The 60,948-nt window shown below is 37.3% G+C and overlaps 4 protein-coding genes across 5 annotated transcripts; 1 reads left to right on the top strand and 3 right to left on the bottom strand.

Annotated features, from left to right (window-relative positions):
* Positions 1–8,035: 8,035 nt before the first annotated feature.
* LOC102955411 (olfactory receptor 4A47) lies at positions 8,036–8,968 on the bottom strand. Its single transcript, XM_007082204.2, has one exon. It carries the CDS (start codon positions 8,963–8,965, stop codon positions 8,036–8,038), a length of 930 nt encoding a protein of 309 aa, XP_007082266.1. The 5' UTR covers positions 8,966–8,968.
* Positions 8,969–19,326: 10,358 nt separating this feature from the next.
* Positions 19,327–24,740, bottom strand: LOC102955116 (olfactory receptor 4C12-like). The gene is made up of 2 exons (XM_007082203.3): positions 24,645–24,740; positions 19,327–20,267 (listed from the first exon to the last, which is right to left on the bottom strand). Exon 2 carries the CDS (start codon positions 20,227–20,229, stop codon positions 19,327–19,329), a length of 903 nt encoding a protein of 300 aa, XP_007082265.1. The 5' UTR covers positions 20,230–20,267; positions 24,645–24,740.
* Positions 24,741–41,709: 16,969 nt separating this feature from the next.
* LOC102971878 (olfactory receptor 4C46) lies at positions 41,710–42,642 on the top strand. Its single transcript, XM_007082179.2, has one exon. The coding sequence runs from the start codon at positions 41,713–41,715 to the stop codon at positions 42,640–42,642; it is 930 nt and encodes a 309-aa protein (XP_007082241.2). The 5' UTR covers positions 41,710–41,712.
* Positions 42,643–48,148: 5,506 nt separating this feature from the next.
* Positions 48,149–49,368, bottom strand: LOC102971596 (olfactory receptor 4C12). Of its 2 annotated transcripts, XM_015537535.1 has the most exons (2): positions 48,460–49,368; positions 48,149–48,166 (listed from the first exon to the last, which is right to left on the bottom strand). In XM_015537535.1, the coding sequence occupies exons 1-2, from the start codon at positions 49,366–49,368 to the stop codon at positions 48,149–48,151; spliced, it is 927 nt and encodes a 308-aa protein (XP_015393021.1). The 2 variants fall into 2 exon arrangements, with proteins under 2 accessions (XP_015393021.1, XP_007082240.1); XM_007082178.3 differs by lacking the exon at positions 48,149–48,166 and having other exon boundaries at positions 48,439–49,368.
* Positions 49,369–60,948: the final 11,580 nt, after the last annotated feature.

The raw sequence follows: 60,948 nt of genomic DNA, 5'->3' as shown, positions 1-60,948 counted from the left end.
AATGGCGGATGCCTAGGACTCAGGGAAGGGTAATGGCAAATTAATATTTAACAGGCGTCCAGTTTCAGTTTGGAAAGATGAAGAAGTAATGGAATCGAATGGTGATGATGTTGTTATAACATCATTCATTAAAGTGAATTAACTTAATGCCACCAAACTGCGAACTTAAAAATGGTTAAATCGTAAATCTGTTAGGTATACCTGCCACAATTTTAAAGCTAAATTTATAAACTAAGGTAACTTCCATAAGCAGTAAATTAAGTATACCTGTAAAAATCAGTCAAGGGATTCACACACAAACAAAAAAAAAAAGGATGAAAGTATGACAGCACATACCTAAAACATGGCTGGGAGGAGAATAAAAATTTAGTTTTCTACAAAGGGTTAAAACTTAAGTGACCATTAACTTAATATAGACAGCTAGAAGCCTAAATGTTATATATAAACCTAATGATAAGCACACATCTAAAACTGGTAATAAAGATGGAAAAAATAAAGAGAGGGAAATCCAAGTATATCACTAAAGAAAGCCAACAAACCATGAGAGAAGAGAGCAGAAGAAAGGAACAGAGAAGAATCACAAAAACAATCACAAAACAAGTAACAAAATGGCAATAAGTACCTACTGTCAGAAATGAAAGCGGACAAATGATAACCAACAGCACAGAAATACAAAGGATTATAAGAGAATATTATGAAAAATTATATGCCAACAAATTGGACAACCTAGAAAGAGTGGATAAATCCCTAGACACATATAACCTCCCACAACCAAATCAGGAGGAAATAGAAAATTTGAACAGACTAATTACAAGCAATGAAATTGAATCAGTAATCAAAACACTCCCAACAAACAAAAGTCCAGGACGAGGTGACTTCACAGGTGAATTCTATCAAACATTTAAAAATTTTTTTTAACGTTTATTTATTTTTGGGACAGAGAGAGACAGAGCATGAACGGGGGAGGGGCAGAGAGAGAGGGAGACATGGAATCCGAAGCAGGCTCCAGGCTCCGAGCCATCAGCCCAGAATCTGACGCGGGGCTCGAACTCACGGACCATGAGATCGTGACCTGAGCTGAAGTCGGATGCTTAACCGACTGAGCCACCCAGGCGCCCCTTAAACATTTAAAGAAGAGTTAATACAGGGGCTCCTGGATGGCTCAGTCCGTTAGGCATCTGATTCGGCCCAGGTCAGGGTTTCACACTTCCTAAGTTTGAACGCTGGGTCAGGCTCTGTGCTGACAGTTCTCAGCCTGGAGCCTGTTTCAGATTCTGTTTCTCCCGATCTCTCTCTGCCCCTTACCCATTCGCCTTCTGTCTTTCTCTCAAAAATGAATAAACGTTAAAAAAAATTTTTAAAGAAAAGTTAATACTTATTTTTCTCAAACAACTCCAAAAAACAGAAAAAGAACGACAGCTTTCAAATTCATTCTATGAGGCCAGCATTACCCTCATACCACAACCAGATAAAGACACTATAAAAAACATATCTGCAGGTCAATATCCCTGATAACCATAGATGCAAAAATCTTCAACAAAATATTAGCAATCCTGATCTAACAATAATTAAATAAATAAATAAATAAATCACTTAGAAAATCATTCTGTATGATCAAGTGGTTCAACATTCATAAATCAATCCACAATAGATCACAACAGGAGAAAGGATAAAAACCATGTGATCATTTCAATAGATGCAGAAAAAGTATTTGACAAAGTGCCACATTCATTCATGATAAAAACCCTCAACAAAGTATATTTAAAGGGAGCGTACCTTAACATAATAAAGGCCTTACATGAAAAATCCACAGCTAACATCATACCCTATGGTGAAAAATGGAGAGCTTATCCCCTAAGATCATGAACAAGACAAGGACGTCCACTCTCACCACTTTTATTCAATATAGCACTGAAAGTCATAGCCACAGAAATCAAAAACAAAAAGAAGAAAAAAAGGATCCAAATTGGTAAGGAAGAAATAAAACTTTCGATATTTGCAGATGATATGTCATTATACATATGAAAACCCTAAAGACTCCACTAAAAAAACTACTAGAACTAATAAACTAATTCACTAAAGTTGCAGGATACAAAATCAATGCACAGGAACTGGTTGCATTTCTATACACTAATAATGAAGTAGCAGAAATAGAAATTAAGGAAACAGCCCCATTTACAACTGCATCAAAAATAATAAAATACCTAGGAATAAACTCAACCCGGGAGGTAAAATACCTGTACTCTTAAAACTATATAATACTGATGAAAAAATTGAAGAAATGTTAAGATATTTCATGCTCATGGATGGGGAGAAGAAATATTGTTTAAATGTCCATACTACCCAAATCAACCTACACATTTAATACAATCGGTATCAAAATACCAACAGCACTTTTCACAGAACTAGAACAAGTCTTGTATAGAACCACAAGAGACCCACATTAGCAAAAGCAAACTTGAAAAAAAAGGGACAAAACCGGATGTATCACAAGCCCAGATATGAAGATACACTACAAAGCTGTAGCAATGAAAACAGTTTAATACTGACGCGCACGCACACACACACACACACACACACACACACACACACAACCATATATCAATAGAACATAATAAAGAGCCCAGAAATAAACCCATGATTATTTGGGCAATTAATCTACAAGAAAGGAGGCAAGAATATGCAATGGAAAAAAGAGAGTCTCTTCAACAATGGTGCTAGAAACTTGGCAGAAACTACATGCAAAAGAATGAAACCAGACCACTTTCTTACACCATACACAAAAATAAACTCAAATGGGTTAAAGATCTAAATGTGAGACCTGAAACCAAAAAACACCCTAGAAGAGAGCAATGGCAGTAATTTTTCTGGCATTGACTATAGCAACATTTTCTAGATATGTCTCCTGAGGCAAGGGAAACAAGGAAAAATCAACTAGTGGGACAATATCAAAATAAAAATCTTCTGCACAGGGAAAGAAACGATCAACAAAACTAAAAGACAACCTCTGAATGAGAAAAGATACTTGTAAATGACATATCCAATAATAGGTTAGTATCCAAAATATACAAAGCGCTTACACAACTCAACACCCAAAAAACAAATAATCCAAATAAAAATAGGCAGAAGACATGAACAGACATTTGTCCAAAGAAGACATCCAGATGGCCAATAGACACATGAAAAGATGCTAAACATCACTTATCATCAGGCCAATGCAAATCGAAACCACGAAGAGATATAACCTCACACCTATCAGAATGGCTAAAATCAAAACAAAAGAAACAAGTGTTGGCAAGGATGTGGAGAAAAGGGAATGCTGTGCACTGTTGGTGAGATGCAAACTGGTGCAGCCACTCTGGAAAACAGTATAGAGGTTCCTCAAAAAATTAAAAATAGAATTGCCATATGACCCAGTACTGTTTCCACTACTGGGTATTTACATGAAGAACACAAAAACACTAATTTGCAATGATATATTTACCCCTGTGTTTACTGCAGCATTATTTACAATAGCCAAATTATGGAAGTGTCTATTGACAGATGAATGGATACACATGTGGTATGTGTATACAATGGAATATTATTCAGTCATAAAAAGAATGAAATCTTGCCATTTGCAACACACAGATGGTATGTGTGTTAGAGGGTATAATGCTAGGTGATATAAGTTAGTCAGAGAAAGACAAAAACCATATGATTTCACTTATATGTGGAATTCGAGAAAGAAAACAAATGAGTAATGGGAAAAAAGAGATAAAAAAGATGGACTCTTTAATACAGAGAAATGACGGTTACCAGAGGAGAGGTGAGTGGGACAAAGGGTGAAACAGGTGAAGGGGATTAAGAGTACACTTATCGTGACAAGCATTGAGTAATGTATACAATTGTTGAACCACAACATTATACACCTGAAACTAATATAACACTGTGCCTTAACACTGGAATTTTAAAACTAAATATATATATATATATAACTATAGTTATATATATATATATATATAGTTATATATATATATAAATTGTTATATATATATAAATTGTTATATATATATAAATTGTTATATATATATAAATTGTTTAAAGAACTAGGTTCATGATGTGAACATAAATTATAGCACAATACCTAGAGTGTATGCAAAAATACACCTGGGTAATTTGTCTAAAAGTAGATATGTCATCCAAAAACAAAACTACTAAATTAAAATCTCCAGAGTTGTGTCCTGATAATCTGCATTTTACAAGAACTTTAACTTTTTTTTTAATTTTTTTAATGTTTATTTATTTTTGAGAGAGCACAAGTGAGGAAGGAGCAGAGAGAGAGAGGGAGACACAGAATCTGAAGCAGGCTCCAGGGTCTGAGATATCAGCACAGAGCCCGATGCGAGGCTCTAAACCACGAACTGCAAGATCACGACCTGAGCCAAAGTTGGCACTTAACGGACGGAGGCACCCATGCGCCCCAAGAACTCTAACTTTGAATTCTCACAGTACATTGAACTTTGACAATCAATTAGACATACATAAACCTAAATAGGATATTTTTTAAATGATATATAATTCCCTGCCTGGATCTTTATTCATAGTGCCTGTATGTTACAACAAACGCACTTATAACAAATAGCGTTCATGTGTCTCTGCACCATAGAAATTATCTTTTTATCTCTTTTTCCATTAAAAAGACAAACATATTTTATGAAGTTATGGATATCTCTCAAAGTTACTTTTTTCCACGAGAACTTCCTCAAGGCATTTTTCACCTCCAAATTTCTGAGTGCACACATTTAAGAAGTTTAACAAGGGAGTCACCATGGCGACACCATGGTATACAACACAGCCACGACTTAATCAGTGGAAAAGATGGTGATTGGTTACAAATATATAAATATGCAGAATACAATACTAAGACCACCACAGTGACATGAGAGACACAGATGGACACAGTTCTGTCTTCCCTCCAAGCTACCAGTCCTCAGGAAGCATATAATGACCACCAAGAAGACTTTCGGGAGGAAAATTTTAACAGGCAGATGAACCCACTGTTGACAGCAACAAAAAAGACCAAGGGTATAATTGTGTCCATGCAGACAAGTTTCAACAAAGGGTTTATATCACACATGAATGGTCTATGACATTGGAGCCACCTGCACGCAGCCGCACTGTGAAGAGGACCTAAATGGTTGTAAGGACAAAGCCTCTACTACATGTCACCTGAAAGAGGAAGTCATATCCCTGTCACTCGTGATGATGTCATGGTGCCGGGGTTTGCAGATGGCCACATGGATGTTCAGCAAAGACTTAAGTCATGTACTTCCTCAGAGAGATGGTTTTCTTACAGCAAAAGTGCCAGGCAACATTTTACGGGTCATGGAGAAAGAACAGCAGACTTCTAGAAGGGAGAAGTCACACAGGCGGAAAATGGAAGCAGTACCCAAGGGCAGGAGAGATGACCTGTTAAATGTCAAGACCTGCTCGGGGATAACAGTTCTCAGCACTCGGAAGCAGTAAACTTCCTAAATTAATAACTGACTTTTGTTTTGTAACCAAACTATTTTAAACCTGTTTAACTTCATTCTAAACTTATTTTAATGTTAAACCTATATGATTTATCTTATTTACAGGTAAACTCATTTTTAAACTTGAATTCAAAACATAAATATGCAAGACAATGCATAAATCTGAAAAAGAACAGAAATGAGAGACCACTAGTCTCATCACATGTCAAAATGTGTTATATATCATGAAAATTATATTGTGTGTCAATTGGGACGTGAATCAAGAGATCAATGAAACAGAATCATCCCGAATTAGGTACACAAATAAGATGTTAGAATACAAGAGGATTTCAAATCAATGGTAAAAAGATAATTGTGACTATAAAAAAAATTACTAAAATTAAGAAACACAACTAAAATTCAATCCTTATTTAACTCCTATATCAAAATAAGTTCCCAATGGATCAACAGTTTTAATATAGAGCCAAAAAAAGAGCTTAAAAATTAAGTGCTAAAAAACAGTTGAAGAATACTTTGGTATGAATGAAGTGAGGAAAGTCTTTTTAAGCAAGATACAAACAAAAATATATATATTAAATATACAATGTAAGACAAAATTGTTTACATGACAGAAGTATTCCACATAGTATAAAAAAAGTTAAGGGGTGCCTGGATGGCTCAGTTGGTTAAGCGTTCAACTCTTGATTTTGGCTCAGGTCATGATCTCACAGTTTGTGGGTTCGAGCCCTGGGACTGGGCTCTGCACTGCTTGGGATACTCTCTCTCTTCCTCTCTCTCACTGACCCTCCCCTGTTTGCTCTCAATCTCTCTCAAAATAAATAAATGAACTTAAAAAAAATAGAATAAAAAAATTAAAAATATCACAAGCCAGAAAAATAATAATTACTTATACAATAGTAAAATGGATCACGTCTTTAGTGCATAAAAATCAGCAAGGAAAATACCAGAGAAAGATATTAGTAGACTATCCACAGAAAACTAAATACATATCATATTAAATATGAGAAGATGGTCCAACTCAATTATATCAAAAGATTTTGAAAGAAAAAGGATTTTGGTTAAACTATCAAAATGAAATAAAATACCTTTAATCAGATTGTTCTATTCCTTAAATATTTATTAGGTACAGGTGGTTGAGAATGTGGAAAGAACTTACGGGCTGTGAGCAGCAGTGTGGCTGTTAGTAGAACCTCAGGGATGGCAGTTTGGTAATAACTACAAATATCGACATTTAACTCCCTGATCACTGACTCAAACACACATATCAATAATTCCTCTTCCAGCAACTCATATTTTCACCTCTTCAAAGACATGCATTTATTGCAAAATTCTTTGTCATACAAAAAGGTTAGGAACAATCCGAAGGGAAATGCATACATTAATTTTAGTGTATATTTATAAGGGTGTATTACCTAGTACAAAAAAAAAGCTAAGAATTAGATCTGCATGGACTGGTATGGAATATCTTCAACATTGCAGATAATGTCACTTACATGTAAAATCTAAAAATCAAATAAACAGAAACAGACTCAAATACACAGAACAAAGTGATGATTACCGGCGGGGATGGGCGAAATAGGTAAAGGTGATTAAGAAGTACAAACTTCCACTTATAAAATATATAAGTCAAAGGGTACAGTACAACATAGGAAATACAGTAAATACTGTTGTAAAACCTTTGTGTGGTGACAGATGGTAACTGTACTTATCATGGTGAGCATTCTGTCATGCCTGTAACTGTCAGAGCACTATGTTGTACACATGAACCTAATAAAGTATGTCAACTATACTTCAATTAAGTAAGAAAATAAAAACTATATAAAAACTATCGCAACATGAAAATCTTATTTTTTTAAAATTGTGCATAGTAAAAGCAAACATGTACATATACAGAAAAAACACACATACGTGTATTTGCATTTGCACATGCATTTGTAAAGATTATTACCTGATTAATTTGAAGAAACAGATTAAGTGATGCCTCTAAGGGGGAGGACTAGAGACCTTGCTGAGAGATAAGTAGGAAATTTATCCTATTCTGTAAGGTTTTCATTTTTGCTATTATAACCTGTCACACTTCAACTTTTCTTATATAAGACAACTGAAATTTAATAAAGAAGACATCTTATACATCATTAAATATTTTAAATAGTATAACAAAAACAATTCTATGACAAGAATCTAATTAAAAATAATACTAAGTCTCAGAAAATATATAAAAGATAAATGCATAAATGATTAAAACTTAGTTTTTCCTCACAAATTCATTACCTCTTATGGATTCGTTGCTGGAAAGCCATTACTCATTCCTAAGTGAAGAGATCTACAATATGATATAGACCTTACATTCTAGCAGGGAGGGACACTTATTACAGCACAGTCATCTACTTCATTCGTTAATTATAATTATCATAAATTCTTTGAAGAAAGGAAAGTCAGAATCAGATTTTAGAAGACTTCTGAATTCTAAAGAAATGAACCCTAATGTCAAACAACTCTCTTCATGGTGGATGATGTGCTCATTTACTACAATATGTGACATTTCTCCTCCAGAGTTTCTTCATAGCATTTGTCATCTCAGAATTTCTCAGAGTGTAGATCAGGGGGTTCAGCATGGGGGTTATGACTGTATAAAACACACTCACTGATTTGTCAATAGGGAAGGTCTTAGCAGGTCTCACGTACATGAAAATACATGGCACAAAGAAGAAGACCACCACAGTGATGTGGGAACCACAGGTCTGGAGGGCTTTCCGCCTCCCTTCCGGACTAAGGTTCTTTAGAGAGTGCAAGATGACACCATAAGAGATGAGCAAGAGCACAAACACAATTGTGCAGATCAGTCCTCCGTTGGCCGCCACTAACAGGCCAATGACACGGGTGTCAGTACAGACCAGTTTCAGTAATGGGTACATGTCACAGAAAAAATGATCAATGACATTGGGACCGCAGAATGGGAGCCCATAAATAGTGCTAAGTTGAATTACTGAATGCATAAAACCCCCAACCCAGGATCCTACCAGCAGCACAACACACACCCATTGCCTCATGACAATCAAATAATGCAAGGGCTTACAGATGGCCACATAGCGGTCATAGGCCATCACCAGCAGAAGAAAGACCTCTGATCCACCAAAAAAGTGCTCTGTAAATAGCTGGGTCATACAAGCATGGAAGGATATGGTATTTTCCCCAAAGAACAAATTTGAAATCAGTTCAGGAGAAATAGAAGAGGAATAAATGACATCCATAAATGATAAGCTAGCAAGAAAAAAGTACATAGGTGAGTCCAGGGTCTTACTAAAAGAAACAGTCAAGACAATGAGCAGGTTGCCCACCATGGTCAAAATATAGAAGAGCAAGAACATAACAAAAAGTACTTTCTGTTCCTTTGGATTCTGTGTGAGGCCCAAGAGGACAAAGTCAGTCACATTGTTCTTTAGTTCCATTTACTTAGTTCTTCTATTCCTTATAGGTGCTGCCTTCAGTTATTAGAAACAGTTTTGCCTTTAAAACAAAGGGGAAAAGTTTTAAGTGCATTATAAGCTTAATCTTTTTTATTTATCCAATTCAAAATGCACATGGAAGGGCGCCTGGGTGGCTCAGTTGGTTGAGCGTCTGACTTCGGCTCAGGTCATGATCTCCCAGTTTGTGGGTTCAAGTCCCATGTTGGGCTCTGTGCTCACAGCTCACAGCCTGGAGCCTGCTTGGGATTCTGTGTCTCCTTCTACCTCTGCCCTTCCCCCACGTGTGCTCTGTCTCTGTCTCTCAAAAACAAATAAATGTAAAAAAAAATTTTTAAATGCACATGGAAAACTATTGATGTCAAACCTGTCAAAGACATTGATATCACCCAGTTGAATAAGACATAGTTTGTTACTCTCAGTGATTTCATACATAGGTGGCCAGACCATTACAGATCAATTTAATAAGTGTCACTATAAGTATAGTCACATAGATTATGGGCGCCCTGGGCCAGAACACATTAATCAACATGGGATCTGGGAGGGCTTCCCAGAGAAAGCAGTACTTTAGCTGAGTTTTAAAGGACAAAGGAGAGAACAAGAGAGGAGAAAAGAGAATTCCATGAAAGACGCACACATCTAAAGTCATGCATAAAGTATGCTTCCTAAGTGAAGAGTCACTTAAGGTAATTTACATATTCAAAGTGGAAGAAAAATTTATGAATGGTTCTCTGTATACAACTACCTAAATGACATTTCCAAATGGGTATCAATTAAGTATTAAGATAAATTTGGGGGCACCTGGGTGGCTCATTAGGTTAAGCGTCTGACTTCAACTCAGGTCATGATCTCATGGTTCGTGAGTTCGAGCCCCACACTGGGTTCTGTGCTGACAGTGTGGAGCCTGCTTGGGATTCTCTTTCTCTCCCTCTCTCTCTGTCCCTCCCATGCTTGTGCTATCTTTCACTCAAAAATAAATAAACATTAAAAAAATATAAATGTTTACTTTTCCACAATAAACCTATTCCTTCCTAGACGACCTCCGTCTCATTACATGGCACAAAATATTTTGATGAGAGGAAATGTTAACACTGCAAGAAGAACATCTATTACTTGTTATGTACAACTATATATCACATGCTATTTCCATATTTACATAGACGTTTTATATATATATGTATATATACACATATATGTATATGTACATATACACACATACATATATATCTACATATGCACATATATATAGAATCACATTCAGTGTATAACATTTTGTCTTTACAATTACAAGCACTGTTATCCCCACTTTATAGTTGAAAAAACAGGCTTGAATACTTAATTTTCTCAAAGTCATACACCCTTCAGTGACAGAAATGTAATTATAAACTTTGACTGACTTCAAATCTGTGATTCCAGAAGAAGTTTCCAACTTTTCAATTTTTTACAAACTCAAGTTTATAAGAATTTCCTGTATAATAAAGTAAGTCACACAATTGAAAAGCCTGGCTTCCTCCATTAACTCTTACAGACTTACCTTTTGAAGGCTTGTTCACAATCAGTGGGAGGACTTTTTAACTAACTCATAAAGTCCTGGAAATGCCTCTTCCATCCAGTGTGACCACTGAGGACAAAAAGCTGCATTAGTTCTTAAGAACTAATTTGACTTCACATGACTATGTCCATCCATTTTCTACACAGTCTTCTAATTACTTCAGAAAATTATTATTACTTGATTGTAGACCTATTTAAAAGGAATTCCATGATGCAAACAGAAAGACAAAAATTTTCCACATTAGGGTAATTCGTCACGGCAAACAAACCTATCTGACATAAAAAGTCAGCAACAAGTTTTTTTAAAAGGGAAGCTGTTCTCTAGAAACTAACTTCTTTTCTAGTAACTTCAAAAAAGAAAAATCACTATTCCAATTTTCTGGCCATCTTATTCTGGTACTAGGGCAAAACTAATTGTACCAAGATCTTGAGAGGACATTCTTGAAATATTTATCAACCCTCCTAAAAGAGTTGTAAGAGTTCTGAAGAAAGTAACATCTTCTCCCCAGTAGAGGCAAAGTCATTGGCCACTTTTTGCCTTCTAACCAGATACATCATCGAGTCGTGCAACTGCATTGTGTCCAAGACTGATTCTTGCTGTTTTCAACCAAATTTTAAAATTTGAAAAGGACATCTCTATGTAAAGATACTTTTAGACCTATCACATTATGGGGAGGTTGGACAAGAAACTCTGGTGAACTATATAGTCCCAGGGCACAGGCTCACCCAACGACTGACACTCTGTGATACACCACAGAACATTGCCCCGCTATGTCACTAAAGCCAAGAACAGGTGGATAACGTAAGAAGAGATAAATTCTAAGGAAGGGTCGAAAAGAAATGCTAGAGGTCAAAAAGACTAACAGAAATCAAGTATGCCTTTGACAGGGCTCATTAATAGACTAGACATTGCCTCAGGACATGGCAATAGAAATTTCCCAAACTGAAAATCAAAGAGAAAACAGGCTGAAAAACAAAAAGCAGAAAACAAAGAAACCAGAACAGAATATGCAAGAGCTGTGTGACAACTACCAAAGGGGTAACATCCTTGTAATGGGAATACCAGAATAAGAAGAAAAAGTGAAGGGGACAGAAGCAATATTTGAAGCAATAATAATGACTGAGAATTTCCCCCCCAAATTAATGTCAAACACCAAGCCTCCGGAAGCTCAGAGAATACCTCATAAGACAAATGTCAAACAAAAAAAAACATATGGAGGTGTATCATATTCAAATTTCAGAAAATCAAAGATAAACTTATAAATCTTGACAGAGGCCAGTGGAAAAAACATCTTACCTACAGAGGAGTAAGTATCCCAGAGATTAAGCTCTTTGATTATAGTGTAAGTTCTTGACGTTAAGTTTTTGATTGCCAAAGACATATTTCAAAAGGCATCCCTCGTGAGTAAACATATTGCCAGCTATATGACAAAGCTACCAGACAAGGAATTAAGTCACCCCCACTCATGAAGTTTCCTCTTTCAGGAAGCTCTGGGTAACTTCAATAACTGACCACTTGAGTAGCCCTGCTTCTCCCTTTCCATCTAATTCCCACTCTCATGCTCTAAAGCAGTCAATAAATAGTGAACCCACGAAACCCTAGATACCCACCCCATTCCACCAGACCCTAATAAATGCAGAACCCCAGGTGTGTGCTCTTTTGCCCTCTACCTACAACCTCCTCAGGTGTGGCCCTTGATATGCCCTGGAGGCTCCAGGACCAGTGCATAATAAATCTTGTTCCTCAAAGTTCCCTGATCATCTTTGCCACAGTGAAGTGTGTCCTGAAATCATAAGAACCACAAGGGCCAATCCAGCCACAACTCTGGCCTCAGAGGGGGAAATGTCTGTGGGGACTTGGCTGTAAGCAATACAGGCCCAGATGTGTGCCACAGGCATTCCTAGGCAATAACATTTCTGTCAATAGGCTGGGACCACCACCCCAAGGAGAAGAGGAATGAACTACATCCAACTTCTTCTCCTCAGAGGCCACGCAAGAAAGAAGTGAATGGAGTCAACTATTTAAAGAGTTGAGAGCGAGAAAAAAACACCACCAACTTAAAATTCTGTGCTCTGTGAAATTATCCTTCAAAAAGGAAGAAGGGAAGTTGAACTCACAGAATCAGAGAGCAGAACAGTGGTTGGCGGGAGCTAGGGGTAGTGAAAGGGGGGAGTGTTGGTCAAAAAGCATAAACTTTCAGTTTAAGATGAATAAATTCTCAGTATCTAATAATCAGTTTGGCACCAGAGTTAACAATACCGTGTTATATACTTGAGAGTAGATCTTAAACGTTCTCACACACACACAAAAAAAACAACAACAACAAAAGTAACTATGTGAGGTGGTGAATGTTTTCACTTACCTCATTGTGGTAATAATTTCACAATATATACATGTACCAAATCATCACATTGTACATGTGAAGCTTATAAAATATTATATGTCAATTATATCTTAATAAAGCTGAGAAGAAACAAAACCTACACATGTTTCTAGCAACTTTATTCATAATTGTCAAAACGTGAAAGCAACCAAGATACCCTTCGGTAGGTGAGTGGATAAATATGTCATTTCTACGCCTGAAACCAATACTACACTATATGTGAACTAACTTGAATTTGAATACAATCTTGGAAGAAAAAAGTAAACTATGGCACGACCAGACAATAAATATTATTCAGCACTAAAACGATGAGCTATCAAGTCAGGAAAAGACATGGAAGAAACTCAAATGTAGATTACTAAATGAAAGACTCTCAAAAGGCTACATATTGTATGATTCCAACTATGCAAAAGTGTGGAAAAGGCAAACTATAAACTTAGTGAAAAGACCAATGGTGGCCAGAAGTTGGGGGAGAGGGTGGGGTGAATAGGCAGAGCACAAAGAATTTTTAGGACAGTGAAACTACTCTGTATGATACCGTAATGGTGGATACATGTCATTGTACATTTGTTGAGACCCATGGAATGAATAGCATCAGGAGGGAACCCTAGCGTGAAGTATGGACTTTGTGTGATACTAATGTTTCAATAGAGGTTCATCAGTTGTAACACATGTACCGCTCTCAGGTGAGATGTCCATAGTGGGGGGAATTTGCATATGTGGGGACAAGGGTTATACGGGAATTCACCATACTTTCTGCTCACATAGCTGTAAACTGTAAACTGAAAACTTTTCTAAAAATAAAGTTTGTTTCAATGTGACCTTTGTCCAGGAAGAGGAAGCACGTAAATGCATGTGGATAAGCACGCAAATGCATGCTGGATGACCTGGGGGCCTGCATTTGGAGCCAAGATCCAAACAGAGATATGAGGTACAATGGAATGAGCTCACCATTTTAAACCTGGCCAACTGTGCAATTTTCAACAGAATTCCCAATATGTTGGACAGAGGTGACGAGGATTAGTCTTCTTAACAGTAGCATAACTTTTGAGGACATTAAACATCTCTAAGCTTTATTTTTCCCTCTCACATAAAAAGAATAATATGAACTTCAAGAAATTATGATGATTGAATGATATAATGTATGCAAAGTGCTTCACATGGTGCCAGATCCACGATAGTCCACAATACATTTTCAGGCGGGTTTTTAAAAGGATGAGAGTCACTAAAGCAAGACAAGCGTTTTTGTTTATTATTGAGGAGAGCTTCCTTCAAAATTAAGGTGGAAGAGGTATTTGAGAAGTGCTACTGAGCCACATGCTGTGCTATGCTAATGCCACAAGGTTAAGGACGACTCTACCCATTTGTGTTTCTACTTCAGCAGCAACCACAGTTATTAGCAGAGCAGGTGTTCAGTAAAAATAAGTCATATGAATAATTCTATGGTACCAACAATTTTCCTGCTCTCAACTTCCTTGCGGTCCTTTATCTCTGCTTCTCCTCTGTGTAGGACAGAGACTAGGACACCCTTTGATTTTGTGGACATTTAAAACTATCTATGGGAGGAATGAAACCCATTTTTTGATCTTCCAACCCCAACTGTGAACACCCAGAGTGTGTGGCTGCCCAAAAATCACTTAAAACCATCCTGCACGTGTTAGTTTCCAAAGTATGTATCCACGTTCCCAAGATAGAATCCAAAGAACTCCATTTCCCTGTCCCTCTGCCACTTGGGTGCAGACATGTCATGGGTTCTGCCAACCGGGTGCATCTGTGCAAGTCTTTGAGTGGAAGTCAGTTATCTGGGGATAAGTGGTTCCAGGCATCAGAGTGGCTCTGAGGTCAGGACTGAAGTACCACACTGCAGTCTAGCCAGGGCAGGGCAGCCTTGGTTACAGCACAAGCAGCAGCTCCCCTGGCATGCCAGTCCAGTCAGGTGTGCTTCCGGAAACTATTCCTGATAACTCAACCTAGAATCTGTGATTCCCACTCTTCCGAATATCCTTAAGCTATTTAAGTACATATCGTGGATCCCTTCTACTTAAGCCAGCTACAGAGGTTCTGCATCATCAGCTAAGAACCCCCGGCTAATATATTAAACTGACCTAAGGTTCTCCATTTCAATTTATCACCAAGAATGAAAAGTCATCAATTCCAGGAGCTTCCAGTTGACAAGGGTTCCTTTTAAGAACACACTTATTCTTAGAAGGGTTAAGTGGAGATGATGGCCTTTTATTCAGTAAGTATGTATGAAGCATTTACTGTGTGCCACTTCTATTCTGGGTGCTGGAAATACACGTCTACTTTGAGTTTATGTTCTAATTGGAAAAGAGAATCAACAGGTGAATTGGATAATCGGATGGCGAAGATGCTGTAGAGAAATTGTGAGTGCCATCATAGAACAACTCAGGGAGATGGTGTCTTTACGTGGTGGTTAAAGAAGACCTCTAAGGAGGTGGCAGTTGAGTTGCAGACTGAGTGGGGACAACACTCCAGGCAGAGGAAGGTCCAGAGAGAGAGCCCTTGGGGTATAAAGAACTAGTTCAAAGGCCCACAGGCAAAAATGAGGCCACTGCAGCTGAAGCTGGTGACAAGGGAAAGAACAATCGATACAGGATAGGGTCATAGAGAGGTGTTTGGGCTGGACGATTGTATAGAGCTGTACAACTTAAGCAAATGCTTTCACATGGGAAAAAAATCGTGGATGTTAAAGAAAAAAGGAGGTGGAGATCCATGCTGTTGGCTATACCAAAGAGTCCACCAAAGTAGACACCTTCCAGGGAGCACATGCAAGTTCTGGGAAAAGATGGTTGCTCGAGCACCGATATTTTATTTCACTTCATCCTGATTTTAATTAGAGCTGAACTAATTGTAAGGTTAATGTTGCTTGGTGATCTCTGAGTCAGAAGAGAGCTGTTAAGGACACTCATCCGTGTCAGATAAAAATCTCCTTCCCATGTACAGAAATTCCTCTCTGGTGGTTTTACTCATGATCTTCAGCTCACTGTCTCTCACTCTTGGACATAGATAAATGCTGTAAAATCTTGCTTTTGGGTCTTCCTTGAATGCGAAACCTAAAGAGGTCCCTTGCCTTCTGAGGCACTATCACCTCACATCCTTTCATTTTTAAGCACTTGTCTCCTTGAACGAAACTTTTTATATATACATTAACTTACTTATCACCTATGTCCCTCCACTAGAAAGTGTTATGAGATCCGTGTCATTATTATGATGTATGCCACAGTGTTTAAGAGTGCAAGTCTAAAGCCAAACTACACAGGCTCAAATCCCACCTCAGGCATTTTCTAGTTCTGCGACCTACACTAAATTATTTCAGTTTTCCACACTTCAGTTCTTCTGGAAAGCAGGAATAACATTATCTATTTCATAGGGATCTTAGGGGAGTAAACAGTAACTTGCCTTTGTAGCACCAGCCATATCGTAATAAGTAGCAATCGCTTTTACTACAATTACTAACTATTGTCCTACAGATTTTTTTGTTGGTCATAAAAAGTTTATTAAATTTGGGAGTCTTCCTTAACCTAACTGTGCCTTTGGAGACATTCACATTTTTAAGGTGAATTTTTTTTAGAGAGGTAATCTCATCCATCTTGCATTAATTTTGAGGGCTTTATTCTTAGAATTTTCAAAGTGCCTCATGACCTAATAGAAATACCTAGAGTTCAATAATATGTATAAATCAGAGGGATTTTTTAAATCAGGCAGAAATAGGACCCAAACAAAGAAGTGAGGGAGCATCAAAGACAGTGACATTTATTAAGTACCCACTGAGTGACAAGTACCCACTAGATACTTGGCATACAGTATCTCAACTAATGATTAAAACTACCCTTTGAAAAATGTTACCATCTCACTGTACATGTGAACAAAGATTAAAATTAGATTCTGAGAGCTGTGAAATTCACACAATGTTGCATAAACTAACAAGATAGAATTCAATATTAATTCTGTCTACTCCATAACCCAAATCTTCCCACATCACCCAAAACTGCCACTAAAGTGTTAGTGACTTCCAGCAGCTGAATAATAACTTAAAAGCCAATAACACTCTTAGCTAAAGTTCAAGGGAAAAGTTAACTGACATAGTATTGATGATACAAGGAGATGTCTTTTTCACGAAGGAGACAGGAACCAAGGTAAGATCCATAGAGGTCCTGTCCCAGACATAACAAGGGCCTTGCTAGTTCAGGAAGAGAGAGAAGCAAAATTCTATATGTATTAAAAATTGGGTCATCACCAGTCAATTTTTTTCTTTGCAGTATACTTTTATAATGTTTCCTATGTGCCATGAACTTTCATAAGCACTTAACATATATAATCCCACTTAGAAGACCCCAAAACATTATGAAATGGGTGTTATTGTTTCCATTTTTTACAGAAAAAAAAATACCGTTGAAAGGTAAAATAACTTTCCCAGGTCACACTCCACCCAGGAAATGTACTCCGGAGTGTACCCTCACCACCCTACCATACCATCTACTCCTAACAAATATCTCGCTTAATTAAATATCTCACTTAATTCTGTTCATATTCTGCTTGCCCACTATACTGACCTCGGGTTCATAAAACAATGACTTTGTGGCTCTTCAAGTCAGACTTGTCAGAAAAAAAAAAAATCATACCCATAAATGGATCGGCCCCAAGGTCTAGGAAGCATGAGGCCAACAGAGATAAGAAAAATAGAAGAGCATGGGAAAGTAATAGCCAAGGATGTTGGGAAGCATTCCAGCGCTGCCCCCCCCCCCCCAGAATTTTACAAGGCCAGTGAGCTCAGAGTACTATACTTCACAGAAGGTACAAAGAAACAATGTATTATCCTTTCTGATGCTCAAAAAATAGATTAAGTGGTTCTGTACTGTTATAGAGACTCCAGTAATAAATTTCATGACTAACACCTATTGAGAAGTGATTGGTAATAAAAGATCTACAAGGATTCGTTATTAACCTTGATAATATCTCTATCACTCTCCTTTCACTCAAAGAATTGTAGTTTGCTGAAGTCCACATTGTATGTGGTAAAAGTAAGTTTTGATCTCAGAACTATCTTACTCAGAGACTATTTTCTTAATGACAATAACATACCTCCAAATGTACATATAGAAATGATACATAAAATCTCCTTCACATAGAAAAATCATGAAAATAATGTTCTTGATGTAAATGACTAGTTAGTATTACAAGAACAATGAATTGTAATCCAAATAATTCAGTAAGAATAGATAGTAGGCCTTCCCTTTGGAAGCAAGAGAGGAAAAGAGAGAATCAGATCAGATGTAGCAAAAGATTTAAAAGTATTGAAAGTGAAGCTAAAGAATATGGAGAGCTTTTCTATCTTCACAGATTATTACATTTTTGTTTTGCAGTTACAAAGGTAGTGAGCTTGTATTTCATGACTTACGAAGAACTGAGTTTCGTTACTTCCCAGGAATTGCTTTAACAAGATCATCCATTAATAGGCTGATGATGCACGCATAATCTATAGCATTGTTGCTCAAAGGGTATGTGTAAATCACCTGCTTAGAAACATCCACATAATTTGTTTAAAATGCAATTCAAGAACATTCCCATTGAATTAGAATCACTACAGCTGTATCCTGGAAATGTGCATTTTAACAAGAATTCCAGCTGATTCTGAAAGTAAGTAAAGTTTGACAACCAAATGACCAATAAATAAATCTAAATGGGATATTTTTTTGATGTTTATTTATTTTTGAGTGACAGAGAGAGAGAGAGAGAGAGAGAGAGAGAGAGAGAGAGAGAACCAGCAAAGGAAGGACAGAAAGAGAGAGAGGGAAACACAGAATTCAAAGCAGTCTCCAGGCTCTGAGCTGTCAGAACAGAGCCCGATGCAGGGCTTGAACCCACAAACCATGAGATCATGACCTGAGCTGAAGTCGGACGCCAAACTGACTGAGCCACCCAGGCAACCCTAAATAGGATATTTTTAAATGATAAATGATTTCCTGCCTGGGCCTTTCCTCTTAGGACTTATGTGCCAACATCAACACACTTTTATATATAATGTTCACTTGGCCCTGAACCATAGAAATTATATTATTTTCCTTTTGTCATTTAAAATATGAAGTGATTTTATGGGGTGCCTGGGTGGCTCAGTCGGTTAAGCAGCCAACTTCCGCTCAGGTCATGATTTCGCGGTCCGTGAGTTCGAGCCCTGCATCGGGCTCTGTGCTGACAGCTCAGAGCCTGGAGCCTATTTCAGATTCTGTGTCTCCCTCTCTCTGCCCCTCCCCCATTCATGCTCTGTCTCTCTCTGTCTCAAAAATAAATAAACGTTAAAAAAAATAAATAAAATAAAATAAAATAAAATGAAATAAAATAAAATAAAATATGAAGTGATTTTATGCTGTTGTGATTATTTTTCCATTGAAGTCACCTTTTGATCCGGAGCTTCTTTATGGCACTTTTCACCTCTGAATTTCTCAACGTATAGATTAAAGGGTTTAACATAGGCGTTATCATGGTATAAAACACAGCCACAGCTTTATCAATGGAAAAGGTGATCACTGGGCGCAGATATACAAATATGCAGGGCACAAAGAAGAAAATGACCACGGTGATGTGAGAGACGCAGGTAGAGAGGGCTTTGCGTCTCCCCTCCAAGCTATAGGTCTTTAGGGAGAGCAAGATGACCACATAGGAAACCACCAAAAGAAGGAAGTTTAACAAACAGATGAACCCACTATTGGCAGCAACAAAGAGACCAAGGGTATGAGTGTCCATGCAGACAAGTTTCAATAAAGGGTACAAATCACACATGAAATGATCTATGACATTGGGGCCACAGAAAGGCAGCCAGATTGTGAAGAGGATCTGAATAGTTGCATGGACAAAGGCTCCAGCCCAGGCCACTCCTACAAGGAGGCCACACGCCTGGTGACTCATGATGGTTGTGTAATGCAAGGGTTTGCAGATGGCCACATAACGGTCATAGGCCATTACTGTGAGAAGGATAATCTCAGCAGCACCAAAAAAATGTTCAGCAAAGACTTGAGTCATACATCCCGTAAAAGAGATGATTTTTCTCACAGTAAGAGTGTCAGCGAGCATTTTAGGGGTCATGGAGGAAGAACAACAGCCATCTATAAGGGCCAAGTAAGACAGGAAGAAGTACATGGGGGTTTCGAGGGCACTACTGGTACTGATGGTGATCATGATGAGCAAGTTGCCCGCCAAGGTGACCAAGTAGACAATTAAAAACACAAAAAAGGAGAATTTCTGAAGTTCCACGTTTTGAGTCAAGCCCAGGAGGATGAATTCTGTCACATTATTCATCTTCTTCACCAGTTCAGTTCAGGTGACAAGTGACTTCCCTGAAAAGAAAGTCATACGCATACTCAAAGTCATCCTCAATAATGATGCCTTCTTCTAATGAATAAATTTCATGGAATGCCTTATTTTTTCTAGTTTTACAGAAGGCAAAAACAAGCACAAGACCATGTCAATGATTTCATTTTATATATTCTTACAAGTGACAATATAGGTGGTATTTTTTGTTCTTTATAATTTCCTGATTTGTTTTAATTTTCTACAAGATTGTGTAACCTTTAAAATCAGAAAAGAAAAAATACCATGCATTAATTTGGAAGAGCCAATCCATGATGTAGCCATACATGAGGCACATTCAAAATACCCAAAGATATAGGTATTTTATCACCAAAATGGCTGCACCCGTTTACCAGTGAAAATCCAATTTGTTCTAATTGAGTTTATAAAAAAAGACTCAAAGACACGTAAAGATTCTTTCACAAGCCATACTTTATCCTACTTTACCTGTCTGGAAACTTTTCAGCTTCCTCAAGACTAAAAATGGCATTGCTACCTTCACCCAATCTCAGAGAAGCTAGTAAGTGGTCATTACGGCACTAGCCACATTGTCTCATACTCTTCTCTCATTCTTCAACAGGCAAATTGTCTTTGAAGGCAAAAATGTGCCTTCACAATTGTAATCTTATTCATTTTTGTATTCCCAATGCTGGCTAAAAAGTAAACACTCATAAAGCATTCACTGAGAGAGGCAGAAGGGGAAAAAAAGAGAGGCAAAAGAAAGAGAGGGAGAAATAAAGGAGAAAGGACAAAGTAGAAATGCATTAAAGAGCAAAGAGAAATGGGTTTAAAATCCAGACATAGGGGTATCTGGGTGGCTCAGCTGGTTGAGCATCCAACTCTTGATTTCAGCTCAGGCCGTCATCTCAGGGCCATGGGATCAAGCCCCGCATCAGGCTCTGCACAGAGCATGGAGCCTACTTAAGATCCTCTCTCTCTCTCTACCTCCCTCCTTCCCTCCCTCCTTCTCCCTCTCCCTCCGCCCCTCTCCCCTACTCATGTTCTCTCTCTCTCTCAAATAAAAAAATAAATAAAATGAAATGAAATAAAATCCAAAGACTTAGATTGGAAACTGGAATGCACCCCTATTAACTACATAACATCAATTTATTTTATCTCTCTGTGCTTCAGTTTTTTCATCTGTTAAAGCAGGGAATAAATATACCTATATTTAGGAGTGTTGTGAAGATACAATCAATTCAAATTTACTATTGTTGTTAATATTGTTTTATTGTTCTCGTGGGAGTATCACTAAAGAAAACTTTCAAAATTGTCTCTGAACGTCTCTAAAGGGCAAAGATTCTGAAAATGTAAGCTAACCAAGTGAGAAGAAACAGGAGACTAAGCAAAACCATGATAAGTGTCAAAAAGAAAGGCCATCAGATTTAAAAAAGAAAAATTTTAAAGCAAGTGATTAGAAGAAACTTTAACACAAATTTTCAACTATTGGTTTAGTTGGCTTGCTTTATTTGTGGGATTTATTGTCTATTCACTAATTGATTTGCTAAAGATATATTCTAAGCTTAAAATAATGTACTCCTCTCAAACTTGACTCTACAACCAAGTATGGATTTTTCCAGGAAATAGGAAACTTTATGTAAACCTTGTTCACTATTGAAATAAATACCTTGTACGCTGTTGTGTCTTACTTGTCTTAGGACCTATTCAATTTTATACCCACAGTGGTAGCTAATATTAGGTATCATAAAGCATTTGAGAGAAAGCAACAAAGGGGAAGTAGAGAGAGAAAGGGAAGAGAAATAAAGAGGAGAAAATATAAAACCAAAAAGGAAAAGAGGAAAAAAGGCAAGAGGAGAGAAGCGGACACATTACAAAGTCATCTAAGAAAGGCTTTGGTAAGTATATTGTAATATTTCCAACAAGTACTGCACTTGAAATCTGAACTTTTTATCAAACTCATCTGCTGATTATGGCCCTTAGGATCAACATCAGAGAAAAATGCCAACAAATCAGTAAGTCCTGACATACAAACTGGTCAGAAACAAAAGTCATTTTTGCCTAACTCAGTGCTGAGGGTTATAAACTACAGTCTTGTCAAGAGTTGGTCCTTTGCAGACTCAACAATACTTAAACTGAAGGGCTTTCTTCAATCAGAGGTGTAAGAAACCATAGTAATGGTCATGTTAATTTATGTAAATTTACTGTTTGAAAAAACGAACAAACAAGCACAGTGTTTCCAGAAAAGAAAATCTTGAAGTAAAATCAAAAAGAAGAAAATGTGCTTCTCTTCCATACCAACACTCCCCATGTAGTGTATGACTGGGATTTCTCCCCATGGCCTGACTTGTTCAGAAAACAAACTATCTCAGATAGTAGACACACTCACTTTGTATTTGAGAGGAATTTGGATTTTGGAGAGATTTTCAGCAGCTTAGCACATTTCTATTTCTGTGGGAGTCACGTAAATCTAATCTATAGGGTTTGTTTTAAGTTTTTTCTATAGAACTCGGTGTGAGGCTTACAGGCCCTAAGAACATGGCAGCCATTTTTAAAGCGGGAAAAGTAAATCCAATTACCAAAACATCAGCAGTTGACTAGAAGTCTCTGGGATGAAGAATCTCTTGAAGCCTAGTCTTCTGAGCCTTTTTTTCAGAGCATCTATACTCAGTGCTGAGCCACACATACTTTGGTCTTTGGGACGCATCCACTTTCTCACATCATTTCACCAGCTCCCCGTGGCTAACCACAGATGTAGTCAGGGAGAGGCACTGCCTTTGCGGTTCGCTCTGCTAAGAAATGCCCTGCTTCTCAACTCCTTCAGTTCTCACAAGACAGGCACCAGTTTGATTTAAGTGGTGACTCAACCTCTACGCTAATTCCCCAAGGGAAGAGTAATTTTAGGAGTCCTTGCCAAAATGGCAGCTAAATGCTTCTCCCTTCCTCCTATAGTCCCTCTGACTACAGAAGGACATTTTTGACGAGGGTTAGAATTCATCTACAGGAATAGGATAATTATCAGGCTACAGGCAGAAGCTGGATTCTACATTTCCTTTTTTTTTTTTTTTTTTTTTTGTCCAGTAAATGTTCATGGAACATCTAAAATATACCAGGCACAGTGTTGTTCAGTAATGATAATGACAGTAACTAACTATTGAGTGCTATATGCTAGGTCCTGTATCCAACGCATTATACAAGGTACCCTTTGTGATGGGCACTATTATTATTTTCATTCTACAAATGAGGAAACTGAGGTATTATGAGTATAGGTAATTTACACAGGATCAGATGTGAGTAGTGGCAGATGGCAAATCTGCCTTCACAGCCCAGCTAGTGTATCTGCTCTCCTATGCAAGAATTCAACTATTAAAAAATGAAGAGAGGGAGAGAGTGGTGAGCATTATAAAAAAGAACACAGTGCCATATGCCTGTGCAATGGGAACATGCTTTAAACTGGGATGGAGGTGGAAGGCTCAGGGAAGGTATTCTCAAGGAAGTGATGTTGAAGTTGAAGCCAGAAAAACATTACCCAAGGTCTAGACTAGATACATAAGAGAGAAGATTGGGCCAGACTATATCATTTGGTGAACATGAACAATGGACAAGATCTCAGTGAGAGTATTTGTGGTTCTGTACAATCAATTATACTTTTCCAAATGTATAAGACAAATTGACTGTATGCTTTCATTGTCATGATCAAGTAGGTGGAAATTACTTGAGCAGAATAGTAAAAATCCATTGAGCAACTGAAAAAAAAAAACAGTTACAACTAAAAAAGGATGGGGCGCCTGGGTGGCTCAGTTGGTTAAGTGTCTGACTTGATTTCCTCTCAGGTCATGATCTCACAGTTCGTGGGATTGAGCCCCACATCAGTTCTGCACTGATAGCTTGGAGTCTGCTTAGAACACTCTCTCTCTCTCTCTCTCTCTCTCTCTCTCTCTCTCTCTCCCCCCCACCTCTCTCTCTCCAAATAAATAAATAAATAAACTTTAAAAAAGTTTTAAAAAGAAAGAGGAGCAAAGACAACTTAAAGCACCTAGACATCACATAAACACAGACTCAGCCTCCAATCTAAGCAGTACCAGGAATATGTTTTCCTACCTTGAAATAACTTATTTACCATTCTCAGACTCAATTTTTCTTATCTTCAAAAAAGGACTACATAGCATTGTTTTGAGAATTAAATGGACCCACGAGAAATAATGAATGAAGGAATGAACAAATGAATAGTAAATGGCAGCCATATTTCTACTAACTAAAAAAAAAAAAAAAATACAAGATCTCAAACTTGAGATGAAATTTTCACCAAAATTTTTAAGAATCTGTTTTCAAGTTACTAGAGAAATCTACCTTCTCAGACATTCTTCGTGAATTATTTCCCATCACAGAATAACTAAAATGCTCACCTTCTCTCTCTGGAACTGCTTGTTCTAGAACTCCGGTATTCAAGTCTACAGCTCCTGTGTATTGAGGTACATTCTTTGGGCTCAGGCAGTGCTCCCGCTGGTGCTTCACAGCTGATGTTGTTGATAGATTTATGGGTATTTCCACATTTTCAGTATTACTGGAAGTCTGCTACAAAGACTGGTACACAATTCCAGATGTACACATGCCAACCATTGCTGAGTATGGATCTAGGAGTTGAAACTATGAGTTGAGGTTATGTCAATCTTCAAGATTATAGATAAGGCCAAATTATTTTCCAAAGTAGTTGTACTAATATACACTTCCCACAGCAATACAACATACATCCCATTGAATCATATCTTCTACATCGCATACTAGTCCCAAATTTCTTCATTTTTGCAAATTAAATGACTGTAGAATGTTATCTCATTGCGGGTTTCCTTGGCATTTGCAAAATGATAATAAGCTGATTATCACTCCACATATGTATTCACCACATCTTCCTTTTGGTTGAAATTTGGCTCACTTTCCATTGACTCTATTTTCAATTTGTAGAAGTTCATTATGTATTGTAAGCAATAATCCTAACATATCTTTTGCAAATGTATTCTAGTCTTTGCATTTATACTAAAGTTATTCTCATTAACAGCACTTCATAATTTAAATATTGGTGCTCATATAGCTTTTATTTATGAAAAAAAGATTTTTCTGTTTCCTTTAATAATTGCATGCCTCAAGGTCACAAAAATATTCAACTATATTTTCTTCTAAATATTTGATGTTTGTTTATTGATATTTAAGTTAAAACTAACTGATGTTAACCATGAAATCTTTGTTAAACCCAAGTCTTCAAAAATATGCTCCAGTTTCTTCTAGAAGACTTATATTTTTTACTCTTTCCTTTAGGTATAGGATTTATCTCAAACTAATTTTTATGTGATGTGACTTACAAGCTGAGATTCATTTTTATCCATATGAATATCCACTTATTCTAGCTCCTTTTGTTGAAAAAAACTTTCCTTTCTCCATTATTGCTTTGACAATGTTTTGTGAAAATCAATTAATTCTGTACATGCTGGCTTATTTTTGGATTCTCTATTCTGTTCCATATAACTATATGTTTATCTTATGTCAGTTCCTGTATTTTTATATGAAGTCTTAAAATCAGGTAGTATAAACTTTCCAGAGCTCTTGCACATAATCTATTAGATTTACTCCTGAGTATTTTTATTTTTTATCTAATGTCAACAGTGTTTTTCAACTTAATTTTCCAAAGTTTTTCTTCTTTTTGCTTGTTTGTTTTTTGTTGTGTTTTTATCTTATTTTTAGGTATAATTTGTTACCAAGTTAGTTAATATACAGTGTATACAGTGTGCTCTTGGCTTCAGGAGTAGATTCCCATGATTCATCACTTACATACAACACCCAGTGCTCATCCCAATAGGTGCCGTCCTCAATGTCCATCACCCATTTTCCCCTCCCCTCCACCCCCCTATCAACCCTCTGTTGGTTCTCTGTATTTAAGAGTCTCTTATGGTTTGCTTCCCTCTCTGTTTGAAACTATTTTTTCCCCTTCATTTCCCCCACGGTCTTATGTTAAGTTTCCCAAATTCCACATATGAATGAAAACATATGATACCTGTCTTTCTCTGACTGACTTATTTAACTCAGCATAATACTTCCAGTTCCATCCACATTGCTGCAAATGGCATGATTTCATTCTTTCTCATTGCCAAGTAGTATTCCATTATATATATAGACCACATCTTCTTTATCCATTCATCAGTTGATGGACATTTGGGCTCTTTCCGTAATAGGTATTGTTTATAGCGCTGCTATAAACCCTGGGGTCCATGTGTCCCTATGAATCAGCACTCCTGTATCCTTTGGATAAATTCCTAGTAATGCTACTGCTGGGTCATAGGGTAATTCTATTTTTATTTTTTTTTTAACTGTTTTTAACGTTTTACTCATTTTTGAGAGACAGAACCCTGGTGGGGGAGGGGCAGACAGAGAGGGAAACACAGAATCCCAAGCAGGCTCCAGGCTCTGAGCTGTCAGCACAGTGCCCAATGCAGGGCTCAAACTCACAAACCTGCTAGATCATGACCTGAGCCAAAGTTGGAGCTTAACCAACTGAAGCATCCAGGCACCCCTATTTTTAATTTTTTGAGGAACCTCCACACTGTTTTCCAGGGTGGCTGCACCAGTTTGCATTCCCACAACAGTGCAAGAGGGTTCCCATTTCTCCACATCCACACCAACATCCATTGTTTCCTGAGTTGTTAATTTTAGCCACTCTGACCAGTGTGAGGTGGTATCTCAGTGTGGTTTTGATTTGTATTTCCCTGATGATGAGCAATGTTGAGCATCTTTTCAGGTGTCTGGTGGCCATCTGGATGTCTCCTTTGGAAAACTGTCTATTCCTGTATTCTTCCCGTTTCTTCACTGAATTACTTGTTTTTCAGGTGTTGAGTTTGGTAAGTTCTTTATAGAATTTGGATGCTAACCTTTGATATCTTTTTACCAAAAACTTCTCCCATTTCATTGGTTGCCTTTTAATTTCATTGATTGTTTCCTTTGCTGTGCAGAAGCTTTTTATCTTGATGAAGTCCCAATAGCTCATTTTCTCTTTTATTTCCCTTGCCTATGGAGATGTGTCAAGTAAGAAGTTGCTGTGACTGAGGTCAAAGAGGTTGTTGCCTGTTTTCTCCTCTAAGGTTTTGATGGTTTCCTGTTTAACATTTAGGTCTTTCATACATTTTGAGTTTATTTTTGTGCATGGTGTAAGAAAGTGATCCAGTTTCATTCTTCTTCATATTGCTGTCCAGTTCTCCAAGCACTATTTGCTAGACAGACTGTATTTTTTCCATTGGCTATTCTTTCCTGCTTTGTCAAAGATGAGTTGACCATATATTTGTGGATCCAATTCTGGGTTCTCTATTCATTCCATTGGTCTATGTGTCTGTTTTTGTGCCAATACCATACTGTCTTGATGATTACAGCTTTGTAGTACAGGCTAAAGTCAGGATTGTGATGCCTCCCACTTTGTTTTTGTTGTTGTTGTTGTTGTTGTTGTTTTGTTTTTGTCAACATTACTTTGCTATTCGGGTCTTTTGTGGTACCATACAAATTTTAGGATTGTTTGTTCTAGCACTGAGAAGAATGCTGGTGCAATTTTGATTGGGATTGCATAAATTGTGTAGATTGCCTTGGGTAGTATCGACATTTTCACAATATTTTTTCTTCCAATCCATGAGCATAGAATGTTTTCCCATTTTTTTGTGTGTCTTCTTCAATTTCTTTCATAAGTTTTCTGTAGTTCTCAGCATACAGACCTTTCACCTCTTTGGTTAGGTTTATTCCTAGGTATTTCATGGTTCCTGGTGCAATTTTAAGTGGGATTAATTTCTTGATTTTTCATTCTGTTGCTTAATTATTGGTGTATAGAAATGCAACCAATTTCTGGATATTGATTTTATATCCTGGGACTTTGTGGAATTAATGTATCAGCTCTAGCAGTTTTTTGGTGGAGTATTTTGGGTTTTCCACATAGAGTATCATGTCATCTGCAAAAAGTGAAAAAGTGTGACTTCTTGTTTGCCAATTTGGATGTCTTTTATTTAATTTTGTTGTCTGATCGCTGAGGCTAGGACTTCCAACACCATGTTAAACAACAGTGGTGAGAGTGGACATCCCTGACGTGTTCTTGACCTTAGGAGGAAAGCTCTGTTTTTCTTCATTCAGGATGATATTAGCGGTGGGCCCTTCATATATGGCTTTTATGATGTCAAGGTAGGTTTCTTCTATCCCAACTTTCTTGAGGGTTTTTATTAAGAAAGGATCCTGTATTTTGTCAAATACTTTTTCTGAATCTATGAATAGGATCATATGGTTCTTACCGTTTCTTTTATTAATGTGATGTCTCACATTGATTGATTTGCAAATACTGAACCAGCCCTGCAGCCCAGGAATGCATCCCACTTGATCATGGTGAACAATTCTTTTAATATACTGTTGAATTCAATTTGCTAGTATCTTGTTGAGAATTTTTGCATCTATGCTCATCAGGGATATTGGCCTGTAATTCTCCTTCTTAGTGGGGTCTTGTCTGGTTTTGGAGTCAAGGTAATGCTGACTTCACAGAATGAGTCTGGAAGCCTTCCTTCCATTTCTATTTTTGAAACAGCTTGAAAAGAATAGGTATTAACTCTGTTTTAAATGTCTGGCAGAATTCCCCTGGGAAGCCATCTGGCCCAGGACTCTTATTTGTTGGGAAATTTTTGATAACGAATTCAATTTCTTCACCGGTTATGGGTCTGTTCAAATTTTTCATTTCTTCCCATTTGAGGTTTGGTAGTGTGTGGGTGTCTAGGAATTTGTCAATTTCTTACATATTGCAGTTTGTTGGCATATAGTTTTTCATAGTATTCTCTAGTAATTTTTTGTATTTCTGTGGTGTTGGTTGTGATCTCTCCTCTTTCATTCATGATTGTATCTGTTCGGGTGCTCTCTTTTATTTTTGAGAAATCTGGCTAGGTGTTTATCAATTTTGTTTATTCTTTCAAAAAACCAGCTCTTAGATTCATTGTTATGATTGTTTTTTGTTTGTTTGTTTGTTTGTTTGTTTGTTTTAGTTTTTTGTGGGAATTATATATTGTTTATTTCTGATCTAGTCTTTATTATTTCTCTTCTTCTACTGGTTTTGGGGTTTCCTTGCTGCTCTGCTTCTAGTTCCTTTAGGTGTAAGGTTAGGTTTTTTATTTGGTATTTTTCTTGTTTCTTGAGCTAGGCCTGGATTGCAATGTATTTTCCTCTTATGACTGCCTTTGCTGCATCCCAAAGGTTTTGGACTGCCATGTTTCCATTTTCATTTGTTTCCATATATTTTTTAATTTCTTCTTTAATTACCTGATTGATCCATTCATTCTTTAGTAGGATGTTCTTTAACCTGTGTATTTGGAGTCTTTCCAAATTTTTTCTTGTGGTTTATTTCAAGTTTCATACTATTGGGATCCGAAAATATGCATGGTATTATCTCAATTCTTTTATATTTGTTGACAGCTGTTTTCTGATTCAGTATGTGATCTATCTTGGAGAATGTTCCATGTGCACTCGAGAAGAATGTGTATTCTGCTGCTTTTGGATGAAAAGTTCTGAATATATCTGTCATATCCATCTGGTCCAGTCTATCGTTCAAGGCTATTGTTTCTTTATTGGTTTTCTGCCTAGATGATCTGTCCATTTTTGTAAGTGGAGTATTAAAATCCCCTGCAATTACCACATTCTTATCAATAAGATTGCTTATGTTTGTGATTCATTGATTCATATATTTGGGTTCCATCAAGTTGGGGGCATAAAGATTTACAACTGCTGGCTCTTCTTAAAGGATAGATCCCATAATTATGATATAATACCCTTCTTCATCTCTTGTTATAGCCTTTAGTTTAAAATCTAGTTTGTCTGATATAAGTATGGCTACTCCAGCTTTGTTTTGACTTCCAGTAGCATGATAGATGGTTCTCCATCCCCTCACTTTCAATCTTCAGGTGTCCTTAGGTCTAAAATGAGTCTCTTATAGACAGCATATAGAAGGATCTTGGTTTTTTATCCATTCTGATACCTTATGTCTTTTTATTGGGGTATTTAGTCCATTTACATTCAGAGTGGTTATTGAAATGTATGGATTTAGTGTCATTGTGTTATCTGTAGGTTTCATGCTTGTACTGATGTCTCTGGTCCTTTGTAGTCTTTGAAATATTCTACTCACAAAGTCCTCCACTTATGATCTCTTGCAGGGCTGGTTTGGTGGTCATGAACTCCTTCAGTTTTTGTTTGTCTGGAAAAGCCTTTATCTCTCCTTCTGTTCTGAATGACAGCTTTGCTGGATAAAGGATTCTTGGCTGCATATTTTTCCTATTCAGCACACTGAATATTTCCTGCCACTCCCTTCTGAAATGCCAAGTTTCAGTGATCAGGTCTGCTAGTTTTTGTCGTTTATGTGTTGTAATAGCTTGTTATGTGTCCTGCACCTGTGAGCACTACTATGTTAAAAAGCAGTCATACACTGGCCAGGGCCGGATGCTTCAGGAGGTGTTTTTGGAGTGCGTTGTGTGCTCTCTGTTGTTGTGACTCTGATGTTTTATCTCCCTACTCATAGTGGTGGTTTCGACCTTCCACCAGGTGTGCTTTTATTTTTTCATTGAAGTAACCCTAGAAAAAATTTAAAAGGTGGGGGGGGGGGGTTGGTGGTAGAAGAAGCCTTATCTCATACAAAGAGAGAAATGACTGGGGTGGGGGGAAAAATGGCCAGGCAGAGATTCAGAGAAACTGTATGGCTTAATCCAGAGAGAGAGAGAGAGAGAGAGAGAGAGAGAGAGAGAGAGAGAGAAAGAAAGAGAAAGAGAGAGAGAGAGAGAGAGAGAGAGAGAGAGAGAGAGAGGAAAGTAAAGAATAAGGAGATACAGAAGAGGTGTTAAAAGAATAGATTAAAAATGCCTGCTTAAACAAACCAAAAACCAGAGGAGAGGAGGGAAGAAATAAGAAGAAAAGAAAAAAAATCTATCTATTTATGTAATATCTATCTATCTATCTATCTATCTATCTATCTATCTAGTAAATATTGACTAAGAATCAAATCAGAAAATGCAAAACCGCCGGACCGTTGTCTCATGGTGCCTTGGAATGGGTGGTTGTGCTGGCCTGGTAGTTGTGATGATTGCACAACACTGTAAATGTACTAAATTTACAATGTATTATAAATAGTTGAATGATTAAAGTGGTAGCTTCTATCTTATGTGAGTTTTACCTCAATTAAAAAAGGAAATCCACAAAACAAAAAATACTTTGAAACAAATGAAATTTAAAGCACTGCATATCAGAATATCTAAAAGCACTAAAAGTCCTTAGAAGAAGATTTGAACCATAAAAGGTATATGTTAGAAAAGAAATAATGTCTAAAATCCGTTATCAAAGATTTTGACCCACAGAGGTAGAGAAATAAGAGGAAATTAATAAAATGAAAGATAGGAAATAATAAGGATAAGGACAAAAATCAATGAAACAGAAAAAGAAAACCAAAATGAAATAATGAAACACAAAGCTGGTTCTTTGAAAAACTTGAATAAAATTTACAAAGCCTTAGCTAGAATAATAAGGAGGAGGGGGACAAGAAAGAAGGGAGGGTGAGAAAGGATAAGAAAGAAAAAAAGAGCCAAATCACTCATATCAAGAGTAAAAGATAACACAGCATTACAAATTCTACAGACATTAACAGGATAGTACGAAATATTATGACAAATTAAAGCCAATAAATTTGACAACTTAAAAGCCAATTATTTGGGGAAAAGAATACTCCCCAATTATTTGGGGAAAAGCATTACAAAATCTGACAGAAGAAGAAACAGAAAACCAGAATAGTCCTATATCAGTTTTAAAAATTAAATTTGTGGTTAAAACCCTTCTCAAAAGTAACTCTAGGCCCATGGCTTCACTTCTCACTAAAAATAAATAATACTGCTTTTCCTCAGCTGCCACTAAGGTTCTCAGTCCTTCCAAAGAAGGTAAGACCACATTGGGGTGAGGCCCTAAGTTCATCCAGCAACTAGCACCAAGCCCAGCAGGGCCTGCCCAGCACTTGCCCACGCCATCACCTTGGTTCCCAAGCTCACCTGTATCTCCTCAGCCTTCATCCTGCACCCAGTGAGGCGAATGTTACGGAGGATAAGATCGATGCCATCATTAAAGCAGTCAGTGTAAATATTGAACCTTTCTGGCCAGGCTTATTTGTAAAGGCCCTGGCCAATGTCAACATCAGGAGGCTCACCTGCAACACACAGGGGCTGGTGAGCCTGCCCAGCAGGTCCTGCTGCACCAGCAGGAGGTTCTGCTCCCTCTGCCATCACTGCCCCAGCTGAGGAGAAGAAAGTACAAGGAGAGAAGAATCTGAGGAGTGTGATGATGCATGAGCTTTGGTCTTTTTAACTAAACCTCTTTTGTAACACGTTCAATAAGAAACTGACTGACTAAATAAATAAATAAACAAACATACTATACACACTCTTTCAAAACATAGAGGAGAAAACACTATGCAACTCATTATATGAACCCTGCACTGCGCCTAAATACCAAATGAGATTACAAGAAAAATTTGGCAAATATCCTTTTTGAACACGAGCAACAGACTTTTAACAAAATACCAGTAAATCAAATCCATCAGTAATTTCTAAAAATAATAATGTACCATAACTATGCGGAGTTTGTCCTAAGAATAAAAGGTTGGTTTGACATTCAAATGTCACTCAATATGAGTCACTACAGCATAAAGGAGAAGAATCACTTGATCACGTGAAAAGATGCATTAAAAAAAACGATAAATTTTGACCCAGGTTTAAGATTTTTTTGGATGTTAGCAAATGCAATAGAAAATTATTTGTTCAACCTGACAAAGAGCATCTATATATAAAATCTATAATGGCCATCATATTAATGATGAATACTCTCTCTCGAAGATTGGGGGCAAGAGAGATATCCACTCACCATTACTATTATGTATTGTAGTCTAGGTCCTAGCCATTGCAACAGGAAAACAAAAAGAAATAAAAGACACAGAGATTAGAAACGGAGAAGCAAAATTGTAAAAATACATTTTTGTGCAAATGGCATCATTTTGTACACAGAGAAAATGTTAAGGGCACTAACATAAATAATTGACCTAATCAGTGAATTTAGCCAAGTCAGAGTTATACATGTCTATATTTTAAAAATCAACTATATTTCAGCAATAACATTAAACAATTAGAAATTGAAATTAGAAACAAAATATTATGTCTAATGCTTAAAAATTAAATATTGGAATTACACTTTAAGAATATATTCAACATCTGTGCATGAAAAGTAGAAAACACTGCTAAGAAAATTAAATACATAAACTGAGAGATGTATCATGTTGATGGAATAGAAAACTCAATATTTTTACCATATAATTTCTAAATTTTCAGTGCAATTTCTTTTTTTCTTTTTTTTTTTAATTTAAATTTTAGTTAGTTAACATATAGTGCAATATTGGTTTCAGGAGTAGAATTCAGAGATTCATCACTTACATACAACACCCAGTGCTCATCACAAGTGCCTTCCTTAGTACCCATCACCCATCTAGCCCATCTCCCATGCACCTCCATTAGTCCATAATTTGTATTCTATCTTTAAGAGTCTCTTGTGGTTTGTTTCCCTCTCTTCTCTTTTTTTTCCTCCCCTTCCCATATGCTTATCTGTTTTTTCTCAAATTCTACACATGAGTGAAATCATATGGCATTTGTCTTTCTCTGATTAACTCATTTCACTGAGCATAATACATTTGAGCTCCATCCATGTCATTGCAAAATGCAATTTCAACCAAAACCCAACAGGATTATTGGAGAAACTGATTAACCTGTTCTGAAATTTAAACAGAAATGTAGCAATTTGACAATGCCTAGAATAGCAAATCACTCTCAAAAAAAGAACACACTTGGGGAACTTACTCTGCAACTAATTTCAAGACTTACACTTAAACTCTTATAATCAACATTGTGTCCTTACAGGCATTAGAACAAGCATATAGATATGTCCAGAAACATAATAGAATGTTAAGAAATAAACTAAATGTATTAATTTTTTACAAAGATGTCAAGGTAATTTAATAGTTAAAGAATAGACTTTTATGGAAATTTTCTTGATCTTGTGGCATTTATCTGAAAACAGATTAAGAATGTTTTTGGTTTTTTTCTATTCAAAATGCAAACATCTATTAAGCACTATGCCAGCCTTTGAAGAATAAGAGCTAAATATACGAAATGTACAAATAACTACAGGAAATTATCTCTGCCCTAAAGATTTTATATTCTTGTTGTTGCTTCAAGTTTTTATCTAAATTCTAGTTGGTTGATATATAGTGTAATATTAGTTTCATGAGTTGAATTTAGAGATTCATCATTTATATATAACACCCAGTGTTCATCACAAGTGCCTCCTTAATACCCACCACTCATTTAGCCCATCCCCCTGCCCACCTCTCCTCCAGCAGCCCTCAGTTTGTCCTCTAGAATTAAGAGTCTATTTTATGGTTTGCCTATCTCTCTGCTTTTTTTTCCATGTTCATCTGCTTTGTTTCTTAAATCCCATGCATGAGTGAAATCATATGGCATATGTCTTTCTCTGACTGACTTATTTCATTTAGCATAATATGCTCTAGCTCCATCCATTCATCATCAAGGAAATACAAATCAAAACTACAATGAGATGCCACCTCACACCAGTTAGAATGGCTAAAATGAACAACATAGGAAACAGATGTTGGCAAGGATACGGAGAAAGGAGAACTCTGCTACACTATTAGTGGGAAGGCAAACTAGTGTGGCCGCTCAGAGAAACAGCATGGAGGTTCCTCAAAAAATTAAAAACAGAATGACCCTACAATCCAGCAACTGCATTACTAGGTATTTACCCAAAAGATACAAAATTACTGATTTGAAGGGACATATGCCCCCTGGTGTTTATAGCAACATTATCAACAATAGCCAAATTACCCAAGAGCCCAAATGTCCATCGACTGATGAATGGATAAAGATGTGGTGTGTGTGTGTGTGTGTGTGTGTGTGTGTGTGTGTGTGTAATGGAATATTACTAGAACTCAGCCATAAAAAGAATGAAATCTTCCCATTTTCATTGACATGGATAAAGAATAGACTTTTAAATAAACTATGCTTGGGGCACCTGGATGGCTCAGTCTCTTAAGCATCCGACTTCAGCTCAGGTCATGATCTCACAGTTCATGAATTTGAGCCCCACATCTGGCTCTGTGCTGACAGCTTGGAGCCTGAAGTCTGCTTCAGACCCTGTGTCTCCCCTTCTCTCTGCCCCTCCCCCTTTCTCTGCCCCTCCCCGACTTGCACTCTGTCTCTCTCTCTCTCAAAAATAAACATATTTAAATACATGCAAACATACATACATGCATACATACATAAAGCTGTATCAATTGTATATCTATATAAAAAAAAAAAAAAAAACACTAACCACTACCTCACACTATAAACAAAAAATAACTCAAAATGAGTCAGAAACCTACATGTCAAAGATAAACCTAAAAATAATAATGTATACTTAAAAATCGGGGTTGACTTTTATCAGATGTGACCCAATAGCATGAAACATAAGAAAAAAATGAAAAATTTGACTTCATCAAAATTTTAAATCTTCTCATCAGATGTTTCCATTTACTTATTTTTTAGTAATCTCTCTGCCCAACATGGGGCTCGAACTCGTGACCCTCAGATCAAGAATGCCATTCTCTGAGGCACCTGAGTGGCTCAGTCAGTTAAGCATCCAACTCTTGATTTTGGCTCAGGTCATGATCTCACAGTTCCTGAGATCGAGCTCCACGCTGAATGTGGAGCCTGCTTGGGATTCTCTCTCTCCCTCTGGTTCTCTGCCCCTCTTCTGCTTGTGCGCCCTCTCTCTGTCTCAAAATAAATAAATAAAAATTTTAAAAAAGAGAGCTAGAGAATGGCATGCTCTTCCAACTGAGCCAGCCAGGTACCCCAGATGTTGTCATTTCTAAAAATAAAAGCACAGTGCATGGACCAGTATTCCGTTCTGACCAGCCCTTAAGTTCCAAAAATACCTGGAATCTAGAGCCTTCCAAAATTTCTGGCTACTTTGATATCAGCCTTCTCAGAAAAGCGAAAAAACAGCTTTTGCATAAAAATTCACATAAAACAAAAAAAATCCAAATATGTAATGCCATTTCAAGCAAGAAGAATAGAATTCGAGCCATCACAATTCCTGATTTCCAAAAATACTGCAGAGCTACTATCTCAAAACAGTAAGTGCTGGCAAAAATACAGACATACAGATCAATGGAACAGAATAGAGAGCTCAGAAATAAACACACTCATATACATTCAGCTGAACTTTGGCAAGGGTTCCAAATGCGGAAATGAGATTCTCTTCAATAAGTGCTTTGGGAATTCTGGATAACCACGCACAGAAGGAAGAAATTAGACCCTTATCTCACATCACATACAGAAATCAACTCAAAAGGACTTAAACATAAGATCTGAAACCATACAACTCTTCAAAGCAAACAGGGGAAAAGCTTGCTGACATTATTTTAGGCAATGATTTTTGTTAGGTGTGATACCAAAAGCAAAAACAGACAAGTGGGATTTCATCAAACTAAGAAACCTCTGCACAGCAAAGGAAACAATCAAGCGGGAAAGATAACCAACAAATGTGAGAAAGTCACACATTATTTGCAAATCATATACGTGGTAAGTGGTTAGTATCCAAAATAGAGAAGGAACTTATATAACTCAATAACAAAACACAAACAACCTGATTTTAAAATGGGCAAAGGATCTGAATAGACATTTCTCAAAAGAAGATCTACAAATAACCAACAGGTATGTGAAAAAGTCTTCAACGTCACTAATCATCAGAAAAATGCACACCAAAAATATCACCTTACATTTGTAAGAATGGTACTTATCAAAAAGATAACAAGTGTGGAAAAGGAAACCCTTGTGCACTGCTATCGGGAATGTAAATTGGCACAGCCATTATGGAAAACTATGAAGATTCCTCAAAAACATTGAAAAAGTTCCGGTTTTTTTTATTCAGCAATCCCATTTCTGGGTGTGGAACCAAAGGAATTGAAATCAGTATCTTAAAGAGGTATCTGCACTCATGTATTTTGAAGCATTTTTCATGATGGCCAAGAGATGGAAATAACCTATATGTCCCTTGATAGAGGAATGGCTAAAGAATATGTGATACACACACACATAACGGATTATATAGTCTAAATGTAAGGAAACTTGCCTCTTGACAACATTGATGAACCTGAAGAGCATTATGCTAACCGAAATAAGCCAGAGAGAAAGAGAAATACTACATGACCTTACTTATACTAGGAATAGTCAAACTTACAGAAGCAGAGAGTAGAGGCTGGGGTTGCCAGAGGCTGGGGGAGTAAGAAATAGAGAGGTATTGATCAGGGGGAACAAAGTTTCAGTCATGCAAGATGGATAATTGTACAGCAATGTGATTGTAGTTAACAATACTGTAGTATTGTATATTTGAAATTTCCTAAGGGAGTAGATCTTAAGTGTTCACTCCACACATACACATACACAAAAGTAGTAACAGTGAGTGATGAAAATGGTAAATAGCTTGCTTGTGGTGATTATTTCACAATTTTGTCAACATACCAAGTTATACATCTTTTTTTACATTTATTTATTTATTTTGAGAGAGACAGAGAGAGGCAGAGAGAGAGGGAAAGAGAGAATCCCAAACAGGCTCCACGCTGTCAGTGCACAGCCCAATGTGAGGCTCGAACCCTTGAACCATGAGATCATGACTTGAGCCAAAAATCAAGAGTCAGGTGCTTAGCCGACAGAGCCTCCAAGGTGCCCCTCAAATTATAAATCTAAATACACACAATTTTATTAGTTCATGATACTTTCATAGATCAAAGAAAAACAGCTTTTAGAGCCAAGAACTTTAAAATGACTTTATGCCCTCACTGCTCTAGCTCTCAATCAGTAGTGGTTTTCCAATAAAGGTGTAATATTGATAAGAAAATAGAAACTATGTGACATAAGCCTACAGGGAACCTACATCACAGCTCCACTGGAATTACGGCACCTTACTATTTATATGGCATTCTGCTTTCGTAACAACCCAGGATACAGACAAGGAGGAGACTCACAGGCTTAGGTTTACAATTTCCCACTTAAGAATGCAATTGCCCACTTAAGAATGAGTGTTTCTTAACATGTCTCCTTAGAATACCTGTTTCTCAGACAAAGCCTTTCCATCAAAGAGGATAATTAATTCCTGGGAGAGGAAGCAGGAGCCACCAGGCAAGGTCCCTGAACCTTGCTGGAAACCTCTTTAAATACCCATACAGGGCAAGGTGAAAATGTTTTTTTGTTGTCATTCACCTCCCGAGACAAGATTCATCATGGGCGGAGTGTACCATTTGACTGTGTTTTCTCCACAGTGTCTGCCTCTTGCCCTGCAGAACCAGAGCCATAGATAGATCATTTCTCCATAGTGGTTCAAGTGAGTCCATTCTAAATTCAAAACCAGAAAGCACATTGCAAACAGATTTTCTATGAAAAAGTTTTGAGGCTTTAGGCTAGATGGAAAGATTTAGACCCATATGAACACTTTCTTTTATTTTAGTAGGCTCGCTGAGGTATAAATGATATATCCCCAAAAATGGTGTATGTTCAATGTATATAATTTCTTAATAACTGTTGAGTTGATAGTGAATTGTCTGAATAGGCTCTTCCAAAGTGTCCAAAGACATATTTTTCATATTGAAAGTTACTTATTACAAGAGGAGGTCAGTTTGAAGACGGGACTGTTCCTGAATATCCCCAAATATCATTAAGATCATCTAAGACAGATAAGGTAAGTTTTCTAATAGTGCTGATGCTTTATTAAAGGTTGCTCCTTTCCGCATATACTACTCATTATTTTTCAACCCTTTTAAGACATAGTAATAGAATAATTTATCCTTATCTCAATGCTTCAAAAGATAATTCATGAATATCATTTGCTAAATTTACAGTTAAAAATTTTTTGGTACAGGGAGGGGACAAAACATAAGAGACTCTTAAATATGGAGAACAAACAGAAGGTTACTGGAGGGGTTGTGGGAAGGGGGATGGCTAAATGGGTAAAGGGCATTAAGGAATCTACTCCTGAAATCACTGTTGCACTATATGCTAACTAATTTGGATGTGAATTAAAAGAAATAAAATTTTTAAAAATCAAAAAAAATTTTTAGGTTCAGAGAGACTGAGCAAATGGTAGGACCCAGCTCTCTGACACCAGGCACCATGGTTTGGCCATGAGATACCTGCTCATAATGAAGAAAAATCATGAGAACGAAAACAAAATTTTACTATATTTCAAACACACAAATATGAAAAATAGATGATATAGATCAGCTGTTTCATCTAAGCACAGGCATGGAAAACAGTTGCTGGGATCAACCGCCATGCATGACGTGAGTGTCTGTTGCTTCTTTGAGAGTAAAATTGGTGATGATCCTTCCTAAGTTCGTTATGTAGTTAAATGCTTCTCTGCTTCATTGCCCAAACTGTCCACTCTTCCTATCTCCTAGGGGCATTCACCATCCTAAAATTAAATGAAAGTCCTATGTGTGTCCCCAACGGTGTGGTCGGTGTCTCAAATAATTTCCATAGCAACCTGTGAGGTGGACATTATCACTCTTGCTTTATGGATGAGGAAACAAGGACATAAGGTATGAAAGTAACGTACCCCAGATAAAAGAAATTGCAAGTGGAAGAACAAGGCTTCTACTCTGGTCTTCCTGATTTTCAAACCAACACAATTAACCACTGCAATAATTATTTTTGATATTTTGCAACAGAGTCTGGGGGCCCATTTTTTTGGAAGGGGACCCAGTAAGAAACACTTAGGGTTAGCGGAGAGGCCCCTATAAAAGGGCTGTTCAGTGAAAGCAGTACCACATTTTTCTTAACATTTGCGAGTTCCAGTATGTCACTGTGTGTGCTGTGTCTGTGCCTGCTGATGAAACTGCTCCACATAAGCTTTCCCCAGAGTGGCCTTGAGGTAATTATAAGTATCATGGTCATATCAAAAAGAGATTACTAGTTCGACATTGTTTATTATAAAGTAACAATAGAGGGCATGGATTAAAAATTGGGACGGAAAACAATTGACAGGTATAACCCGACCTAATCTTGGCTCCAGCCCTTAATAGCTACTCAATCCTGGGCAAGATCCTTAACTTCTCTATGATTCTATTCCCTAACATGTAAAATAGGGATAAAAATGATAGTAGCATCCCTCTTGTAGGTTTGCAGTGAGGATTAAAAATGAAAAGGTGGGGGCGCCTGGGTGGCGCATGGGTTAAGCGTCCGACTTCAGCCAGGTCACGATCTCGCGGTCTGTGAGTTCGAGCCCTGCATCAGGCTCTGGGCTGATGGCTCGGAGCCTGGAGCCTGTTTCCGATTCTGTGTCTCCCTCTCTCTCTGCCCCTCCCCCGTTCATGCTCTGTCTCTCTCTGTCCCAAAAATAAATAAAAAACGTTGAAAAAAAAAATTTTTTTTAAATGAAAAGGTGTCTGCAAAAACACTTAGAGCATACTAAGTGCTCAGTAAGCTTTAGTTAATACTACCATCATTGGGATAATTATTAACATTAGTCTCTGAGATTGTTTCCTCATCTTCAAAATGAATGGAAAAAATACCAAACACACGGACCATGTAGGCAAAGCATTTACTATAAGCCATGGACAAAGCAATCAATCATTCAAAAGTATATATTATTGGCTACGATAAATTTATTGAACTCAGGAAACATGCATTGTGGCTACTTTTAAGTAGCTCTTGTATCCAGTCTTGACATTCCCATAACCAATGCCCTGTTACTCTTTCTTCAACTATTATGAATAGTCTGCTATTGGGATTCCTGTGTCTTCCTTCCACCTCTTCTCCGAACCTCAGTCCATTTCACCCAAAGCACACAAAGATCTTTATGAGAATAATATCCAAGATCCCCCCTTCACATTCTTCTTCATCCTCCCACTCATATTCTCAATTACCTTCCATGGTTCCCCATTTCCTAGAGATTAAGGGAAAATTCCAAAGCTTGCATTTGTAGACTACATCCATCTACTACCATTGTTTCAGGCTCGGCTACTACGATGTGTACAAGCTACTACTTCGACTTAGATTCTCAGTCATCTGGGATGATTTAAGTGTGCACATGTGGTCTCCTGCCTGTGTGTTTACAAATGTTCCCCAGGTCCACAATCTTAACAAAGATTTCAGCTGGGAGGCAATCTGAATTAATTCTCAAGAACCCAGAATTTTTATTTCCAACACATACACAACCTCAAAAGAACTCACAACTGAATAGAATCCAATAAGTTTTTATATATTAGAGTGGAAAGTTTAAGAAATTCAAGGTTGCATTAATAAAAATTGTTTTCTTTTCAGGTAATGTGACTGTCAGGTGAAGCGCATGGAGAAGAGGAATAATGTGACAGAGTTTGTTCTACTGGGACTCACAGAGAATCCAAAGATGCAAAAAATTATATTTGTCGTGTTTTTCGTCATCTACACCATCACTGTAGTAGGTAATATGCTCATTGTGGTCACTATCACTGCCAGCCCATTGTTGGGGTCTCCCATGTACTTTTTCCTGGCCTATCTCTCCTTTATTGATGCCTGCTATTCCTCTGTTAATACTCCTAAACTGATCATAGATTCCCTCCATAAAAAGAAGACTACCCTATACAATGGATGCATGACTCAAATATTTGGAGAACATTTCTTTGGAGGTGCTGAAGGCATCCTGCTTACTGTGATGGCCTATGATCGCTATGTGGCCATCTGCAAGCCATTGCACTACATGACCATCATGAATCGGCGGGTGTGTGACCTGTTAATGGGAGTGGTGTGGGTGGGAGGCTTTCTTCATGCAACTATACAGATACTCTTCATCTTCCAATTACCCTTCTGTGGCCCTAACGTCATAGACCACTTTATGTGTGATCTGAACCCTTTGCTCAATCTTGCCTGCACTGATACCCACACTCTAGGGCTCTTCGTTGCTGCCAACAGTGGATTCATCTGTCTGTTAAACTTCCTCCTCTTGATGGTCTCCTATGTGGTCATTCTGCGCTCCCTAAGGAACCACAGCTTGGAGGCAAGGCGCAAAGCCCTCTCCACCTGTGCCTCCCACATCACGGTGGTCGTCTTATTCTTTGTGCCCTGCATATTTGTGTATATGAGGCCTGCAGCTACTTTATCTATTGATAAAGCAGTGGCAGTGTTCTACACTATTATAACTCCCATGCTAAACCCGCTAATCTATACTTTGAGAAATGCCCAGATGAAAAATGCCATTAGTAAATTGTGCCGCAGGAAAGCTATTTCAGGGGAGAAATAAATGTGCCTGGAGCTCAACAGTGATTCAATGGAAGCAAAGGTCAAAAGGACATTTTGGATGATCTTGGCAAAGAATACCTAGGGGATGGAGAAATAAATTACCTACTATGAATCATAAAATCCGCATTAAGCATAGCTGAAATGGATGCAAGAGAAAAAATGTAACCCAGGACCACTTTGAATATACAGAAAATTCTACCAATTTGGGGTTTCGTTTTACTAGCTTCAACCATATATATGGATTTATAGGCTTTTCTTCCAATAATAAATTAAAGAAATAATAGTATTGTTATTGAGCAATTATCTCTATAACAGTCTAAGGAGGTATAGGCTATTATCACCATTTTACAGGTAAACGAACTAATAGAAAGGGGAAGGTACCAAAATGGATACATTGGAAAGCCAGTAATCAGAATTGACTGACTTCCCAGATCATGTCCTTAACTGCTGTTAACAGGCAATGATAATCAAAAAATCAGATGAATATACTAGTTACCATTTACTGAACCAGAGACTGCGCTGGACACAATATATACATTAGTTCATTAGCTATAGCAAAAAGCTAATAATTTTTCATTAATAACTGCTTGCACGTCTTGCCTGTAGCATTATGGTATTTAACATTTAGGGCCATAAAAGCATTGGCCATTTAACCTCTGAGGAGTAGGTAATGAAGATTAGACCATGTTTCCAAGTTCCCTTGTAAGCTTCAGAACAATTTTGTACTGTTCATATCACTCATATGCTAATACCCCATCAGAAAGAGTTAATGACTCAAAGACCATGTTGATGTCAGACAGAAATTTCTTTTTATTATACAGTCATATTCTGTAAAACACTTGCCTACTATATAACAATAGTTTCTACAAGATAGCACAATGTCTCATGCACAATAAATATTGAATGAATGAACAAATGAATGAATGAATGAGAGTATAAAGGAAGATGAAAAAATTCAAAAATAAAAAGAAAGTAGTACTAGAGGCTAGGGAATTCTTTCCCGCTTTTATCTGATTCAACTCTAAGGAGAATTCTGGCTAAACCTCTTGGGGAAATTTCAATTTGTTTTCACTCCTGCTTCTGCTAAGGATGAGAAAGAAATGGAAACTACAGTTCTCAGCATATGAGCAAATAGTTTACCTTGATATTCTCCTGCTTTCAGTGATATTTTATTATCTTTTGAGTGTGGCCTGCTTATGTTATGTTTCTCTGTTAATCAGTATGCTTTTTGGTACCATTTCATCATTAAAAGCTTTCTTTTTAATGTGGCTCTTTCTATGCAAAAAGCGATCTCAGGAAAAACATATTCCCTTCATTCTTTTGTCCTCCCTTCATTAATCATCAAATATTTTTGAGCCCAAGAAATGTATCAGGCAAGTTGATAGTAGCTGGCACTTCAGTGGTGAAGAAAAGGAGAACAAGGTTCTGCCCCCACAGAGCTTAGCATCCAATGAAAGACTCCCAGGAGGAAGCAGAAAGTTACAAGTGTTATAAATGGTAAGACAGTGGAATCACAGGGTGCTATGAAACCACAATGGAGGGACACACAACAAAGACCTTCAGAGTCTGGAGAAGGTTCCTAGTGAAAAGACACAAAACTAGAAACCAGCGGACAGAAAAGACCTAAAATTAGAACCCAATGAATGGAAAAAAGTCAGTCAGTAGAGTGACTAGGCATGGGGTTGGCAGAGTGTCCTAGAAGACAGAATACACAACAAAGGCTAGGACGTGGAAAAGAATACACAGGAAACCTGATCAATCCAATATGGCCAATCAATTCAAAAACATCGGAAGTTCTTGGAAGCCAGCGAGTGGTGCAGTTAGATTTGAGTTTTAGAATGGTAACTCTAGCTAGAGTGTGGGAAATGGACTGAAGGAGATAAGACTGGCAACAGGAGAGCAGTTAGAGGTAACAGAGATGATTTGGTTATGAAAGATAGGAACAAGGGAAAAAAAAAAAAAAAGGCTGGTTCTTTTGACTCAAGGTAGAACCAGTCCTGTATTACAACATATACCCCAGAGCTCCCATGGCTCCAGCCTGAAGCCAAGCTCCAGTTGGGACCACATTCTTTCTTCCCCTACTATAGTCAGTTTCCCTCAACCCTTCACCATATGAGTCATTTTCATAAAAATCCCCATCTCAGAGTCTGCATCTAGGGAACCCAGACTAACACAGAGAGATAGAAAAGGGTTCAAGTCCTATTTAGGACTATAAACAAAAGAACTTAATTTAGGATGAAGATTTGAGAGAGAAGTCATGGATGACACCCAGTTTCTAGTGTAGATTACCAGATGGGTGGAACAGAGAAAAGATGAATGTTTTTTAGTGTGTTGAATGACGTTTAAGTAACAATGTACAATTAAATACTGTATATGTTTCTGATATCAGAAAGATGTAGGTCACAGAAATGTAGGAACCATGAGCATACAGATGGCAATTAAAGCCATAAAAGTATTAGATATCATCTATGGAGAGTGTTACTTCACCTATGGGTGGTCTTCATGGTCTATCAAATAGCCATTTTGATTCTTAGAAAGAAAACAAAGAAAAAAAACACATTCTAAAATAGAACTCTAATAATGTCAATTGGTATATTAGAAATTCAATAGGATACAAATCTATAAAATAAAAACAGGCTATCAAAGAAATAAAAAATCAGACTAGCAACAGAATTTTGTTAGCAAAACTAGAAATTGGGAGTTAATGAAAAAAATCTTTAATGTTCTCAAGGGAAAAACTAAAACCACTAATTCTGTATCATGCAATATAGAATTCAAAAGTAAGAATAAAAGAAATACATTCTCAGACATGCCAAGACTCATAAATTTTATCAGTCAAGAATTATATCTCAGCAAAATGAACTCAACACATTCAAAAGATTACACATGATGACCAAGTGGGATTAACCCCTGGGATGCAAGTTTAGTTTAAAATATGCAAATAAATCAATGTGATACACACATTAAAACCACATGATGATCTCAATAGAGACACAAAATGTATTTATATTCAACATAACTGTCATTAAGTTCAACAATCTTTCATGCTAAAAATTTGATCTCAACAAAATAGATTTAGAAGGAAATTTCCTCAACATATACACAAAAAGGCCATTTACTAAAAGCCCACAGCTAATATGATAATCAATGGGGGAAAACTGACAGCTTTTCCTCTAAGATCCAGTACAAGGCAAGGAAGCCTATGCCACTTCTATTTAACATAGTACTAAAAGTATTAGCAAGAACCATCAGACTAAATAAATAAATAAATAAAGGCATCCAAATTGGAAAGAAAGAAGTAAAATTTTCTCTTTGTAAATGACATGGTCATATATAGAGAAAACCCTAAAACTTCCACACACACACACACACACACACACACACACACAATTAAAACTAAAAAGTGAATTCACTAAAGATGCAAGATACACACAAAAATTATTTACATTTCTTTACACTAACAATAAACTATACAAAAAGGAAATGAAGAAAATAATTCCATTTACAATAGCATCAAAAAGAATAAAATACTTAGGAATAAATGTAATTAGTAAGTGAAAAATCTTCATATTGAGAACTATAAGATACTGATTAAAGAAACTGAAAAAGACAGAAGTAAATGGAAAGATATCCCATGTTCATGGATTGGAAAAAGTAATAATAAAATGTTTATTTACCCAAAGTCATCCATAGGTTCAATAAAAATGTCTATCAAAAGTCAAATGGCATTTGTCACAGAAGTAGAAAAAGACAATCCTAAAATATATCTGGAACCACCAAAGACCCTAAATAGCCAAAGCAATCCTGAGAAAGAAGACAAAGCTAGAGGCATCACACTTCCACTTCCTGATTTCAACTACTCTGTTTCATATCTCTAGTACTCTGAACAGTATGATACTGGAATAAACAGACACCTAGATAAATGGAATAGAATTGAGTGCCCAGAAATAAACCCTTACATATATAGCCAATTAATATTTGACAAGGGTATCAAGACTATTCATTAAAGGGGCCCCTGGATGGCTCAGTCAGTTAAGCGTCTGACTTCGGCTCAGGTCATGATATCATGGTTCATGGTTTCTAGCTCCACATCATGCTCTGTGCTGATAGCTCAGAGCTTGGAGCCTACTTATCCCTCCCTTTCTCTCGGCCTCTCCCTCTCTCTCTCTGCTCCTCCCCCCATTAATGCTCTGTCTCTGTCTCTCTCCCTCTCAAAAATAAACATTAAACTGAAAAAAAAAGACTACTCATTGGGGAAAGGACAGTCCTTCAAACAGTGGTACTAGGAGGGTTGTCTAGGTGGGTCAGTCAGTTAAACATTGAACTTCAACTCAGGTCATGATCTCACAGCTGGTGGGTTCAAGCCCCACAGCAGGCTTTGTGCTGACAGCATGGAGCCTGCTTTGGCTCTCTGCCCCTCCCCCACTTGTGCTCTCTTTCAAAAATAAATAAACATTTTTTAAAGGTTTTTTTTAACTGGATATTCACATGCCAAAGAATGAAATTGGACCTTTATCTTGTGCCATACACAAAAACCAACTCAAAATGGATTAAAGACTTAAACATAAGACCTGAAACCACAAAACTGCTAGAAGAAAACATGGGGGGAAAGCTTTTTGGCATTGTTCTGGGTAATGAGTCCTTGGGTATGCTTCTCATCTCACCTTGCTCTGGCAATATAGCTTCCAACAGTGTGTGCTTGGGGGAGGGGGCTGGAGAGACATCTAGTGGTGCTGACACAGCCACCTCCATGGACGGAATCCAAATGAGTTTCAGTGCAACCTCTGCAGGCAGATTCCAGTGAATCTCATAGGTACCCCAGAGATCAGGTTCTCAAGTCGGTTGATCTGCACCACAGTGGGGTGTTTTCCACCAGTCTTGGTCCATTTTCACTTTAGAGGTTTGTTGGTTGTTTCCTGCTTGCCAGTCCAGACCATAGTGCCTTGTTTGCCTGCCTCAAGCTACCAATTCCCAGTGGGAGGCTCCAGCTTGCCAGTCCCTTTTTTGCCTTTCATTCTCCAGCTACCATGAACTAGTTCTGGACCAAGGCAACCTAGTGAACTTCACCGTCCAATGGGCAACAAGTAATCATTCTCCAAAAGACTGGAATCCCAGCCTTGGGGAGGGATTCCACCTTCTAAATGTATTCCTTCCATTGATACTCATTTACCAGTACCAGGGCATTCTTTAGTGTACTCACTAGCCCTTTCCAGTTAAGGCCCTGATACAATGAATAATTGTACGTAAACTTTCCTGTTCAAATTACTGTGTGATCTGTGTCCTAATTGGACCCTGAGTGATACAATATGGAAAATACCTAATACGACACCAGTTTTATAGACATTTCATAAATAGTATCTTTTTGCCGTACAACCCAGACGTAATGAACAAAAAAATTCACACAAGAATTTATACTGATGCCAAAGTCCAAAGCAAAGGAGTATCATTAAACTTGTTATTTGCAAAAATCAGTAGTAACCAATATCTCCATGTCACATCAGATTATTTTAATCCAATCCAATATTCTAGATTCATATCCTTTAGCTACTACAGATATTTGAGATTTCCAAGTAATAGGTAAATATTTATGGATTAAGAAGCAGTATGTCGTGATGACAAGAGTGTGGGATGGGAGACAGTAAGTCTGGATTCCAGTCCTAGTCTTAGCTCTGCGCTTAAGTGGCTATCTGCAAGTGTTATCCAACTCCTTATTAGAGTTGATGTCTTCAATTATAAATCAAGAGGCTTGAACTAGGTTACCTCTATTACTTCTATAGGTAATGCTCAAAGATTCTCTTTAATCATTATCTGAAGTCACTTTTTTTCTCCAGAGCTTCCTCATAGCATTTTTTACCTCAGCATTTCTGAGGGTATAGATTAAGGGATTTAACATTGGAACTACCATAGTATAAAAGATAGCAACAGCTTTATCAATGGGCAGAGTGGTCACTGGGCGCAGATACACAAATATACAGGGCACAAAAAATAAGACAACTACTGTGATATGAGAGACACAGGTGGAAAGGGCTTTGCGCCTCCCTTCCAAGCTATAGCTCTTTAGGGACCATAGAATGACTACGTAGGAGACCACCAAGAGGAGGAAGTTTAAAAGACAGATGAACCCACTGTTGACAGCAACAAAGAGACCAAGGGTGTGAGTGTCCATGCAGACAAGTTTCAATAAAGGGTACAAATCACACATGAAGTGATCTATGACATTGGGACCGCAGAAGGGCAGCCAGACTGTAAAGAGTATCTGAATGGTCGCGTGGAGAAATCCTCCAGTCCAGGCCACTCCCAGCAGAAGAAAGCACAGCCTGTGGCTCATGACAGTCACATAGTGCAGAGGTCTGCAGATGGCCACATAGCGATCATAGGCCATCACTGTCAGCAGGATGATCTCAGTAGCACCAAAAATGTGTTCTGCATAAACCTGAGCCATACACCCATTAAAGGAGATAATTTTCTTCTCGTGAAGGGAGTCCACAATCAGCTTAGGAGCTGAAGAAGAAGAATAAATTGTGTCTATCAAGGAAAGATGAGTCAGGAAGAAATACATGGGGGAGTTCAGAGTCTGGGTGGTGGTAATGGTAACCACAATGAGCAGGTTGCCTGAGAGTGTCACCATGTATAGAATCAAAAATCCCAGAAACACTATATTCTGCATCTTGGGGTTCTGTGTAAGACCTATTAAAATGAATTCAGTCACATTTCTTTTATTCTCCATCTCTGTGGTGTGGGTGATAAAAACTCCAGGAATAAATGCTTTACCTTTGGGATAAAAAGAAAGAGAAAAGGAACCATAAAATCATAAGAGTCCAAAACTCTGACTTTCAGCAGTACTCTGACAATCTCACAGTGATTCCTTCTCTTTCTTCTCTAGGAATAGGTACTTCAAAACTTCTTTTGGCATGCCTGGGTGACTCAGTGGGTTAAGCATCTGGGTCTTGATTTTGGCTCAGGTCATGATCTCACAGCTCATGAGATTAAGCCCCATGTTGGGCTCTGCACTAACAGTATGGAGCCTGCTTGAGATTTTTTTCTCTCCCTCTCTCTCTGCCTCTCTCTCTCTCTCTCTCTCTCTCACACACACACACATACACACACCAAAATAAATAAATAAATAAATAAATAAACAAACAAACAAACAAACTTTTTAAAAAACTGCTCTTCGTGGGTACTCAATTAAACTTCAATATAGTATTTAAAGCTAAGTTTTGCTATTATTAATCCTCACTTATTCCTGGACTTCAGATTGCTTTATCCTCTGTATTTTAATGTATTCTTAAACCACAAAGGCAGTGAAGGGTAAGACACATTGTCCCTGTTACACATTGGGCAAGGTTCATAATGAGATATATGGAAAGGATACCTCTTCCATACGATCCCACAAATGCATTCACTAGCCTTAGAGTTCCAAGCCCCAAGATAGTAGTCTCCCTTCTGGAAGCCCAATGCATCAGAGAATTCTTCCAGGGGCAAGAACCCTTGAGAAGAAAGTTAAGTGTGCTTCTAATTGCCAACTCTTCTCTAGAGGAGATGACCTTTGGGAGAACCAAGAACTAATATGTTCTGATAGCTTCCTGAAGGTCTAGGCCAAAAGTTGGGTTTTATGATCAAAATCAGACAGAAAACTCCAAATTTGACTCATTCATTATCACTATTTCCCTTATTATTTGTTTCTTGCAAATCTTGAATTTGAGCATATATTTTAAATGATTCCCTTTTACACTGTTCCTCTGCCCCTTTGTGTTCCATACCATGTGGAAATAAATATACAAACAAAACAACTTGGTCTTTTGTCAGAATTGATGTGTTTGATGTCCTCTATTAATTGATGGACTCAAGCACAGGTCAGTTTCTTTCTTTGTCTTAGTCCAAAGACCAATAGTGTACCTATTACCACTCAAACCCTCTAAAATCCATATTTGGGGATACATGAGAAATGGAGAGAAGTGTTGATCTAGCAGGATGACCCTGATCTTCCATAAAAGAACCCTCAGATTGCAATTGAAAGTAAGGACCTAAGCAGTCAAACTTCCTCCAAGCACAGAAATCTTTGTTAACTTGTTTAAATTCCACATCCTCAGACATTTTCAAATGGAAACTTTTGTTATAGCTCTGGTTTTCTCCATTCTTAAAACATGCAGAGATTTATTCTTTCACTTAATCTTCGCAACAGTGCTATGACTTAGGTACTCTATTATCCATATTTTAAATAAAAAGAAACTCTGCTTAAGAAGAGGTAAAGGACTTGCTCAAAGTAAAAGTGATTAAAAACAAACAAATAGAGGAGACTTTTTATACCCAGGATGTCTGTCTGGCACTAAGTGTCCCTCCAGGGCAGATCCGATTTACTTCTGGGAATCAGCCAATGTCAGAGGTTGGTTGGACAAGTGGGTTGGTTCCTAAAGTCACCACCTGTGGCCATATAAATTCCATAGCAGTTCTTTTGCTAAGCTATGAAATGTAGAGTCAGAAGTTAATGAATTCAAGGGTCCATTGGACAAGACCCTAGAATTGTTGTCACTGAAAATGCTTCAGTACCTTGTATTTTATCAACATATATGCTCTTTAAGGATGAGGACACTGAAGTCCAAGAAAACAGCTAATTGATTAGTATCAGACCACGGGAAAAAGTCTTCTAAGGCCCAATACAGTGGCTTTTTTCCCCACCATCACATCTTGCCTCCCTTAAGATGCCTTGAGATGAATTTACGAGGAAAAATCACCATAAGGTGACGAAGAGAATTAACTTTCATCTCTTATCTTTAGCAAAACCTGTCCTGGATCTCAATGAAAATGGGCTGAGTTAGGGATGCAAAAATTCTATCATATCGTTGGGATTACATCCATGATAGCAGAAATAACGTCTTACCTAGTTAGAACAAAATCCAAGAAAGTTGAACAGGATCAGAATAAAAGTGCCCTTAAGAAAAAAAAAAGTGCCCTTAAGCCTGGAGTTTAGCATAGTTTTCCAAACACAGCAGGAGGTACATTGTTTCTTGCAGATCTTACATATTCATGAATTCTCCTTATGGATCTCAGTTCTGGGGCTGAAGATTTCCTTCAAGAAAGAGAATCCTAATGTTGTTCTTCTCTCTCCCATGCTGACCTATCTTTGACCACCACAGTGAAAGTCACACACCTTATCTCAGCTTCACCTCACATCTGCCTTTCTTTCTGCTCATTTGCCTCTCATACCTGCTCCTATCACCACGACATTTCTCCCCCTCTTTCAACCCTGGAAATTATCAAAATCAGAGCATTGCCTCAAGGAAATGAGTGACTGCACATAATCTCTGACTATCCAAACCACTACACCATGCACCCTATCCCTGAAGGAAACCCTCAGTGACCATCCAGCTCCCACCTGCTGCCCTACTGCACTGTCCCCATATTCAAAAGCCTACCAATTGACTCAAGAATCCATGAAATGTAAATTTATCCCTGGTGTATTATAAATATATCCATATATAGTGAGAACAAATATTTCTGCAAGATATCCTAAAACACCTCAAAGGGATCCCCCATAAAATATCAGAAAGTAATGCTTCAATGATTTTAGTTATAAACCCCTCGAGAGAAAATGGAAATGTAAGAAACTGGATTAAAAATCAGCAATTCTAGTTAACTTACCATGGTTTCCCTCTGTAGTTAAGGAGAATGCCCAATGTAGTCAGGAAAAAGAAATAACCATTATATGTCACTGTTCAAACATCATGCCATATAAATGTATATTTCTCAAGTCCCCACTGACTGGACAATGGCATTTGCAAAGCTCCAATGCCTTAGAAACTCAAGTCAAAGGAAAATAAAATGCTACATAGGATTTGGAATCCAAAGTCCTTAGGTACTAAAGTGAATCTTCTGATCTTCAGCACCTAGCTCTAAGGTTACAGAATGAAAGACACAAATATTTCTATCATTTAACATCCCCCTCTTATTCTGCCCTTAAAATAAGAGAAGAGCTTCCTCTTGAATCATAACGTTTAGAGATGATACTGAGAACATCAAAGGAACTCTCTTTCCATCTAAGGCTTTGCTCTCTCAGGAATTAATTATCCCTGTTTTTTAAAGATTTTGCCTTACAAATAGATATTTGGGAGAATTCATCTATGAACAACACATCTTTACTTGAATGGCTCTTTTCCCTGCACTTAAATTTATGTAATAACAGCCTACATTCCTGGTCTAGAAAATTATATGATAAAGCACTCCTCCTCCACACCCTTGGGTATCACCAAGTGGAACATGAAGGATTCTAACTGCTGTAAAAATAACATGGGATTTTGTTTAGATTGCATATCCCTGAGGAAATCTCCTCCTTGGCTGAGGTCACCACAGGAGGTTGAGATACTGAGTTAATCTCTCAACTGTACTATAAACACATAAGGATATACTCTGTTTGTAAGAAACTTAGGACTTGATATATTTTCAGGCAGAGTGAGATCTAGAGTTGGAGACCAAATAGAGCTTAAAATCCTTGTCCAACTTGTCTGATATAGAAATCTAAAAAAATAGATGTGTATGCCTTTTCAAAGACTTTCTAGAAATCTAGTAATTCTGCTGGCCATTTGATAAAAGAAGCCTTACCTAGGAAAACAGATATCTTTAAATTTTCATCAAACATAGTATCCTCAGGACAGTGGAGATTGGAACAGCCAAATATATTCTGCCATCTTGCAAACACATACCATTATGAGAATTGAATCACTTATGACAATTGAAGCTGCTGCTGTATTTAAACATACAGCTAGGCAGTAGATGGCAGACTGGGAAAAATAGTAATAGCAGCTATCATTACTGAGTACTATGTCCCCTCTTCCCTTACTTCGGTTGTATTACATTGATCGATTTTCATATGTTGAACCAACCTTGCATTCCTGGGATAAATCTCAATTGTTTTTGGTATAATTCTTTTTATAGACTACCGGATTCAGTTTTAGTAGTATTTTTGTTGAGGATTTTTGTGTCTATGTACATAAGAGATGTTGGTTACAGTTTTCTTGTGATGTCATCATCTACTATTGATACTAGGGTAATACTACTATCATAGAATGTGTTCTCTCTTCTCCAATTTTTTGAAGTTTGTGATAGATTTGTGTTAATTCTTCCCTAAACGTTTGATAAAATTCACTTCAAAGTGAAGCCATCCTGGCCTGTTTTTTCCTTTGTGGAAATTTTTTTATTATAATCCAATCTCTTTACTTGTTAGAAATATATTCAGATCACCTATTTCACTCGAGTCAGTAGTTCGTGTCTAAGAATTTGTTCATTTCATCTAAATTATATATTGTTGGCATAGAACTGTTCATAGGATTCCCTTATAATATTTTTTATTTATGTAAGGTTGATAGTAATGTCCCCTCTTTCATTCCTGACTTTAGTTATTTCAGTCTCTCTCTCTTTTTTATTAAATCAGTTTAGCTAAAGGTTTGTCATTCTGGTGATCTTTTCAAAGACCCCACTTTTGGTTTTGTTTGTTTTTCTATTCTCTATCTTCTTTATTTCATTTGTTTCTGCTCTAATCTTTGTTATTTCCTTCTGTTTGGTTTTAGTTTGCTCTTCTTTTTCAAGTGTCTTAAGGGCAAAAGTTAGATTATTGATTTGAGACGTTTCTTCTTTTTTTAATATAGGTATGTACAGGTACAAATTTCCCACTAATCACTGATTCAGAAGCACCCCATAGGTCGCAGTATGTAGCATTTTCATTTTCATTCATCTCAAAGTATTTTCTAGTTTTCCTCACGATTTCCTCTTTAACCCATTGGTCACTTGGGAGTATGTTGTATAGTTTCCACATGTTTGTAAAGTTCCCAAATTTCTTCCTTTTGTGATTTTCAATTTCATTACACTGTGGTCAGAGAATATACTTTGTATGATCAATACTTTTAAATTTCTTGAGTCTTATTTTATGGGCTCACATATGGCCCAACCTAAAGAATGTTCCATGTGAAGCTGAGAAGAATTTACAGTTTGCTGTTGTTGAAGTGCTCTATTAGGTATCTGTTAGGTGTAGTTGATTTATAGCATTAAGTCTTCTGTTTGTTTGTTGAACTTGTGGTGTCCTGACTATCCATTATTGAAAGTGGGATACTGAAGTCCCCTACTATTATTGTTGAATTGTCTATATAGTCTTTCTATTGTGTCAGTATTACATATGTGTTCATGAATTCTGGGGGTCTGTTGTTAGCTGCACATAAATCTATAAGTATTATATCCAGATAGACTATTTCATTATTATTAAGTGCCTGCCTTGGTCTCTAGTAATAATTTATATCTCAAAGTCTTATATTACTATAAAATGAACTATAACCACTTTAGCTCTCATTTGATTACCATTTGTATGGTATACATTTTCCATACTTTCACTTCCCACTCATTTGTGCCTATGAGTCTAAAGTATGTCTCTTACCAACAAAGTATACAGTTGAATCCTTGAACAAAGTTGGGTGTTAGAGACACTGACCCCCTCCCCACATGATAAAAAAAAACATGTATAACTTTTGACTCCCTGAAAACTTAACTACCGAGAGCCTACTGTTGACTAAAAGCCTTATTGACAACATAGTCCATTAACACATATTTTGTATGTTATATAGATTATATACTGTGCTCTTAAAAAGGTAAACTACAGAAAATGTTATTGATAAAATCATAAGGATGGGAAGATACATTTATGAAATGTACTGTATTGAAAAAAATCTGCCTATAAGTGGACCCACACAGTTCCAACCCATGTAGGTCAAGGGTTAACTGTATTTAGATCATATATTTGCAACTGTAATGTGCATCTCTGCCTTTTAATTGGAGTTCTAAAATGTATGTTTTATGTAATTACTGATAAGATAGAATTTACATCTATTTTGCCATTGGTTTTCTATTGTCCTTGTTTATTTCTTTATTCTTCCATTACTGCTTTTTTGGGGCTAACTGGATATTTCATAGTTTTCTATTTTAATTCTTTTATTGCTTCTTTTCCTTTATTTTCAGTTATTTTTTTAACTGAACTATTTTTATAATTAAGTTATTTTGCTTTCTCTGGGGAATATAATTAACATCTTAAGTTATAACAATACAGTTTTAATTTTAATACAGTTCATTTTAATTTTAATATAGTTTCAGATTAAAAGAATAGTCATTGCAATACTGCATAAGAACTTCGCTCCTATGTAGCTCTATTCCTTCCCTCCTTCTTTGTGTTGTTATTGCCATACAAAGTGCATCTTTAATATTTACCTATGTAGTTACCTTTACCAGAGCTCTCGATTTCTTCATGTAGATTCAAGTTACTGCCTAGTGTCACTTCATTTCAGCCTTAAGGACCCCTTCAGTATTTCTTGCAAAGCAAGTCTGCTAGTGATGAGACCCTTCCACTTCTGTTTATCTCAGAATTGCTTAGTTTTCTCCTTCATTTTTAAAGGGCACTTTTATTAAATATAGAACTCTTAGTTGACAGCACTTTGAACGTATAATCCCATTGTCTTCTGACCCCACCATTTCTGATGAGCAATCAGCTGTTCATGTCAATGAGAATTCCCTTGTACATGGTGAGTTGCCTCCCTCTTGCTGCTTTCAAGGTTTTCTCATTGTCTTTGGATTCTGGTCATTTGATTGTGATCTCATATCTCTGAGTTTACCCTACTTTGACTTTAGTGTTTTTTGAATTGTAGATTAACGCTCTAGGAAGATACAAGCCACTACTTCTTCAAATACTCTTTCTGCTTCTTTCTCTTCTCTCCTTCTGGCATTCCCATTATGCAACTGTTGGTACTCTTGCTGGTGTTCCACAGGTGTCTGAAGCTCAGTTCCTTTTTTTTTCTTCATCCTTTTTTCTTCCTGCCCAAGTACCGCCATTTGGAGGATTTATAAATCTCTAGCATTTGCTGAAGATTCTAATCTAAAACAGTCATTAATTTTATCACAGTCATTAATTTTATCACATTTTTCCCACATCTATTGAGATAATTCTACATATTTTCTCACTTATTCTACTAAGGTGATAAATTATATTGATTACATTTTTAAAACTAAAACCATCTTGCTTTCTTGGAACAAACACAATTTGGTCAATATGTATTAATGTTTTCACAATCATGCTCAAATTTGGTTATTTTATCTCCTACCACCACCAAAATTTAAACTTTATGAAAAGTATTGATATATATTCACATGGAGTGAGATCTAGAGCTGGAGACCAAATGGGATTAAAATTCTTGTCCAAAAGAGAAGAGCATTACCATAATTGCTTTAGACTAATCCAGATTCACATCCAAGGCCAAGGAATGGACCACACTTCCCCACCCCCCCCCAAACACCTGGTCACCTAACAGCAGAAGAAATGGTGTTTTGTTAGAAAGAAAGAAGCAAGGAAATACCCACTCTGGGTGAGTGTCTGTCACACCTACTGTTCTTCCACCAACTACTCTCCCTTTGCTCCTGTATCTGTAATCAGTCTCTCTCTGCCTCTCCTATCCCCACCCTTCTCTATCTCTCTTAGCTCTGTCCCTGGCATTTAAACATGATCAAGGTTCTCCCATCCTGAAAAATATTCACCCTTAATCCCATGTCCCCCTCAGTGACTATTTTGGTCCTCATAAAAACTTTATGAGATATTATCTCTAATTTTCAGAAAAGGAAACTGAGGCACAGAGAAGGTGAGTAACTTAGCCAAGATCACACAGCTTAGCCAGGATTCAATAAATAATAGCCAATAGTATCATAGTAGTACAAAATGCAAAACTTTCTCTCATTTCAGAAAAATATTTTCCAACTATTTTCTATGCATAACACACTAGTTGGATGATTTTTATATGCAATCTTTCAGTATTTTTCCCAATAATCCCAATTTATTTAGGGCTGTTTTATAGGCTCTAGTAAGTGAAGTGACATGCACAAAATCTGGTAGTAAATAGAACTGGGTATCATACCCAGGTTCATGTCTTTGGAGTATTATTTCTCTAGGACCCTACCATGTCCCATTTGTGTAGAGGATGTCCCTGGTCCTAAGTCTGAACATCTGCTTGGTCTTCCTTCTTCTATTCTGCAGGCATAAGTAAATTTCCAGAAATAAAACTTCCAAGATAATGCCCAGGCAGATCTCCCAGATTAGGGCCAAAGACAGGAAAGGAAGAAAAAAAATTTTCTCCTCTGTGGCTCTTCTCGTGGTCACTGCTGCACATGGGATTTGTCTGAGGAATGTGTCCTGCCTACCACTAGAACTAGAGCCTCTAAATAATCCACCATGGTCTGAATCAGAACCCCCTTGCCTATCATTCCTAGTACGTGAGACACATGACAGAGTCAGTGTCTAATTGCTACCGTAGCATAATTGTTAGAGTTCAGGCTTAGAATTAGATCCATTTGTATTTAAACCCAAGCTCTACCAAATATTAGCTTTTCTGATCTTGACCAAGTGATGCTCACAGTGAGCATCAACTTCCTACACATAAGAGAATTATTAATACCTTCTTCATTGGGATTATGTAAGAATTGTATGAAATACCATACCTAGAAGAGTGACATAAATTTAGTATTGGTCAGTTCTCATTGTAAACACATTTCCTTTACTCCTACAACCGTTTCAAGGACTCCCAACATTACTGTCAGGTTTTTTAGTCACAAGATCAAGTATTCATAGAAAGATTTTGGAATTCCAAGGACTTATGAATCAGTATTCAATACTTTAAAACTTACGTCTCTACTTTCTGTATGTGGCCAGATTCTAGCAGCCATAAGAGAGAGAGAGAGAGAGAGAGAGAGAGAGAGAGAGAGAGAGAGAAAGAGAGAGGAGAGAGAGAGAGAGACAGAGAGAGAGAGAGACAGAGAGAAATAAAGACAATTCTTGCCAGAAAACCAAATTGGTCACACCACAAGCTTTGATGTTCTGTACAGAAAATGACAAAGGACAGCAGTTTGCTGTATGCTGGGCACCATTTCAGCACTTCACATGCATCTTCTCGTAGAACCCCCACAAGAGTCCTGTGATAGGTACTATCATCACCCCCTTTTTTATAGATATGAGAACTCACACATAAAGAGGCTGAGTAACTTGCCCAGTCACACAGTTAGCAGATACAGCAGCCAACCAAACTCTTTCTCTTCAGCATGATTCAGATTTTTTATTATTAAGAGCACTTTCTCTAGCCTACATTTGTCTACCCTTGGGGCATTAGCAGTAGAATAGCAGTTTTTCACTGACTTCGAGGTTTTCCCTTTTATCTTGCTCAATCTCCCCTAGAGCTCTGTGAGATAGGTGTTACCTAGGCTATTTTACTGACTCTGACTGGCTCATGCACCCATACCCCCACGACTAGAACATTCTGTGCCTTGCATCCCAGATCCTAAGATCACTTCCTAAGCACAGTCACAGAGGGACTCCTAACCCAACCCAGCTGTCTCTCTCCCACCTCCTTGGTCACAGATGCCTTGGCCACAAGAGAGAAATGACAAATTGGTCCGGCTGCCGTCTTGGTTGAAGCTGCTAATTCTAGTCCTCTGGGAGCTGAGAGGTCAGAGCCTCCTTAACTCCTTGCACCTGAGTAATGACCATTTAGATACTCCCTTGAAACCATACATAAAAATATTGATGTAGATGGACCCAGGAAGACCACATAACAGTAACCAGCCACACATGACAGAAGCTGTTTGGTTGTGATTTTCCAACACGGTTGGATCCAGATGCCCAAGGACCAAAGGAAATATCTCTGGGCTAAGCACGGGCTTCCTAAGAGAAAGGCTTAAAAGAGCTAACTTTAGCTAACTTGCCTGCTACTCCAAAGCATTTTTCCATTTTTGCTGATTGTATGGTACTTTCAATCCCTAATTTTTCTGCTTTAACAGAGTTTGCTATCTTCAGGGCTTTAAATCAGTGTAGATCTCAGATCAAGTGGCTTTTATAATATACCTCATCTTGTCACCAAAAAATACTGGCAAATGTGTGGCTTGGAGAGACATGTCCTCCACCGGTTAGGGTTTTTTTCCCCATCAATTTCTTATGAAGCCTAACACTTTGGAAGCTAAGGAAAGAAAACTGTTATCTGAGCTGGGGTGCTTGTGTGTTACATTCACAGGGAAGTGTGACCCTAGGAAGCAAAACTAAACCCAGCCCATGAACCAAGAATTATTTAGGATGTCTCTCAGCAATCATTTGCAAGTCACTAAGTGAAAAATGGATGAACTTGCAAAGCAGCCGCTAGGAATGGGTGATTGCTACATCCACGCCAAATGTGCTCTCAAATAAGATACCTGTTCTGGAATGAATCTGTTACTTCTTTCTCTACTGCATTCAGACAGGTAGGTACAATCGGTGATTTCTTTATTAGTGTTTTGTTCTCAAGGTGATACGAGGGTCTCCAATTTAAGGTGAGTTAGATTTAAATATGTATGTCTACTGTCACAAATTTTTATGAGCAATGACCATATTTAGTCTATTAAGAAAAGCAGTCACTTAGGATTTATGCACCCATAATATAATAAGAAAATATATAAAAAAATATTTGATATAAGCAAATATTTCTTCTACTAGTTTATTTCACTAATTACAAAGGTAATCTTTTCTCTTTGTAGAAAACTTCAATCAAAAAACATTTTTTAAACACAAGAATTCCCCTTTACTTGTAATTCAAGTAAGCACTATTAGTCTGTATAGTGTACTTTTTTTCAGATACTTTTCTTTGTACATATGCCATTTTGGACAATTTTGATCATAATATGTAAACCGTTTTATATCTTGTGTTTTCCACTCATACTGGAAGAATCTTTCCATGTTATTTTTTTTTCCTTTTTAAGTTTATTTATTTATTTTGGAAAGAGACAGAGAGAGAGAGGGAGGGGCAGAGAGAGAGGGAGAAAGAATCCCAAGCAGACTTCACACCATCAGTGCAAACCCTGTTGTGGGGCCCGAGCTCACGAACCGTGAGATCATGACCTGAGCTGAAATCAAGAGTAGGACATTTAACCGACTGAGCCAGCCAGGCGCCCCGCTTTCCAAACTATTAATTCTTCTGGCAAATAACTTCACTGCCCACCTGATATTTCATAAATATAATTCCTGTCATTTTTCCTCTTGTATACATTTAGATTTTTAATTATTCATTATCATAAAAATTGTGGAATACAACAATGTATGCGTGTTTGTCCACATTTTTTAACTAGAGTAGATTCCCAAGCCTAAGGCGTACTGGACCAAGGGACATGACCAGTTATAAAACCCAATTCTATAAAGTCAAACTTCTTTCCAGAATATTTCAGATCACCACACAGCCATCAACACTGGGTAATATAGCAGTCATAAATCTTTGCC

Source organism: Panthera tigris, chromosome D1 (genome assembly GCF_018350195.1).
Source record: "Panthera tigris isolate Pti1 chromosome D1, P.tigris_Pti1_mat1.1, whole genome shotgun sequence".
Taxonomy (NCBI): domain Eukaryota; kingdom Metazoa; phylum Chordata; class Mammalia; order Carnivora; family Felidae; genus Panthera; species Panthera tigris.
Note: the sequence above shows the minus strand (reverse complement) of the source record. Positions and strands in the feature narration are given on the sequence as shown.

Bases quoted from the DNA above. Each gene is read 5' to 3' on its own strand.
- LOC102955411 (XM_007082204.2), bottom strand. From the start codon at position 8,965: ATGGAACTAAAGAACAATGTGACTGACTTTGTCCTCTTGGGCCTCACA.
- LOC102955116 (XM_007082203.3), bottom strand. From the start codon at position 20,229: ATGAATAATGTGACAGAATTCATCCTCCTGGGCTTGACTCAAAACGTG.
- LOC102971878 (XM_007082179.2), top strand. From the start codon at position 41,713: ATGGAGAAGAGGAATAATGTGACAGAGTTTGTTCTACTGGGACTCACA.
- LOC102971596 (XM_007082178.3), bottom strand. From the start codon at position 49,368: ATGGAGAATAAAAGAAATGTGACTGAATTCATTTTAATAGGTCTTACA.